Here is a 72,089-nt window from a genome sequence, read left to right on the forward strand (position 1 = left end):
ATAATAATGTTCTTTGAGGCAGGGACTTCATTCTCTGTATGTTTGTGCAGTGCCTAGCTGTACAGCGGGTTTTCCTCTGGGGACAAAATGTTATATAGTAATAACAATTTTATTTTTCCCTGGGACAGAGCTAATAATAATGTTCATTCCCAGATGGCAATGTAGCTTTTCAAACCGTCCTAAACCATTAGTCCAAGAGCTGAATATTTGCAGCTCTGTGTGAATGGGTCACAAAAATATTTTTAAAACTTGTCCTCTTGGCAACAGATAATAGTCTGCCTAGAGAAGTCACTTTGAGAGTGGTACAAAAACTAAGCTCAAACTGCAGGTGATGGAATCTCTCTCCTGGTTAATAGGACAAGAAGTCAAACATCCACCCCATGCCCATGGCATATATTTGGAAGCTGTTCCAGACTGATTTGTAGAAGCTCTATCAGTGTACTGTCTCACTCATGAACATGAAATCAAAGGAGAACAATTGACCGTCATTTCAATACTACATTGCACTCAGGGCTGTTAATTTAATAGCATAGTGCTTCAGTCTTCTGCACAAGGGAACCAGGCACGGAACTGCTCCAGCACCCCAGAAAGTTTAGTCCACATTCTATTAAGTTGCTCCTGAAAAGCAGCCCTTCATTAAGTAACCTAGACACAACAGTAGAGGAGCAAAGGACATGTTCAAAAATGCCCTTAAATAATTCTTGTGTGCAATTATGGAACCCCCACCTAAAACTGGCATAGGCACTGATTATACTGGATCAGCCGAGCACACTCAGAGAGAGCACAGATGTTAATAGGGCTGTTAAACAATTATGTTCCTGAAATGTACAAGATACATGACCTCTTTTTAAAAAGCCAGAACACTCAAGCTCTGTGCTTTTGTTGACTATATGCTATTTATCAAGGCAGTTATGTATACATGGCTTGCTGCCCTGGAAAAGCACATTTGAATTAGTGGCTGCAGGTAGGAAAAGCAGAATGCATAGGAAACAAGGTATTTGTAATGTCTTAAAGCCAAGAATACTGCTGGGCTCTATAAAGTGGAGGAAACGCTGTTAAATATGTGCCTCCGTGTGATATTGCTGCACCTGCCAGCTTCACTATTTCCTAAGTTTGCTCCACAGGATGGTTTTCCAGGAGTCCTTTCCAGGTCGTAATGATTGATCCATCTGTTGCTACCAGATCTCAGAGATGAATGATACTGTCTGAGAATGTTATATGTTTCTTGTTTATGCCTACTAGCACTCTGCTGAGAGGCATTTCGTTAGCTCCTGCTGTTTGTAACTTGCTGTAGTGATCTGAAGAACTAATTATGACAAACAGGCATATGATCTAGCTTGTATGTGAGGCCTTACCTTCATGCTATACATACAGGACAGCAGGGTATTTTACAGGCAGAAAGCTATATGGAGAGGGCCTGGTATAGACCAGCAGTTGATTGTTTCTTTCTAAAGGAGGTGAAGAGCTGGAGGTGGGAATTGTTGCACTCAGAAATCACTACATTAATTTAAGCAGATGATTCATATTGGGGTTGAGGAAGAAAATCCACCAGTCACACACTCACAGCAAGAGAAATAATTATATCTGAATGCTACTGACTGCAATTTTTAGCATTTTTGTTGCTGAATAATTATTTACAACTCATGTTTTCCACTTTTTGACCTGTAGCTTGTTGTACAGTATTACATAAAATTATTCACACCTCTTCCCTCATCATTGATTGAATAATTTATCTGTGAATATTTGTCCACTTCTCAGCCAGTTCTAGGAACACTGCTGTTCTGCACACAGCCATACAGAGACACACAGAGATTATTTCAGTCTCCTTTGTAAACCAAGTAATTATATTTAGGGACGTTATTACTAGAGACTGGCCCTACATGGGAAAATGTGGTTCTAAACACTGAACACATCTATTGTTTAAGAATGTTCAGATCCAAGATTCTGGTTTGGCCCAGCTTCAGGCTGCAGTCATATATCTGAACTCTGCCCAGGCACGAGGGTCTGAGCTAACAGCTCCTCATACAGGAACAGATCCGGACATACTTGGAGATAGGTATGGGGGGAAAGAAGTCCAGATCCAGGAAAATTAAAGAACTTAAACCAGTACAGATGAAGATAGGATATAGACATCCATTGCTCCAGGTGCTACTGCAAATAGAGGGGTCCTTACTTGAGAGTAAGGAGGGGATTTCGTCAGTTGTGGGGGCATGCCATCTGTGTGCCTTCATCCTCTGTTGCCCCAATGACTTTCTACTTAGAAACGTAAGTAGTTAATACCACTTGAATGCCATTAATTCCTACAGGTTCCTCTCCGTGGCTGCTACCACTTGCTTTGCAGCAACAGAAGGGACAGCAGAGCTGTGTGGGATGGTCAGTTCTTCACATAGATTCCTCTGTCTTGGTGGATCTGCCACCAGGCCTCTCTTCACCAAAAATCCCAATGATTCATAGGTCTTGGAGTCTGTGTCCCTTGCCACAAAACCCTTCCACAGGAAGAAACTATTGCTGAGAAACTTCATTTCCTGGCCCTTTACCATCCCTGCCATGGGTTTCTCCAGAGAAGGGGCCAATTTGTCCCATGGGCACAGATGTAAGTGAAAGGACCAATATAAATAGAGTGAATGTCCCCAACGGGGTTGAAGTGGGGGACCAAATTGATTGTTATGGGGGAAAAAAAAACAAATTGCAACACTGCACTTACCACAAGATATTACTCTGGAAATTAAGCTCACTCAGTGGTCTAGTACCTAAACCTTCCTCTGTGTGCTCACCTGAGAGCTTTCATTGAGAAATTAGACTCAGAATGAAGGGTTTAATCCTTCAGGGAGAAACAAGAGAAAATGGGGGAAATGTAGGATTTTTGTGGGAGATTAGCAAGCAAAGAAAGAAATATTAACCACACTACCAAATTAGGAACAATGAAAAAATACGTTATGACCTTCCCAGTAACCGTGGAAGTCAAGCCAGGAGAGCAGGCACAGAGCTTTGCAGACCAAACAACCAAAGCTCGTGGTCAGTCGAGTAGCTATCTTTTTAATGAATCCCCTCATTTTAGAACTATATTTGAACATATTTAGTAGAGATCAGACTTTGGCCAGCCTCTGCACTGGTGAGTATTCAGAAGGAGAGTGCAAGGAGATTCTCCCTCCATAACCCAGCTGCTCAAGGACTAGCTGCAGGAGAAAGGATTGGCAGGTTTAGCAGCACTGGTTAAAAGGGGTGAGAAAAAGGCAACACAGCCGAATACATCCTTCTGAACTGGCCAGAAGAGTGCGCAACCAGAAGGGAACACATATGGCACATCCTTAAAAGAAGTCACATGATGGTGTACAAGTGTGACGAGGGTCCCCATGCAGGTCTCTGCCTATGAAACACATTATTATTATTAATTATTTGTATCGTGATAGTGCTTAGAGAGCCCACACTACAAACAATAAAAAGATGGCCCTTGTCTCAATGTGCTTACAGTCTAAGACCTCAATCCCTCAAAGACGTACACATTTGAGGACTGAGTCTGCAAGGCGCCAAGTGTCATCAACTCCAGTGAAACCCAGGGTGCTCAGCACCTTGCAGGATCAGACCATTGCTTTCACTTTAAGCATTAGGAATTTGTTAGACATTAGGTCTTCAGTGGGAATAATCACAGCATAACAAGTTAAGCATGTACATGAGTAGAAATTCCAATGACACAGACGTTTGAATGGACTTCTCCTTTGTATGCTATTTAGAGTCTGATTTTAAAAACAGTCTTCAGTCTGACACCCACATTTGTGTCCACAAATCAAAAATATTCCAGTGCAAAACTGGATTAAAGAATCAGTCTCTTGAAATGTAAGACCAAAAAGGCATATGCTTCATTTTGTTACTGTGTCCACAGAATACCATTTTGTCTATTCAACAGACTGGTAGAATGTTGCAACCTCCAAAGTCTGTTTGGTTACCATGGTTACTGGCTCTTCAAAATATTGCTACCAGACTGAGAATAGCATCTGACGCTTGATCATTTTTCCATGATTTTGTCTAATTTCACAAATTTAAAGAAAAATGCTTTAGATTTAGGGGCTCAGGAGTTAAAGGATGATGTAAATCAAGAGTGAAATGCTTGAAGGAAATTTGCTCTATGTCTGGCAACTCCAGATAGTGCAATTATTCCTTCTCTTTAATAAGCGTTGAGTAATACACAAAAATATTGACTATATCGGGGTGGCCAAACTTACTGACCGTCCGAGGTGCAATCTTATAACAATCTTCAGAAGTTTGAGAGTGAGGGCAAGCCTGCTGAGACTTGGGGCTTCTGCCCCGTGGGAGGCACCTGCAGAGGCTCGGGCTAAAAGACCCCCCCCCCTGCTGGGCAAAAGCCCCTACTCCACCACCTGCTGCAAGGCAGTGGTCCAGAGCTCCCCCCCAAGTCTGGTAGGTGGAGAATGGGGGAGTGGCGTGGAGGGCTTTGAGAGCTGCACTTTAACTGTAAAAGAGCTGCATGAGGCTCACGAACCACAGTTTGGCCACCCCTGGAATATATAGTTCAGTGTTACAAGCTACTAAAAATTAAAACTCACAAGGGATTTTTTTTTGGTATGTGTTATTGCTGGTGTTGTAGCGAAGGCTAGGACTGAGATCCTCAGTTGGCATAAAATCAGTGAGGTATTAACTTCAATGGCGCCCCTGTGATGTACATCCACTAAGGATCTGGCCCTAGATCTAGATGGACAATTAAAATAATTATTTTTAAATTACATTCATTATTTGATATTATTACACCAGCTTTACTCAGTAATATGGTAGCAACTACAGACATTGGGTCTCACTGTGCTAAGCACCGTGTATACAGCTAATGAGGCAGTCTGAGCTCTTAACATTCTTCACGAGACCTTGATCAAGGCCAATGCCAAGAGCCACCCAGCAGGCAATCGTAATACCTAACAAAGGCTGAGGGCCAGATCCTCATCTGGGCCATATCAATGTAGCGCCTTTGAAATCATTGAAGCTCTGCCAGTTTACACCAACTGAGGTTTGAGCTATAAGACTGTTACCCTAGTATGCTAAGATAGAGTATTGAGATGGCCCTTGTGTGGTACTGCATTGTGCCGATAGCCTAGTTATCAGTGCCGTAACTTAACATGCTGTTGTACACAGATTAAAAAATGCACTCCTTATGTGATTTTAGATAAATGATCTTTCACATGCATTGGTCTAATGCAATGGGGACATCCAGTGAATAGCTAGGCTATGAACAAAGTTATATTCAGGTGGGCGAATTCAGAAATTCATATGTATCATTAAAACTGATCTGACACAAGTGATTTAGCATAAGTTCTATTCCTTTCTTCAGACAGCAATTAAAACTCAAATCCAGTACTAACTACCAGATGATTGTATTATGTTTCTGATTAATATAGAGTTTATTTTTGTACCTCAAAAATGGAAGTTTGTGTTTATAAACTACAACACTGAATAAAAGAACCCCAGAAGTGATGGAATCTGTGCCTTTGAACAAAGAATCAAGACAGTTATAGAGATTCAAGTGCCAGAGTGCGCCTTGATGTAAGGTACCAAGAGACCATCTACAAAGGAAAAAAAATGTTTTAATAGTTATATAGCTGAGCTTTCTGTATCTATTCTAATGTAAGTCCCTTGCCCAGTATTTATCTAGTTGAATACCTGCCAAGGTATGCTAGAAATCAGAATTTGGCAATGAAGGTAAAATACATAGCGTTCTGCTCTAGGTAACTGCTCTAAGGAGAGTTCTGATAGGGGTAGATAGCCCCTGACCCTAACACAAATACACAGGAGAGTAGTGCTCCTCCCAATCTACTTCCTTCAAAGAGTGCATTAGGGCTATATGGACCTTGTCTGTACATCCTGTAGGGTCTGGATGCTTCCCTCAGGGATCAAGTGGATGAGAAGGAGGAAGAGAGGGTGAGAGACTGAATGTAGCTATGGTCCCTCCCACCCACCACTATGTGCCAGACAGCACAGCTGACTAGAAGGGGGTCAGAGAGAGGAACGGGAAGTGAGCCCGCAGTACCCTTTCCTGGGCTGCAGCATTACTCCCTGCCTCAGAGCAAGAGGGGAGCACAAGAGGAGGAACTGGGACTGAGGGCCAGATTTTTAAAGATATTTAGGTATCCAGCTCCCATTGAGTTCAATAGGAGTTAGGTGTCTAAATGCCTTTAAAAACCTGGCACTGAGTGACAATGACAACACCTTCCAAGACTCTTCCTGCAATGGTACAGTTCTTACTCAGGGCCAAATGCAAAACACCCACTCCAGTCCATAACAGTTGGAAACAGGCCTGAAGCAAAATTTCTCATTGGGATCCAACTTTGAGGCTAGAACCCACCTCTTTAATGGGCAGGATTATGAACCCTACACCTGGTGACCCTAAAAGTTGGAAATGCTTGAATCTAGACCTGATTTTGAATCTCCAGGCTTAAGGGTGTTCCCTTCTAGGACTCTGGTTTGACCCACTGTACAGATACAAAGCTCCTGTGTGGACCTAAGCTTGTGGTTTAGGCCTATCTCTAAAAGCAATGGCTTACATTAAAGAGGCTGAGCATGATACAGAATCCAATCTCAGATTGGCTTCTGCCCCTTCACACACTCAAAATTCCATTTTAAGACCATATTCAGTTTGCAGTTCCTTATCACCAGTAGGTCGTTACTGCTTTCCCATCATCTCCCTCCCAGTGAATATCACTGTTTTGGATTATTTTTTATTAAGATTTATTTATTAGGGTAGGTCAAAAACCTTTAATTAAAAAGTTTTGACGATAGGAACATTTTCACATTGTTTTAAATCTTCAAGTGTAATGGATTCAAAATCAACGTTTTTCTTTCTGATTCACATTGAATGGAACCTAAATGAAAACTTTTAGGATTTGAGGTTCTCCTCCCTTATTTCTCTCCTTTTTTCCTTTTAAAGGAATGTGCTTTCTACCCTTTATTTTCAGATAACCAATGAAGCTGTTAAGCAAGATTGAACAATATTAATTCCTGTTGTCCAGTGGGTGCCATACCACTACTATAAAACCTTCCATTTAGCAGTGCCCTCTGTCCTCTCCTCAATCCAGGAGAACAAATTACTGTTTATGTTCAGACTTACTTGAATTACTTTATATTAAGCCTTCTCAAGAAATACGGTGCAGATACTTTACTGAAGTCTTGATGTTCAGCCAAATTGTGACATCCAGCGAGTCCCACTGAAGCAAAATGGAACTATTACAGAAGTAAAATACTATGTGAATCAGGGTGTCATGAAGCAGCCCAATAGCTTAAATAATCAGTTACACGCCGGGGACATTGAATAAGACCCAGAAGATCATCTTATAGTAGGCACCGTTTGCTGCTTGCAGCTGCTGACACAACCATTAGTCACTCGATCAGGCACAGGCATCCCTGGTGCCTTAACCCCAAACAGGTCCACCTCACCCTGTGACACATTCATGCACTAATTTTGTAAGGGAAAAAATAGTAATTCAGTTTGACTAGCAAGGTTTTTCCTTTATAAACCTATGCTGCTTATTACTCAGAATTGTTCTTTTTTTTTTTTAAAGTAGGAGTTAGATTAGATTTGAGGACGTGTAAGTATTAGGGTGGATTTTTCTTCATTAATTAGAAGCCCAGTACTACATCACCTTTTTCCCATTTCTCCCATGCCTGCCCAGTTTACTTCCAGTGTCTGCTCTGGTCTCAAAGACTCTTCAAAACCTATTGGCAATGGTTTGGTGAATTCATTAGCTAATTCTGTTAAAGCCCTGGCATGCACATCCTCCAGACCTGCTGTTGTCTACGTGTCTGTATATTTTTGTGCTACTCTGCCAGAATCTGCTTTCAGCCTGTTTTTGAAACGTTAATCAACCTGGCCCAGCTAGCTAGAAAGCCAGTTCCAGGGGCTAGAGATATACCAGGAGCAGAGAACAGAATCCAGAGCCTCTAGCATCTTTATATTTCATGCCAAAGACAGTGGTGGTTCTTGCACAACCACAATATCAGACTAAACAGCATGTAGGAGTCTGAATGATCAATTTCCATGCATGATCTTTTAATAATAATTAGTACTCCTTCATTCTTTAACAAGTTTTCCCCCAAAGCAGAGTACATCAATTTCAGTACGTCACTTATTTTCATTTAGGGCCATTGAGAATCATTTGGGCCACATTCATCCCTGGCATAAATCCATTGGAATTAATGGAATTACACCGGGAATGGATTGCACTATTTAAATTTAATCCACTTCTAGAAAACTATAACTTTGAAATAAATTATCTTCTATTAGAGCACCTACATTGGTGCTTCCCAGAACTTTCAAGAAACTGTCCACTCAGACTAAGTTGTTGGTTGTACACACCGGAATTTAAGTGTTAGGTAATTCTTCCTCTGAGAGGTGAAAATTTAGACTGCAAAAATGTTTCATTTATTAATTATATTATTCATAATGAATTTAGACAGTGTTTTAACTTTGTATTGTGCTGTTCAGAGATCAAAATAAGGTATGGGTACCGCCTCAAAGACCTTATCTAAATGAGACATATACAGAACAATAGACAGAAGGATAAACAGAGGAAAGGGATAAAACAAATTTAAATTAATTGATTTATAGATTCAAAGGCCAGAAGTGACCTCTGTGATCATCTCATCTGACCTCCTGTATAACACGGGCCCTGGAACTTCCCCAAAATAATTCCTAGAGCATAACTTTTAGACAGGGGCAGTTCCAGGCACCAGCACACCAAGCACATGCCTGGGGCAGCAAGCCATGGTGGGAGGTCTGCTGGTTGCCAGGAGGGGGGGGAGTCAGGCGGCCTTCGGCAGCGTTTCTGCGGGAGGTCCGCCGGTCCCACGGCTTCAGCAGCAATTCATCGGAGGGTGCCGAAGGTGCGGGACCGTCAGATCACCTGCAGAAATGCCGTCAAATCCGTGTCACCAGCGGACCACCCGCAGGCATGCCGCCGAAGACCGCCTGACTGCCATGCTTGGGGCGGCAAAAAACATAGAGCTGCCCCAGCTTTTAGAAAAACATCCAATCTTGATTTAAAAATTATCAGTGATGGAGAATCCACCCACAACTCTTGTTCCAGTGGTTAATTACCCTCACAGTTAAAAATGTATGCCCTATTTCCTGTCTGAATTTGTCTAGCTTCAGCTTACAGCCATTAAATCATGTTATTCCTTTTTCTACTAACCTTCTCTTTGTTTAGATAAATAGATTGAGATCCTTGAGTCTATCACTATAAGGCATGTTTTCAAATCGTTTAGTCATTCTCGTTGCCCTTCACTAAACCCTCTCCAATTTATCAACATCCTTCTTAAATTGTGGACAGCAGACCTGGACACAGTATTCCAGCAGCAGTTGCACCAGTGCCAAATACAGAGGTAAAATAACCTCTCTGCTCCCACTCGATATTCCCCTGTTTATGCATCCATAATGATGGGCTTGATGCTGTGAGAGGCTGAACAAGCCCCAAGAGTGAATAGGAGCTGAACACACTCTGGATGGGATTGGATTAGGAGACTGATATGAGGAGAGTGGTGAGAGAAGAAGATTATTTAACGCCTGAATGTTGTGTAGATTAGAGAGGGAGGAAAAAGGAGAAAGCCAAGAAAGCCAGGGAGGAGGTCATAATAACCCAGGTTTTGGATGTGGGGATAAGAGGAAAGGGATGGATTTCAGAAAAATTCTGGAAGGGAGAAGTGACAGATCAGGCAAGAACCTGGATGTGGAGCAAGAAGGACGAGCTGTCAAATAAGGAAAGTGAAGTAGAGGCAACCAGGCAACAAAACCAGAGAGGAAGACGGAGGCAGGCCTGAAGGGATGATAGAGTCCAGCACCAGGTTGAAGGAAAAAGGATAGAAAGAGTCAGATTCTGTGCAGAGTTCCCTTCAAGTACAGGGCTATATGATGGCAGGTATTTGATGGTAAATTATGCATCACAGGCAAACTGCAAGGGAAGCACATAATAGATAACGACTGCCCCTGAGAAGGCTGTGCTGGATCAGAAGAGACTATGGAACACCTTTAACTATTATGCTCCTTACTATTCTGCTCCATATTTGGGGGTCTGCTGGAATAGAAACTGAGCATTCCACTGTTGTGTAGCCAGATTTATGGACAATTGTTCAAATACCAGAGGATTCCCTCTCTACCTCGAGAAAGAAGGACTTTGGCCAAATGTTTTCTTTGAGACAGTTGCTAATGCAGTAATTTTATATTACCTATGGCAGAGCCATTATTCAGCCTGTTGTCAGGCACATGACAGCTTACCTGAAACTTTAATTCAAACTATTTGTACAGTCATTTATCTTTGCTAGCAATTCCTGAGAAAAAACAGAGTAGTTTGGCAAAATGTCAGTTGGCATGGGGGAAGGGCTATGAAATAAAATTAATTTCTCAGTTCTTAGGACAATCTGGGGGTGTGGAAGGTTTAGGAGGGGTCTTGTTGTATCTCTGACTGTAATTTCTTGTTATCGTTTTGAAGTCTACATTTAATAAACATGAACAGAGAAAGCAAGAAAAGGAGCTGGAAAAGGGAACTGGAAAGAAAGAGTCAACCCACTGCCACTGCCTTCAGGGTACAGATACAGGGACAAGGGACGAGCTCTGAAGGAGAGGACTGCATCAGAAGAACACTGATATGGACAAGCATGCGTGAGGGAGCTATTTGAAAAAGCAACCGTAACCAGCAAGATCCTCTGCAGCCACTAATCTTCCTTCCTTCCCTTAATTTAATAATATACTCAAGAGCTAGCCTTAGTATTGCATGAAACTGGGAATTGGAACCCACTCAAGCTCCACTGCAGGCTAAATCTGGCACACCTGATTGACAGGTGGAAAGTGGTGGTGCATCCAAGTTCATCATCCTGGACCATATTCTGCCACTCTTACTCACATTGAGAAGTACCTTACTCAACAAATGGACTGTTGGCAGAAGAAGAAGGGGAGGTTGGAAATTGGGTGCTGAGACGGAGAGGAGGGTCTTAGTGTACCAATCACTAGAGGTTAAAATATCACCAGAGACTGCACCAGAGACTGCAAATGCACCAGAGTCTGCAAATCACTGATTTACAGAAACCTTTTTCCAAATGAGTACAACACATCCGTAACATTCCTGTGCTGCAGAGATAATTTCATGTAATAAAGGAGCCAACATGTCAGTGCCTAAAACAGGAAGATTTAATCTTAACCTTTCAGAATTGATAGGACTCTATTCAAAGCAGAGTTTTCATGCATTCTGAGGCAGCTTTATGTTTTCTCAAGGTGTGGACTAGCACTGGTCTCTGATATGTACCCTGTATTTTGAAAAAGGTGTTGTGACAGTCTCTGAACTGATGGCAATCACACATGATTTGGATCCTGTTCTCTTCATTGATAAGTCTGACCCAACTGCACTAAAAAAATACTTTGTTTTCATTGCACAAATATGTTGGTTAACAGAAAGGCAGGACATATGCTTGCTTTCGGTTCTGATGGAGGTGAGGGTGAAAGGTCACTGAGGGTGCTGCAAGGGTTTCTAAGTACAAGAAAATAAAAGTCACACTGGCCTCTTGTGTTGTACTTATGAACAGGTGGCGACCAGTACCACAGGCATTTTCTGTCCTCCTGCACCCTTGGAATTCAGGGAAAAAAAACAACCAGTAAATTCCACAGCAAAATAGTTTTAGAATTCTGAATGCAAAACTTACCTGACATTGCTGTTCTGGATCCAAATTATAGCACTTTTGGTACAAGCTGACCCTTATTGTGTTATATATGCATTTACGCTAGTTTTTAATGATTAAGATGCTAATTTCACAGCATTAGCTGGATATGTATTGTGCTTTACATCTCTACATCTAGAAGCAGAGGCATATGAAAACATAAAGTTACACATCTAATTTTATCAAAAAAGTGTAGTTATGGAGACAAGGAAGAATAATTGTCTTTAAAACTGATCTTTCTAACTGAAACAAACTTTTTATTGAAACACTGAATAAAACAGGCCTCCAGCAAGTCTGCATATCAACTAACCCTCACACTTGGGCAGAGTCCATTCTTCACAGTCACTACAGTCAGACTGAGATGCTGTTAAGGGTCTGCTATTTATCAGAGGAATTGTTTCTCCACTGCCTAGCCATGGATTCCTGTCTCTGCAGGAGCTGTGCGTAGCAATTCAAAGAGCTCTCATTTCTCCTAATCCCAGTGTTGAATGCTGAGAAATCCAGCAATAATTTCCTTCTTTCTATTCCCTCTTCTCATTTATTGTGGTTCTCTTATTCTCTTCAGTACTTTGTACAACAGCTGGAGCCCTAGTCACAGACCAAGATCCCATTGTGCCTGGTGCTCTCCAAACATAGAAGTAGCCCTCCCTATCTCCCCGAAGCAAAGCCTGAAATTCTGGCTCCATTGAAATCAATGGGAGTTTTACCATTGACTTCTGTAGGGCCAGATCTTCACTCAAAACGTCTCTTCATCTGCTATTGGAGCTGTACAGACAGCATCAATACAGTAAGGAGACTCCCTTCGAACCCCTTCAGTCAGTATCACTGTATTGTCTTGACGACTATAATGTTCCTAATGGCCACTGCGTCTCTGAGGGGAGTCTCAGAATGGAGATGGCTGTTAATAAAACCACAAAGATGACGTGGTTCCTAGGACAAGCAAAAAAAACCCCATTGTAGTAGAAATAGATTGTATCACACATTCCAAGACATCCTACTGTCATGCTGCCCTCTCCTCAGAAACAACTAAGGAGAGCTGGTAGTGTCTGGACACAGCACAATGTAGTCAAACTGTAGAGCAATAAGACCAAGCAGTTTAGAATACTCAATACCTTGTTCTTATTCTACTACTCAGGATAGAGCAAGACACCATCCCTACCAGAACTGAGAATTGTGTTGATTCATACATAGCTAAAGCTCTATGAGCTTGCTCGGGTGAGGTTACATGCAAGCTTTTCCTGATCATCTGTCAATGTTTGGTCTGAGACATCTGCAGCACTGCCACCTAGTCCAGCATGTAGTACATGTATTCATCAGGCATTATAGATAAACTGCCACTAGGTGATGCAGCCTTTGGCTGAAAGTACACACTGCGTGCCCTTAACTTGCCTATTTTTTCTTACATTTCTCTGCTCTAATTGTTATATTCTCATCTTTTCTTACTATCTTATTTTTCAAATACAGCTGTAATAGACATAAGTGTAATAGTCAGATGGAATTCTGAATTGAAGGGGAGAGATGTTCTGTCTCACCTGTCAATTTCTCCATCCTGTCATCTCCCTCCCCTCCTCACTCCAGAGGATATGGACAATTAGATACTTAAAATCTGAGAACAAAATTGTCAGTTATGGTGTTACTAGGTTACTACTCATTTTAGCTTTGGAAAAAGTCCTATTGGCCAGGAAGTGGAGGTGGACCCTATGACCCGGTCTGACCTCTGACAGACAGCTCAAACCATCTCCGGCAATTATAAGAGCACGTTATTATCACACATAAGGGTCGGTAGTTGTGGTCTCAAAGCATAATGATTCTAGTAGTGCTTGTCCTCTTCAGATCTCAGTGTGCTTTACACAGGTGAGAACACATTGTTCCCATTTTGCAAATGAGGAGGCACAAACAGGTTAAGTGACTTGCCCAAGGTTACGTAGTGAGTCAGAAATAGAGCCAACAATAGAACTCAGATCTCCTAGCACCTCATCTAGTGGTCTGTCCTTCAACAGCAAGCCAGTATTTCCAGTTCTCTTCACAGCTGTGGTACTGTTGTGTGTACCACCCTATAGGGATCAGGAACAGAATGTGACTAGTGTAGCAAAATATTGTGATGACATTATTTGATACTTCTGTTAATATTGCTCTTGCAGCAAGAATTAGTACTGGCCAATGAGTTTGGGGAAACGTTTTAACTTAACAAATGGAGGAAACAAAATTACAAAGTGCAAGCGATAATTCTTTGCGAGGTCTGAATTGACTAATGGAAGTTAAATAACGGGCAGGGATTATAAATCTTTCCCTGCTTCAGCTAAACTAATCATCTGTACACATTAAGGAAGCGTTTAAAAAATGGTTTCATTGTACCATGAGAAAAATAAAAATACACTCACCAATGAATGCTATGCCAGCAGTGGAGTGAAGCCAAGATTACAGTGGACTTTAACACAGTTAACAAAAAAAACAATAACTTGGTGAAGTGAATGTTTGAAGAATGCTTTCCATTTATTCCACAGAACTGAATCTGTAAAAAGCTTGCAAATAATTAGACACAGAATCCTTCCAAGCAAATGACTCAGATATCTTTATTGTCGCAGGGTATGCTTAATGCACTGTCTTCCAGTGGTCACACAGCATATAGCAAAGAGAAAAAATGTGAGTACTGAATAATTGACTGCCGCTCATAAGAATTAATAAAAAGCACCAAACATAAACAGTGGTTAAAGCTTTGAACAAACTGTGCTCTCACTGACTTTGTGCTTTTAGATGAAATATCTTAGCAGGGTTTCAGTTATTAAACACAGTGCAGGCAGCCTCAACAGGAAGAAATGAGGGGAGGAAAGTTGTGACAATAATTAATTTAATGCAATTTTATTCCATTTGCTGTTCCTATGGAAGATCTAATAGCATTACCCCACTGAATAAATCCTTAAAGAGCACAAATCAACAAGACTTGAACTTCCCATTTTTAACCCATCTCCATTTGTGTCTTAGCTACTCCCTTTCCCGTCACTCTTTCTTTGGCCTTTTCCACATCTGTGTACAAAGTGACACTCATTCGTATTGATAGGATGAAATGCCACTTTAGTTTTCCAATGAAAGAGCCCTGCCACCATCCGCCTTTGATGTGGTTAACTGTGATGGTAGCACCTTCTTCCCCAAATAGATGCTCCAGACCAGTGATACTCAGATCGAGGCTTGTGAGCTGCAAGTGGCTCTTTAATGTGTCTCCTGTGGCTCTTTCCAGTACATGATATCAAAACACTGTGATTTAATTATTAACCAATCTAAGTTATTAACCAATCACAATGCTTCTACTATGTTATTAACCAATTGTAGTTGATCAAATAATAATACTTGATCAGTCATTTTGCTGTGCAAATTATATATATATTAAATTAAACAATGAATTCACACGGCTATGGCTCTTTTGGGTAATGTCGATCGTTGATTTGGCTCCTGAACCACTGAGGTCTGAGTATCACTGATCTATACCAATCCTACAAGAGCTGTTTCCACTCTGGATGCATCTCAGAGGTCACTAAAACAATAAAGCTTCCTGTTTGATCTCATTCATATTATTGGGATCCTAAAAACTAGAAGACCGGGGTAATTCATGTCCTCATTGTTTCCCACCTCACCGCAGCCCAAATCTAAACCCAAATACACATGTAGCAAGGTTGTATGAAAGGCAATACAATCAGAATTGGCTTTTGAGACCCATGAAACCCACAGTGGAGAGGGATCCCTAAGTCATGGTGCAAAGGAGTAGAATGGGGTGCAATTTTCAGGACAAAATATAAGACCTTTTTACATCTTTTTTGGGGTCTGAATGGAAAGGGAAGGGGGAAATTAATTCAAGGCAAGAGATGGAAAGAAGCGACAACTGAGAAAAATGGAACAACCTTAGTGTAGCCCTCCAACCCAATTCTATTATAATAAAACTTTTGTTTGTTTTTCATAGAAAATGTATCACAAAATGCTTTCTAGAATGTCATAAAATTGTGGTAGCAGAGCAGAGGGATAGGTGAGACAAAGTTTAGTCAGAGACAAAAAACAGATACTTTGGGGTTAGATTTGGAAAGGAATAGAGTTTTACTGATAGCTTAAGCAGGCCACACGCAGCCCGTCAGGGTAATCCACTGGCCGGCTGCCAGACAGTTTGTTTACATTCACACAGCCACCTGCAGCTCCCATTGGCCGGGAACGGCGAACCGCGGCCACTGGGAGCTGCGAGTGTAAACAAACTGTCTGGCAGCCCACCAGCGGATTGCTTTGATGGGCCATATGTAGCCTGTGGGCCGCAGGTTGCCCACCACGGGCTTAAGACATTGTGTCCAAAAGAAACTCCATTCACTGGCACTGCTGTGTAGCGCACTAATTAGAGATGAACAGATAAAGCAAGAAAGTAGTCACAAGTTTGGCAAAAAAGGGGCCTGATTCTCCATTAACTTGAATCTTGTATAGACATTTATACCTGTGCAAAAGCAAACGCAGAGTGAATGTAACATATTGCTGTTCTTGATCTAGTAGCATTTCACACTCACTTTGCAATTTGCGCATGTGTAAATGACTATACAAAGTGAAAGGCAATTGTGAATCAGGGCTCAAGCTCTAAATGGGACGCACATCTGAGTGCATTTGGGTACATGAGTTTAACTTGGAAGAATGTTTCCAGAAACAAAGCTAGTGTAAGTAAATGTTCTGAAGAATACTTATATGGAAATGCTTTCATGGCCATTTTGAGAAGCTCCTCTTCTTATCAGGGGCGGCTCCAGGCACCAGCACGCCAAGCGCGTGCCTGGGGTGGCAAGCCACAGGGGGCGCTCTGCCGGTCGCTGCTAGGGTGGCAGGCAGGTTGCCTTCTGTGGCATGCCTGTGGAGGGTCTGCTGGTCCCACAGCTTCGGCAGACTTCCCGCAGGCTGCCACCAAAGGCAGCCTGCCTGCCGTGCTTGGGGCAGCAAAATACCTAGAGCCGCCCCTGCTTCTTATTCATACCATGGATTCCTAGAACAATTGTGAATATTTGGGAATAAATTGTGAACAGGAAAAAAAGGACATCACTTGTTTATAAAGCTGAGGGCATCTGAACAGACAACAGAAACAATACCATCTAAATTAAGAGACCAATCAAACAGTAGTTAATAAACAATAATATTCATAGCAACTGTTTAATAACATAACATAGGCTAGATCTTGGTTCCAATAACTATTCGACAAGTTATGAAAAAAATAAGAGACTTGTCAAAATCCTAGTTTGATTGCAGATACTTTTGGAAAGAAAAGAAGACTATATTCATCAGATAAATTAGCACTGAATAATTGATCTACCTATATTTGTGAGATGGTTTCTAGGAAATGTATAGTACTCACGTTATTATAGTGCCCTGTTACTAGCAAACAACTCTAATTATATTTTGGCTGTTCCGGGATTCACTAATTCTATAGAGAGGAATTAATTCTGCTTTCTATGTGATTTACATTTGCTTTGAACTTCTGGAAATCCATAGTTAGGGGGTCTTTTACATGTCAAAGATCAAGATATTTAATCCTTTCTAAAACAGAAAAGCACTGAAATGTCACAAGTCAGCTGGAACACAATGTAAATAAAAAGCAATTTGTGTAAAGCAAAACAATCCCTAGTCATATAAACCCTGACCAATTAGGCCTTCTCTGGGGAACCTAATTCAAGATAATAGTGACCAGAGTGCTGGCTCAAGCTCCATCTCTCAGCACTCTGTCACACGTGTCAACATTTGATAAGAGATTAATGAGAACTAGGAATGTTGTGTTGTCATTGAAATGACAGAAACCATCCTCAAATAAATCCAGGTCACTATTTAGTAACTAGCTGACAGAAAAAGGCAACCATAGTCGAGAATGGGTTAAGTAAGACAGGGAGGACCAGGAGTAAGACAGGGAGGACCTGCTACAACCTGCCAGGGGGGCAAGAGGATGTTTGATGTTGGTTGCTCCAAGTTCATGATCTCGCCCCACACTATTTTTGTAAGACAGCAGACCCTAGCCCCGCTTCTTAATCATTTGCCAGTCTACTTTTTTCAGCACATCCCTTAGCCTAAGCAGTAGCACTGGTGGTGACTAACTAAGTGACCAGAAAGGTCTCTTTGGAAGAGGCCTCCTTGATCCTTTGTTCTCTCTGCACTCTGAAAGTGTGTTTTATTATTATTATTTTCCAGGCATCAAGCTCTTTAACCTTTCTTCTTCACTACCTTAAATCTCTCCTCTTCTTCAACAGCCTTGCTGTCAAAGTGCAATTATAATCAGAAAAGTGACTGCAAATGTGACACTGAGGGGTTCCACATTTAGTCTCTTTCAGAGTCTTCCAGATCAAGTTTGCTCAACTTACAAGGCAAAAGATAGGGTTTCAATCCACCAGCCCTGCAAACTGAGAGATGAAAAATTGATCTGTGCTCTTTCTGCTTCGCATATCAGCACCGGTAATGAAAATTCTGCAATCAGAACTCAGATGATGGTTTTGTTAATTATGAATAAGACAGGCTAGAATCCAGCTCATCCTTAGACACTGGCAGTGGCTCTGAAGTGCTAACACTACTAAATACTTTGTTAGACAAAGAGAGCCAGATTCTTCCACTTTTATGTTGCATAGTGCCTGAAATCAGAAGCAACCTCATTGATTTACATACCACGTAAGTTACTATTGAGCAGGAGAAAACGAAGCAAAACCTGATCCCCCAAACTCTGCAGCTATAACTCTGAGGTACACAAGGAGCACACGCAGTGGGCTGGTGTAAAGTGGCATAGTGATCTTAATGAAGCAATGCTGGTTTATGCCAGAAGAGTATCTGGCTAAGTATGTTGAGTTAGATGACACTATTCGGAGCAGGGACAATCTACTACACTGTGTTTGTACAGTACTTAGCACAATGGGCCCCCATTCTTATTAGCCCTTAGGCACTGTATAATTAATATAATTATTAATAACTAGTGTTACACATTTACTTTTCTACTACTTATACACTTCCAGATTGCAATAACTATGTTCCAGGCTGGGAAGCACACTTTGTTATTTATTCATTTCTCTTCTTTGTGAGCCAGACACCACAGCCTTTGATGAACTGAGGCCTAACCCTGTCAGGTTTTTTAAAAGAGATCCTAGAGGCAGGGGCGCCTCTAGGTTTTTTCCACCCCAAGCACGGCAGGCAGGCTGCCTTCAGCGGCTTGCCTGCGGGAGGTCCCCGGTCCCGTGGATTCGGGGGCAGCCTGCAGGAGGTCCGCCAAAGCCACGGGACCAGCGGACCCTCCGCAGGCATGCCGCAGAAGGCAACCTGCCTGCTGCCCTCACGGCAACTGGCAGAGCGCCCCCTGTGGCTTGCCGCCCCAGGCACGCGCTTGGCGTGCTAGTGCCTGGAGCCGCCCCTGCCTAGAGGCTATGAAAGTCTGGCACACAAATGCAGGGCAGACAGGTGGACTCTAGAGAGTTGGTTCCAAAACACATGACAAATTGGGAAGCATATGGTATAAAACCAGAGAAAATAAGGAGATCTAAAATTAAGGAGCATGACATGTAAGGAGGCTTGTCTCTGGTATGAACTGTTCAGATAGGCATTCCTCCCAATGGATCTATAAATTTAAATCCAAAATAATTTGTCAGCAAAAATGACTGCTGTTATCACACCATTATATGATATTTTATACAGCAGGGGCTGGCAACCTCTGGCATGTGGCTCACCAGGGTAAGCACCCTGGCAGGCCGGGCCACTTTGTTTACCTGCAGTATAGTCAGGTTCGGCCAATCATGGCTCCCACTGGCTGCGGTTTGCCATCCCAGGCCAATGGGGGCAGCGGTAAGCCGTGGCCAGCACATCCCTTGGCCCACAGCACTTCCCGCCACCCCCATTGGCCCGGGATGGCGAACCACAGCCAGTGGGAGACGCGGTCCGCTGAACCTGCCAACACGGCAGGTAAACAAACTGGCCCGGCTCGCCAGGGTGCTTAGCCTGGCAAGCTGCATGCCAGAGGATGCCAACCCCTGTTATACAGTCTCTGCCCCTCACATTTTTAACAAAAAAATACTTTATTATCCTGCTTGATAGTCCAAGGAATTTCCTCTATGCTGCCATGAGAGATACCTGCAATAGAGACTTTCAAACCCAACCTCTACATTTTTGACTTAGAAGAGCTCTGTGTAAGCTTGAAAACTTGTCTCTTTCACCAAGAGATGTTGGTCCAAACAAAGATATTATCTCACCCACCTTGTCTCTGGGAATGGGAGTGTAACAGGGGTAATATTCTAGCGCAGAGGTGAAGCAGGGAGACCAGAGGTGCCCCACAGCACTGAACAGCTACCCCTCTGGTTGATTAGCAGGAATATTGATGAAAGTGTTATGTAGACCTCTAAGACTGGAAATTATGACTATATAATAGAAAGCTCATGAAAAGAGAGGAAAAAATTGGGGAGGTCTCTCTCAGGACTCCATCTGTAGTGCAAAGTAATACATTGGAAGGGTGTGATGGGGTGTGCAGCCCCCCACCACCCCTGAAGGGGTTAAAATGGCTCAGAAGGGGCTGATTTACCTAGTAAACTGCACTGAGGGTGGGGGCAGAAGGGGAGACTTTGGCTTGTCTGACAAGCACTAATTGAAGATGGAGCCCATCTGAGCAGGAGTAGGTGGGGGCTTGTATAGAGTCAGGAAGTGAGAGCTGAAAGTCCAAAAAGATGTAAAGTTATACCTAAATGACCAGCAGATAAATATAGTGAAAAATTACTAATTCTTAGCCATGATATTTGATAAAACCCCACTTGGAGGGACCATATTGAAAATATTAAAGACATGTGCAAAGGTAGAACTAACTTACATAAAAGTAACTCTGGAACATCCGGGGAGCAAATAAGAAATTTTTGTAATGCTATACAGAGCACTAATTAGACCAATTATTGAGTATGGATGTCAGGCCTTTGGATCAGCAGTGAACACAAATCTGAGAAAACCAGACTATATCCAAGCACAGGTATTGCATATCACATGTGGTGCCTTTATTACTACACCTCTGTGTATACTACAGATAGCAGCTGGTGAAATGCCTCTCTTAGGCCTGGTCTACACTAGGCGTTTAAATCGGTTTTAGGAGCGTAAAACCGATTTAACGCCACAACCGTCCACACTAGGAGGCACCTTATATCGATTTTAATGGCTCTTTAAACCGGTTTCTGTACTCCTCCCTAACGAGAGGAGTAACGCTAGTATCGGTATTAACATATCGGATTAGGGTTAGTGTGGACGCTGATCGACGGCATTGGCCTCCGGGAGCTATCCCACAGTGCACCAGTGACCGCTCTGGACATCATTCTGAACTCGGATGCACTGGCCAGGTAGACAGGAAAAGCCCCGCGAACTTTTGAAATTCATTTCCTGCTTCCCCAGCGTGGAGATCTCATCTCATCAGCACAGGTGACCACGCACAGCTCATCAGCGTTAACAATGCAGTCTGCTGAGAATCGTAAAAGAGCCCCAGCATGGACTACATGGGAGGTACTGGATCTGATCGCTATCTGGGGAGAGGATTCAGTACTAACAGAACTGCGTTCCAAAAGACGAAATGAAAAAGTATTTGAAAGAATTTCTAAGGCTATGACGGATAAAGGCCACAGCCGGGACTCAGTGCAGTGCAGAGTGAAAGTTAAGGAGCTCAGACAAGGCTACCAGAAAACCAAAGAAGCAAACGGAAGGTCAGGGGCAGGTCGAAAAACATGCTGCTTCTATGCTGAGCTGCATGCAATTTTAGGGGGCTGCGCCACAAGTACCCCACCCCTGTTCGTGGATTCCGAGGTGGGGGTTGTAATCTCTGCCATGGCTGAGGATTATGCAGACGGGGAAGAGGAAGATGAAGAAGAGGAGGAAGACCTAGCAGAGAGCACACAGCACTCCGTGAGCCCCAGCAGCCAGGAGCTTTTTATCACCCTGACGGAATTACCGTCCTCCCAGCCCTCACAAGCCACTATCCCAGACAATGACGCCATGGAAGGGACCTCTGGTGAGTGTACCTTTGCAAATATCAAACATTTTTTTTTAAAAAAGCCTTTTTTAATGATTGATTTGCCCTGAGGTCTTGGGATGCATTCGCAGACGGTATAGTTACTTAGAAAAGTTTGTTAACATGTCCAGGGATTGAGAGGAAATCCTCCAGGGACATCTCGATGAAGCGCTCCTGTAGGTACTCCAGAAGCCTTTGCAGAAGGTTTCTGGGCAAGGCAGCCTTGTTCCGCCCACCATGGTAGGACACTTTACCACGCCATGCATGTAGCAAGTAATCAGGTATCATTGCGTGGCAAAGCATAGCAGCGTATGGTCCCGGTGACTGCTGGCATTCAAGAAGCATCCGTTCTTTATCTTGTTCTGTTATCCTCAGCAAAGTGATATCGTTCAGGATAACCTGGTTAAAAATCAGGAATTTAAGTAAGGGGGGGTGGCCATTTTTCTACTGGGTTCGTGGACTGCATCAGCTTAAAAAAAAACTTTCCTGCACGTAGCGAAGCGGGGGGAGGGGAGGAGTGAAATGCCGATGATCTTTTCTGTGTTTGGTCACCGGCGATCTTCCCCAAGGCACCAGACACGCAGTGGGTGGGGGGGGGGAAGGTTGTTGATTAGCAGGGAGCTAGCGTGGTATTAGCCATGCGTTGTTGGGGGGGAAGGGTTAAATCACTACAGAAGCCGAAAGACAGTGGCTTACCATGGCCGCATGCAAGCTGAATTATGATGCCTGGACCTGCGTCTGTGAGATCTGTAACTCCAGAGCTGCAGGCACTCACTATTAAGATGAAAAAATGCGACCTTGTAGGGAAATCACATGTGCTAGGTGGTGAATACTGCTGTTCACTGTGAAATAGTATAACCATTGTTCTGTAAAATGTATCTTTCTAAATATTTATCTCCCTCATGCAGCTGCAAATTTATCAACCATCCCTCCTCCATCCCAAAGGCTAGCACAGATAAGGCGGAGGAAAAAGAAGACGCGAGATGAGATGTTCTCGGATATTATGGAAGTTACACGCAATGAAAGAGCTCATCTGAATGAGTGGAAGGACGTGGTTTCAAATTACAGGAAAGAGGCCAGTGAACGTGAGGACAGGAGGGACAACCGAGATGAGAGGTGGCGGCAGGAAGATCAGCGGTGGCGGGATGCAACTCTGGGGCTGCTGCGTGATCAAACTGACATGCTCCGGCGTCTTGTGGAGCTTCAGGAACGGCAGCAGGATCACAGAGTGCCGCTGCAGCCCCTGTATAACCACCCTCAACCCTCACCATGTTCCATATCCTCCTCACCCAGACGTGTAAGAACGCGTGGGGGGAGGCTCCGTGCACCCGCCCACTCCACCCCCGTGGACAGCCCAACCAGAAGGATGTCGTTACTGTGAATTTTTTTTAATGGCCTTCTCCATCCCTCCTATCCTCCTCCCAAACCACACCCTTACTTCTCTCCCTCTTTTTATAATGAATCAATAAAGAATTCATGCTTTTTAAATGAGAGTGACTTTATTTGCATAAGTAAGCTGTACTCGAAGGGGGAGGGTGAGTTGCTAACAGGGAATGAGTCAGTCAAGGCGGGGTGGGTGTTCATCAACAAACACAGCAGTCACACTGTACCCTGGCCATTGATGAAGCTCGTTTTCAAAGCTTCTCTGATGCGCACCGCTTCCTGGTGTGCTCTTCTAATCTCCCTGGTGTCTGGCTGCGCGTAATCAGCGGCCAGGTGATTTGCCTCAGCCTCCCACCCCGCCATAAAGGTCTCCCCCTTACTCTCACAGAGGTTGTGGAGAATACAGCAAGCAGTAATAACATAGGGGACATTGGTTTGGCTGAGGTCTGAGCGAGTCAGTAATGTCCGCCAGCGCGCCTTTAAACGGCCAAATGCACATTCCACCACCATTCTGCACTTGCTCAGCCTGTAATTGAACAGATCCTGACCCCTGTCCAGGCTGCCTGTGTATGGCTTCATGAGCCATGGCATCAAGGGGTAGGCTGGGTCCCCCAGGATAACGACAGGCATTTCAACATCCCCAACTGTTATTTTCTGGTCTGGGAAGTAATCCCCTTGCTGCAGCCGTTTAAACAGAGTAGTGCTTCTGAAGACGCGAGCGTCATGAACCCTCCCTGGCCATCCCACGTGGATGTTTGTGAAACGTCCCTTGTGATCTACCAGTGCTTGCAGCACCATTGAAAAGTACCCCTTGCGGTTTACGTACTGGGTGCCCTGGCGCTGCGGTGCCAAGATAGGGATATGGGTTCCATCTATCGCCCCCCCACAGTTAGGGAATCCCAGTGCAGCAAAGCCATCCACTATGGCCTGCACATTTCCCAGAGTCACAATCTTTCGTAGCAGCAGCTTAGTGATTGCTTTGGCTACTTGCATCACAGCAGCCCCCACAGTAGATTTTCCAACTCCAAATTGATTCCCGACTGACCGGTAGCTGTCTGGCGTTGCAAGCTTCCACAGGGCTATCGCCACTCGCTTCTCTACTGTGAGGGCTGCTCTCATCTTGGTATTATGGCGTTTCAGGCCAGGGGCAAGCAAGTCACAAAGTTCCATGAAAGTGCCCTTACGCATGCGAAAGTTTCGCAGCCACTGGGAATCGTCCCACACCTGCAACACAATGCGATCCCACCAGTCAGTGCTTGTTTCCCGGGCCCAAAATCGGCGTTCAATGGATAGAATCTGCCCCATTACCATCAGGATCTCCAAAGCGCAGGGGCCCGCGGTTTGAGAGAATTCTGTGTCCATGTCCTCATCACTGTCATTGCCGCGCTGCCGTATCCGCCTCCTCCTTGCCTCGGATTGAAGGTCCTGGTTCAGCATATACTGCAGGAGAGTGCCCGAGGTGTTTAAAACATCCACGATTGCGGTATGGAGCTGAGCAGGGTCCATGCTTGCTGTGTTATGGCGTCTGCACAGTTCACCAAGCAAAAAAAGGCGCGAAACGGTTGTCTGCTGCTCAGGGAGGGAGGGGTGAGGCTGTACCCAGAACCACACGCGACAATGATTTTTGCCCCATCAGGCACTGGGATCTCAACCCGGAAATGCCAAGGGGCGGGGGAGGCTGCGGGAACTATGGGATAGCTACGGGATAGCTACCCACAGTGCAACGCTCCAGAAATCGACGCTAGCCTCGGACCATGGACGCACACTACCGATTTAATGTGCTTAGTGTGGCCGCGCGCACTCGATTTTATAAAATCTGTTTTACAAAACCGGTTTATGCAAATTCGGAATAGTCCCGTAGTGTAGACGTACCCTTAGAGTGAAGCTCCTAGACTTAACCTTTGGGGGCAAAGTACTAGGTTACAGCAAGGGTGACAACACACAGCTAATGTATAATGGTTGTTGGGTATTAAGCTGAGGCCAGGGAGGACAAAAAAAAAATCAAAATTCCCCATGGAAGTAGGGTACAGAAGTAGATAAAAGATCTCAATAAAAAGAAAAGATTGAAAGAGATCAAAATCTATAGCTATGGGAAAATACTGGAAACCACAGGAAACCCCACCACCACCACCACCACCACCACCACCACCACCTGTCCCCACATCCAAAGATAGGCATGGAATTACCGGTATATAATGAAATAAATCAAAAGGGAAGACTGATAAATATATAATACATTTGTGATAAATGGGGACATTACTGCCAAATATATACAGATGGCTCCAAAGAGGAAGAAGCAGGAAAACTGGCAAACTAACTTTGTATTCATACTGTATTTATGGGTCAGCTAACAGGAATTATGCTAGCACTAAACTGGGCTTTAGCTGTGCAGCCAGTTGTCATGGCCATCCTGTCTGACTCCTTATCTGGACACAGGCACTTTTCAGTGGTAAGTCTGACAGCAGAAATTATCTTAATGAAATATTACAGCTAAGAACCAAATTGGCACAACTGTATATAACCACAGTAATAGCATGGATCCAGCCCATGTAGGATAGCAGGCAACGAATTAGTGGACAAACACGCAGAATGCGCTATTAATCATGAACATGTTGACCTAGGAATCCCTTTAAGGAAAGTGGAATTTAAACACCTAATAAAAAATGAGCTAAGGAAGGAATGGTAAGAATTGTGGGCAAATGAAACGAAGAGGAAAAATTCTGAGAAGTATGTCCAGCACTTGACAATGTTGATATAATCCAGGGCCCTGAGAGGAAGAGCAAAATGGCTCTATTTAGAATTCTAACAGGGCACTGTAGAATTAAGTGGTAATTTATTTCTAATTAACATGCACAAAAATGGATTATGCATAACAGGTAAGGACCAGGAAATGATAGATCATATCCTTTGGGGCTGTAAAGACTGTATCTGTGAAAGGATGTGTTTATATAGAAAACTCAGAGGCCTTAAAGTAACAAAATTTTCCTTGTAACATCTATCAAGAATACAAGGAAAAAAGCTCTTCTGCAATTCTTTAAGAACATTGGGAAAGGTGTGAGACCCTAAGTCATGAAAGAGATGCAAAGTACAGAGCCTGGTAGTCAGACTCAGGAAGTGAGTCTCCTATGTCACAAAACCAAAGAAAAAGAAGAAGGGTGTTGCAATGTGGAGGTCTGCAAGTCACTCTCTGGGCCTAGTGAGGAGAGAAGGAAGAAACCCAAGTGGAAGGCAGAATCCCTTGGATACTGACCTTGAAGGAAGGGGTCTACCCCAAGGGGTGGTGGAGAATGAAGCCTGCAGAGGGCGAAGTAGAAAGAAGCCCAGGGAAGCAGCAGCGAGCGCTGAGATGGTACAGACCTTGGCTGCTAGTTGTAGAGTCCCTTGACTGGAGCCTGGAGTAGCAGAACACAGATTCCCCTACCAGCCACTGGGAGAGTGACACACCCTTCAATCAGAAGACTGCCTAGAACGGCACCCAGACAGCAGGTCTGGGGAGACTTTGTTACCACAGATGGGGAAAACTGTATAGTGACCTGGCCGGAGGGCCCAGCCATGAAGAGGAAACACTGCCATTCTTAGAGAGCAAGAGGGGCTGTGGTGTTTGCTGAGAGAAGCAAGGGGATGTCAGAGCGGGCAAAGCTAATTCTCACACCCAGCCACAAGGAGGTGCCACAGCAGTGAGCATAAGCCGTTACGAGGGGCTACACCTTATTACCTTGGCACCAGTTATAAACAAGACTAAAAATCACACTACATCTGTCAAATTGAGACATGAATGAATCACCCTCTCCTTGTTTTAGTCGTTGTTTGGACAAGCAATGGCTAGGAGGTGGCAAACTGAGACTGCTGCTTAGTATTACAATGGCTTATTTGTTTTACCTCTGAATCTATACCAGGGCCTTGTATGAGAGAAAAGGGTGGTATGACAGCAATACTCTGCCAGGGAAAATAGCGCAATTACCACTTTCCGTTCAGATTGTTACCTCAGGGGCAGAGACCCTGTACTGGATTTGCTTCAGGTAGTAGCAGAGCTCTTCACATCAGGAGGCGCTCAGCACTATGGTAGTGCTAGAGCTATTTCTTTTGCCCATTTTTATACTGTCGTGGCTTGTCATAGAAGCATTGACCTCTTGGGCAGGTCAGTTAAGGCCTCAATGAGTTAATAGCCCTTTTACTTGAGGGCCTCAAAGCTTTCAGCCAGCTATTAACATTCCCCACCAATTATACCTAAAATAACCCATGGATGACCAGAAGAGTTCATGTAGCTTCATATCTAAATATCTAATTTTTTATTTCTCATGCCACCCAGGTTTATTCATCTCCATTATTTAGACGAGTGGTGGGCAACCTGTGGCCCGCCGGCCACACGCAGCCCGTCAAGGTAATCCACTGGTGGGCTGCCAGACCGTTTATTTACACTCACACGGCCACCTGCAGCTCCCAGTGGCTGTGGTTCACCGTTCCCGGCCAATGGGAGCTGTGGGAAGCAGTGCAGGCTTTCCCTGCTGCCAGAGCCTTTGCCCACTTCCTCCCCTTGCCAGAGCCTTTCTCCACTGCTGGAGTCTTTTCCTGCGATGGGGAGAGGCTCAAGCACCACACTGTGGACACACACAGCTAAAAATTGCAGTGTACACATGAAGACGTGGCTTAGGCAAGTAGAGCCATGCAGGGTACATACCCCAATACATATCCATACCATTCACGGTGTCTGTACTTTACTTACCTAAGTCATGTTAGCCTGGGATGGGGGGCTAATGGGGTACACGCTGCCAAAAGAAGTATACAGTGTAGGCATAGCTTCATGTACAAAGACATTTTTGGTTTGGAGTCTTTAATGGATATTACTCCATATAACAAATGTAACACATCATTTAGCACCATTAAAATCTTCTTTTAATGTGCATTTTTACAAGTGCAGCTTTCAAATGGAATAACTCCATTAAACTGAATTTGTAATTGATTGGCAGTGGTAAGTACAGGACACGGCAGTACAACACGCATTAAGAAAATCCCCATCTTGCCCAGTACCCTCCAGTGTAAAAAATATGAACCACTTCTCTTTTCTTTGTCACACAGAGGCCATTTCAAGCCTTTGTTACCTGCAATCACAAAGGTATAGACTACAAATACCCATGGTAATTTGTGCCTCATTTGAGTTTCCATGGAAACTGTGTTTATGGCATTGCTGAGTTATTGGAAGAAAAAATGAGTTATAAATAATAAAGAGGCTAATGTTGTTTCCCTTGGTCTTGCTGAACTGCTTCAGGCATCAAGACAGATGAATTGGATAGAAATGGGAGGTAGCAGCTGTAACAGCAATGCTTATTATAGTCTGTGCTTTATTACTGGAAAGCCCGCATTAGTGTTAAAGCTTCATAATGCGACGGTACCAAATTACCTTTTATTAACCATTATAACTACTGAAGATCTGACCTTTTTTAGAAATAATTGGCTGTGCTATTTTCACTCTAGTAATTTGCAGATTCCAACACGTCTTTAGAAAAAGAACTCCATTTCAGTTTTGGTGTGCATGTTGCTTGTCTTTTCTCTGTTATCCTTCAGGCAGAGGGGATTGGTTGTTTATTTATACTCCTATTCTGGAGTCCTCCGGGTATTATAGAATATGCCTATCACACCTACTTTAATTTTGTTGATATATGGAGCCTTTTTTATATATATTTTTCCCCAAAGAAGAGCAATTCGCTCTCCTACCACAACCAAGTTATTTTGTACAGACAATGCTTCCTTTCCTCTCCTGTTGCAAAATCAAATGGCTCCAGCTTATTGCATGCTTTACTGTGGACACATATTTGGCCTGACTTTCAGAAGGGTTGAGCCCCCATAGCTCCAGCTAAAGCCAATGGGATCTGCAAGTGCTCAGCACCTTGGAAGTTGGTGCAACAGGGACCAAACCTGTGAGGTGCTCAGCGCCTCAAACCCTTGTTGAAATCAGTAGGAGCCAAGGGTATCCTGCTTTTTGCAGGAAGTGCTCAGTGCCTTACAGGATCAGGCCCATTAGTTGTGTCTAGAGCCTGAATTTAAAACCCAGATCCAAACACCCACATATTTTGAATCTGGATTCCAATCTGAACTTTGCAATTCAGCACATCACTAGTTGATTCCAATAACACACAGTATCAGGCAAATGGCCCATTTCAGTATCCTGCCTTTGAACAGGTCCGTCAGAGAAAAGTATAAGAAACCATATAATGGACATTTATAGAATAACCATATCCACAAGAGAAGTTTCTTCCTTAGCCCAAGCTATTAGGTATTGTCTTGTATTCTAGAACACCAAGGGTATTTTTTATCCTTTACAAATCCTATTCTCTGTTGTATCTGGAAAGGGAATGGCTACTATTCTGATTCATAGAAAGGTCCTATATTTAGATGTTTCTAAGCTCTTGACCTCACCAATATCTTGTCAAAGAGGCAGAATGGTCTAGTGGTTAGAACACTGGATTGCCACATTGGTAATTACATGCGAAGTTACCTTATTTGCACCTGCAAATGTTTGCTTGTGCGTGCAACTTTGCTGAAGGTGTGGCATTGTAATTTGCAGGTGCTGCATTGGAGACTGTGACCCTAAGAGCTCCCCAGTACCAGCTGGTACACTGTTGCCATGATATATACCCAAAAGTTGGCATGAAATATATCATTGGAAAACTAACAACTCACTGATCACTAATTTTCTTGTATGATGTACATATGGTAAGCCTACAAAAGACTTAGTAGATATATGCTGGAAATATGAGACTAAAATGTGTTTAAACCAGATATCTCAGAGGAATTGATAAATAGGTTTTCTCCAGACAAACAGCTCAAACCAGGTGTGACCAAATTCAGTAGGTTATTCATTTGTATCAGAGGTTGCAGGAAAAGGTAGATCATTAAAAGGGGAGACAACTGCCTGAAGGCTACACCAGATAGTGTGGCCTCCCCACCCAGCAGGGGAAAGGAACTTCATCTGGGGATACATTTCAGACAAATATATTTCAAAGGTTTACTGGACAATAAAGAGAGGGGGAAGCAAAACCCTAAGTTATCCTTCTCTTGAGGAGTCAAAGAAACCCAGTGCTTTGAGCTCCATCGATGGGTCCTCGCCAGAAGGTCTGGTCAGCCATGCTGGAAAATAGACTTGGTGAGAAATAATTCTTTGAACAAGACTGTAATTTGCTAAAGCAGGTTTTAGTCTTAGAAGCATATATTTACTTTTGTTTGCTTGTAACCCTTTCTATCTCTATTCCTTATACCCTTTCTATCTCTATTCCTTATACCCTTTCTATCTCTATTCTTTATATACTCTATCACTTAATCCTATGACTTTGTTTAATCCACTTGTTTTACTTTTACTACAAACCAATTCAATATGCTAACTAAAGGGAAGGATGTATTAATTCCAGTTAAGCTAACAACAGCAGTGTATTGTCTCTTTAAAAGGCAGTGAACTTCATGACTTCTATGAGTGTTCAGTAAGGGGGCTGGACACCACAAGGCAGACAGTTTTGGGGAAATTCGGGACTACGAAAGGTGTGACCCTAGGCATCCCTGTATTCACAACTTACACACTACTGCAATAATATCTGTAAAAAATGTGTCTTCTGGGGTATCATGAAAGTTAGTAACACTCTGGTTATTGTAAAATGCATATGTTAATGTTATATGCGCTGTTACTGGTAAGGCCCTACATGAATTGTGAGATGATTGCCAAAAAATTGCAGCTGAGTTGCAGACAAGCCATGGAAAATCATGGAAAAGTAATAATGGACTTTATTACCACAAATAATACGGTCCATTATTACTTTTCCATGATTTTCTGCTGTCGGCCGCCTAGGGCTGAGAGCAGCAGCCCAGGGCTGACAGCAGGCGCTCATGCTCTCAGGCCTGGGGTGGATAGAGCTCCCACTGTCAGCCTTGTGCATGGTGTGGCTCCTGCTGTCAAAACCGTGGTGGAAGTCTACTATTGCATATTCCACAGGAGCTCAAGTTAAGTAAGGTCTTCGTTATTAGAACACGTTTAAGACCAGACAGCCTAGCCTAGATAAAGGTGATAAACAGGTTTGTCCTAGACAAAGGAATGTGTGTTTATCTCAATTTACTTATCAGCAGTAAACAAAGCCATCAAGCTAAACCAGCTGGGTTATCCTAATCTTGAATTTCAGAGACAGAGAGTTAACATGGCTACTGTACCCCAAAGAAACACAGGAGACTGAAGCTCCAGGTGGCCTTCCTGACTTTAGGAGAAAGACATCCCTTTGGGGATATAAGGAACAGAGAGAGACTCCGTCTTTACCCTTCACCTTGTTGGCCTGGGTGAACCCCAAAATGCCACACAGGGTGTTTGGGTCAATCTGCAAAAATAACTGGGTGGCGAAATCCAGGGTGTGTCTTGTGTGCTTGTAAGACTGGCTGTTAGTGTCACAGCTTTGAGCTACAGCAGCTTAGCACTCAAAGCACCCAGACCTGCAGGGCAGGCAGTGACACAACTCCTTACTGGTCTGGGTTGAATCCCAAAGCATCACAGAGGTCTAGTTTTAAAATATTGAGGTAATGAAGGTGAGAAACAAATTTATAAACTATCCATTGTTAGACTAAAATGACAACTTTCATATCCTTGAAATACACACGTTTCCTAATAGCTTATTAAAATCAATGAATTAAATATTGCTTCCCCTCACCCATTCCCTGTAGAGATATGCTTGTTGTAATGTAACTTAAGGCTTTTGCCCTTGCAAACTGGTAATTCATTTTATTGCTCTCAGCAAATTAAAAATACTTTTATGGATGTCATTTAAAAGAGAAAGTTGTTAATGATTCAAACTTTGGGCTTTTTCAGTAAATTGATGGTATCATTTTGGAGCACTATTCCATAGGTTGGGGTACTAGCATTCTTTAAAAAAAGAATATGTAAAGCTTTATGATCACAATTTCCAAAAATGGATTGCCAGAGTTCGGTTTTTCAGTCCACATTTAGGCCCTTACATCAGTAGCCTTGTTTTTATTTCCATTGAAATAAACAGGAGCTGCTGGAAGCTCTGTATCTTTGAAAATCAGGGCAATGTTTTGGATACCTAAATAAGGGTTTAGGAGTAGAAAGAGGCAGGCCCATCTAAGGCCATGTCTACACTACAGACCTTACAGCGACACAGCTGTACGGCTCCAGTTGCGCCACTGTAAGGTCTCCCATGTAGCCACTCTATGCTAGAGGGAGAGAGCTCTCCTGCCGACATAGTTAAACCCCAATGAGTGTCGGTAGCTATGCCAGCAGGAGAACGTCTCCCATCGACATGGCACTGTGCACACGTGCTTTGGTCGGTGAAACTAATGTTGCTGAGTTAGTGTTTTTTCACACCCCTGACCAATAAAAGTTTTACCAACAAAAGTGGTAGTGTAGACACAGCCTTAGTGATAACTTCTTAATATTTCTAGACGTGTAGCAGAGGCCTGGTGTTTTAAGCTTTTGTGTTCTATTTCTGGCATTCAGAGAGTGATCCTGGGGAAGTTACTTAACTACGTGACTCCATTGGTCATGCCTCATGCCCACACACAGAAGAGGGAAGAAACAGTTGTGGGGGTACTGAGTATATGGCCTGGAGAGAGTTTTCCATTCCACATGCAGATCCAGTCCCTGTGATCTCTCCACTACCCTAGTATATGTAGGGTCTGTGATGGCTTCATGATTTAGGGCCTGACTCATAGCCCATTTAAATCAATGGGAGGCAAATGTGCATTCCACACAGTTTAGAATGACTGTAGAAACACTTCTATAGTCAATAGTATCTATTTTACATTTACTACTGATTATTAGAGTTTAAAGGGTGTAGTTACAAATGTTTAATTGCAAGCATCTTGTCTTTAAAGGAATGTATTAGTTACAGAAAAATCTTACAGCCAGACAGCCTTCTATAGGAATTGTCATTTTTTTCTTCAGGCCAGATAAATTTTCTTTCAGCAATGTCTGAACACACACAGAGGCAGCTTAGGTTAGTCACAAATGTGATTACCTCAAGGGTTTCCTACAGCATGTAACATTTGAGACCCTGTATCTTATTTAATGAGTGGGGGCTTAGAATTAAATGTATCTGTCCATTAGTAGGGCTAGCACACTCCTGTTTAAGCAATTAGTGGAATCCTGAAGCAGTCTAGCTCACATGTTGTTAGTGTTATATTGTGATCTATTGCAGCATTGCTAATTGTGTTTTGAAACATTGATTTTAGGAAAGAGATGGAGTACACTATATTAGAAAGCAGTTGGACCTTGGCAGAAATGTACTGCATATATTGGGAGGGAAGTCAAGATTGGCATGTACTCGTATTCCATGGGGAAAGTGTAAACACTTGTTAATTATAGAGGAAACTTAACTACAGAAGTAGCTTGAGAGACAAATCCAAATTTCTAAACAAAAACAAACAAACAAAAAAATCCAGCATGCTTTAAGACAAACTCAACAGATATTTTGAGATGGGTCCTGCAGACATCTTTCCCTTTTCAATGAACTTTGGTACCACCTCCCCCAGAAGGCAAATAGGCTGGACACTGGCCAGTACTCCCTCCTCAGTACATTACTGTTGCTCTGAGTTGCAATTGGGAGGCATGGCTTGAATGCAAAGTAAGACATGTCTTACCATCTCTTCCTGGCCAAAGTCTGCACAAACCTTAGCAAGTTTGCATGGGAATGCAAACTAATATCACCATACTGAAGCACTCTTCTTTCACCAGCATACGCACAATGTTGCTGAAGATGGATTGTTAGTACCCTATAAATGGATGAGAAGTAGTGAATGATTGCTTAATAAAAACAGACATGAGATGGGCAAAAGAAACTTTTAAATATTCCTCGATGTATTTTTATAGTCAGACTGTGATAACAGCCCTCACTGATGTGTACATAGTATATGTAGCCATGAGAATAGCTACAGCCGTGAAGCTTGCTGCTTCTCTCAAACTGCCTGCACTCCCAACCAGACTCCCTAGCCAGTGAAAGACAATAGAGGTTAATGTTTGAATCAGGCCCTATTTCAGACAGCCAGTTTCCTCATTCTCCGGAGGTACAGAGGACACCTCTACCTCCTTTCCTCACTCACTACTTGAGAGCTGCTGCAACTTTCTGAAGTCACCAAAAGGGGGACACACATATCCTGCTGCAGAATTTGTTTTAAATTATTTAAAAAAAAAAAAAAAGTCTGTTCCAATTGGAATTTGTACCCAAGAAACCCTTTCTTTTGCTGTTTTCTGGGGCCACAGTGCTGACTAGTATATTTGTCCTTCCATGGGCTCTTATAGCATGGAGCGTGCATGGGAGTATAGGATGGGTGACCTGGTGGCAGCAGCAGGGCTGCTGTCACAGGTGGCATGTTAGGCAATAATGTGAAGGTAGCAGTGAGAACAGATGCCATTGTACCACTTTGATTTTAATCACTTCTCTTTGGATTTCCAGAAGTGTAAGTGCTGTATGCATTTAGCTTTCCAAAGCCTACCGCTATCCTGAGCTCTTCAGTGATGTCCACTGTGCAGAATGTATTTGATCCAAGCTAACAGGGGTCTAAATTCAGACTATGCTTAAGAGCAATTTCATTATAATATATAAATATATTTAAACATCTATTTGGGGCTGTTGTATACATCTCAGCTACTCTTTCCTTAAAGTGTGGCTCTTCTCTTGCAAGTATATGTGAGATCTGCTCCTTGAGAGTATTCAGGGTCAGATCTGCTGACATCAGTGACAAAATTAAGTTTCCATTGCTTTGAACAGACGTTAGACCTATCGGTATGACAGAGATCACATTCACTGGGATTCTATTTCTTCTTGTCAGTCAGCCACACAATATTTTTACTAAGATCTAATCAGTTACAATGCAAAGCCATTATAGCCACCAAGATCTTCAGGAAAAATATGGCCCAAATCCCACAGACCACTGCCACCTTCCTGCTCCTTCAGTGCCCCATCACCAGCTCTTTCTTGTGCCATACTGTTAACTAAACCATTGCCCCATCGCACAGAGCCACGTAGTGGGTCTAAGTGCTGAATTCATCCATTAACTTATGCAACAATTTGTCAAATTCTGGTAGGCGTCCTGGGGAAAATGACATGTACAGCAGATGGACTGCTCTCTGCCTCTGCTCCTCTCCACTACACAATGGCCGCAACTGTCCTTAATTCTAAATGTGCTTTGGCCAGGGCATATGACATCTAGCAACTTTTCTCTCTCTGCAGCTCTCACAAGCCCTTTTAAGCATGATTCAAAAGCTTCTGTTCCCTCCCAAACCACAATTAGCTCAATGCAAAGATCACCAAAGGGATAACATAGTCCTATTAGCATTAAAAATGTTAAATAGTTGAAACAAAAATAAAAATGTGTCATTGTCAGTGTGAGGTTTCTATTGGCATTACATTGTGTTTTCTATACAATAGTTCCCATATATCCAATAGGATTTCCAAATGAACTTGACAATTTCATAGTACAACAATATACATACAAGAACTGGGAAATGTTTTAGGAAAGAAGAACCTGAGCATCGACTTTAGCTACTTTTTTATGCTTTAATCTTCCAGCCATTTTAAAATGTAATAAAAGGTTTATGATGCAAAACATAGACTTAAGTCTTTGAACTTTTCAAATCAGGACTTTTTAACCAGAACTGGTCAAAATGTCAGTTTGCACAAAATAGTTTAGCAGCTTCATGCAATTTGAGAAGTAGAGGGCAGCAAGAGAAATGCCAACTGACCTTGAACACACAGAAATTTGGCATTATAATATCCAACTTAATTTTGTCTATGACCTTTAAACTGCCCATTTGGATAACTCATTCTTTGGGATAGTAGATGGGGAAATTCATTTAGGATTATTGCACCAAATGCATTTGGAAATAAATGTTCTTGATTCTAAAGGTGCATATAAAGATTCAGAAACTGCAGCTTGGGGTGGTCTGATCACCTCTATATAAAATTAATATGCAATACAAGATATTCCTATGAGGAATAGGAGAGCTGCCCAGAATAAAGAATCTACTCATAACCAAGCACCGGAGATTCAGGGAATTTGATCTGAGTACAGAATTTGCTGCTTTAACTGGAGCATTTAACTGTAACATTATTTGTACGTGACTACATCTTCATTGTATAACTAATGATAAAGCTATATGTATGATAAAGTCAGAACACCACATGAAAACTGAAGAAACTAAATCTAAATGACTTCAGATTTCCCTAGGAAGAACTTCAGGATTTTGTGAGCTCCTGAACAAAATCAAAACAATTAACATTCAAGCATTTTGTTTATTTACAAAGAAGTGTCTCGTAGACACTGCAGAATCTCACAGAAGAACCTTTTCAGTAGTCACTGCTCTGTGTCTATATTTACATACCTATGCTAATATATACACAAGCTCACTTCAGTATAACTTTCTGTCCACATGCACACACAGACCCCAGTCCTGCACCAAGCTCCATACAGGCAATCCCCAGCACCTGCATGGGAACCAATGACTTCAGTGGAGGTTTTACTGCACATAGCTCCTTTCAGGACAGGGGTCAGTTTGTGAGCCCTTAAGGGATTTTAACTTTTACTTGCTTTCTGAGGTGCTATGCAGACTGATGGAGATAAATAACTATAATAATAAATTGTCATGGAACCTTGTAATTCCACCTGTCCTGAAGAAAGAGAGCAGACTTTTGTTTAATGGAATTCAGCAATTTGCCCTTTTAGGACAGCGAATCCCTTGCAGGACTGTAAAAAGCCTACAACTAATGTTTTTTCGCTACCTCTAGGACGTATGAGAAGGAAGAGATTTAAAGCACAAATTTCAATATTATTAATAACAACCTAGATTTTTCTAAATCCACCATTTAGTCTTCAAATTCACACTAATGTTGTTTATAATAATGATATAAAATTTTTAAGGGGAAAATAGGAATTGGAAAAAATCTTCAACAGCAACAATTATTTGTATCATTTTTTGTGATAGAAAAGCTGTTGGATTTACTAATCCTTAAAAACAGACTGATCAGCTGTACAGCTACTTTCATTCCCAGTAGGGACCTGCTCCAAAACCCACAAGTCAATAGGATTCTTTCTATCAACTTTAGTGGGTGCTGGATTAGACCCTAGATGAGCTGCTCTGTTCTCTGAAACATCCATAGGGGATTTCTCCCCTCCCCCTAGATACAGGTTCTGACTTTCTAAAAAGTACAAGCAATTTTTAAATTTCTCTTCGAGCTAGATTGTGTCACACTGAGTAGTACCTTACTCCACAAGCAGTCCTATTGACTTCATTGGGACTACTCACAATGTATGGTACTGCTGAATGTGAGCAAAGGTATCACAGTGTGGTTCCTGAGGATTCTTTCTTCTAACAGCTATCTTAAAAACCTTTGCTAAAAGGGGCTTTCCCCCCTGCTGTTTAAATTAAAGCTGTCACTGCTTTTTCGAATGCAGTGTCGTAGCGTGTCCATCCCAGGATATTAGAAAGACATGGTGGGCGAGGTAATATCTTTTAATTTTTGACTCATTAGATTGAAGGAGTAAGGAGGCAGATCTGGGATTTTTTTTAAATGAAGTTCACGTCTCCAGAGCTACTCAAACCACTAGAAGAAACCCCGACACATTAATCCTGTGTTGAATTTGCCTCACTGGGTTCTTCTAAACGTCGTCTATTATTCCACAAAAATATTCAGTTAATTAACAGTGAAAAAACAAAATGAGAAATTAGGCAAGAATTATAATGAGATCAATATGTTACTGGTAAATTAGGCAAAGGATTAGGAAGCAATAAGAGTCTGAATTAGGAAAGGGTTTCGGTGGGGGGGGGTTAATTGTTCCCTATCTCCTATCCTTCTTTGTAAGTTGTGCTATTAAACTGAATTCCTTTGGGGCAGGAACCTCCCTCTTCTCTGACTGTAAAAATGTCTTACCACATTTCTGGAAGCATTACAAATATATGATGATGATTGATGTAATGATGACTGTTACAACTTCAGGGTAAGGAGAGTTCAGTATGCCTCTCAGAAAATGCCAGTCTCCAACTTGGTTGTGATCCAGAATTTTCTTTCTAAATAGGGGTAAAGAATTAGTGTATTTCCCACCATCACCTAATCTTTGATTTCTTCCAGCCTGTAGGATACTACCTACAGTATGGGGTGTTACAAATAAGGGGAAAAGTCTTGCCTTTAACTGGCCCTCTTCAGCTCCTGTTGACATCATGAGTGGAGCAAGAATGCATCCAAGGCTAGATTATAATACCATTTATTCAACCTGGTGATGCTCCACTGGAACATAAGAATGGCCATACTGGGTCAGACCAAAAGTCCATCTATCCCACTATCCTGTCTTCTGACAGTGGCCAATGCCAGGTGCCCCAGAGAGAATGAACAGAACAGGTAATCATCAAGTGATCCATTCCCCATTCCCAGCTTCTGGCAAACAGAGGCTAGGGACACCATCTTTGCCCATCCTGACTAATAGCCATTGATGGACCTATCCACTAGGCAATCAACTTAGAATTAATTTGAGTTTCCACATGGAAGAGAGGATGAACCTTTTCTTCTCAAGCAGAAATATGATTAAGTTTTTCTTTTTCACCTTGTCCTACAAAGAGAAGATATCCAGGAATTATAGCAGCATCAATGCCTTTTCACATTCCAGCCTTTTGAAGAATATCCTTCATTTCCTCATTCCCCCACCCTTTCTTTCTAATGGTTCCTTCACCTACTGGGACCAGTTCACTTGGTTTAGTTGATTCCTTACTTATTCAATACATCTCACTTGTGTTTAGTGAAAGGTCTTGTCAATAGGGATTGAGTGCATCTTAATAAAGTTTCAGGAAGGCTTCCATTCCTTCTTTTTTAATGAAGTCATTTTCTAATACTCAGTCTTTTTATAACCTCATGCTTCTTTTTCAGTGCAAAGACTTGTTGAGCTGACAAGACTATGTTTCTTTTCAAGGTTTCAGAGCTTTTCCCAAGGTAGCTACAACTAAATGAAAAGCAGCAGCACACAAAATAGCCTTGCAAAATGCTTTTGCAATTTTAAAGGGTTATGGTTCTGGGCCAGTTCCTAGGTATGTAATTAAAAAGATTACTCAGAATCTGTAGTTAAAATGTGCCAAATTTATTTCAGGTGGTACTTCATGGAGGTCAGACTTTCACTAATGATTAATTTGCTCCAATATGCTTTATACAAAGTATTGAAATTGAAACATAAATCCAAAAATAACTATTTTTGTTCACCTCTTCAAAAGGCTCCAGAAGGAAAGCACCTGCTTTAATAAGCAGGAGCCATTTGTTAGTTACAGTGTAGTCATCTAGAATTCCTAGGAGATGAGGAAAGATTAAATGAAACTATCTGTGTTATGTATGTTTGATATTGTCATGGCAGGAGTCATCAGGGTGGAACTGTTACACATAGTTTTCCCATTTTTTCCCCAAGGTGTATGAGCAAGATTTTGGTCTTGGAAGACATGGTATGTGTTAGTTTTGGGTTATTCATGGGCTTTGTAGAAGAAGCAGTATGAGAAGCAGGAAAATTTATTTTCTGAGCTGGTCTCTGATTAGAGTCAATTCTTGAGGTAGAGTTTCTCCCTAGGACTGCACATCGGTGTTAAGCTAAGATTTTTTAAAAGGGTTGCCCTGAAAGTTGTTTGACCATTTCTGTTCCAGGACTGGTTTGTATGTGTAACTAGAACAAGTTACACTTAGAACGTGCCTAGACTCTGCATCACCGATTTCTTCTCTACTCGGAAAAAGACCTGCAGGGCCCAAATATTTGCTACCTTTGGCAGAACCCTGAGAGTGGTATCAGAGACACTGGGGACAGAAGGGGGAACATTATAACCTAATATTTTCATGACTCTGCTTACTTTAAGAATAATCAATTCTGTTGCTACAGTAGTCTTTTCTTCAAGCCATTTCAGGACAAATTTTCAAAGGCTCAAAACTTGTCTGTAGTTTTATTCACCTAAGCCCAGATCCTGTGGTCCCACTGAGCTGTGTTCATTCCAGGACTGGAGAGGTGAGTTCCATGCTGCTCCCTGATCCTGGGGCCAGCTGTGGGAGCAGCCCCAGAGTCGGTCTAAGGGCATGTCTACACTTACCTCCAAAGTGATCAATCCAGCAGGGGTCGATTTATCATGTCTAGTGAAGACGCGATAAAATCGACCACCGAGCGCTCTCCCATCGACTCCAGTACTCCACTGGAGCGAGAAGTATAGGTGGAGTCGGCGGGGGAGCATGAAGACACCGCGGTAAGTAGATCTAAGTACATAGACTTCAGCTACGTTATTCACATAGCTGAAGTTGCATAACTTGATTGATCCCTCCCCCCACCCCAGTGCAGACCAGGCCTAAGTGTCTGTGGCCCCCAAGGAGCATTTTTGTCAGCTGAAGATCAGAACACAACACCACTTTTATGACCAGGCCATCTTTCACCCAGCCATACCCCCTATACTTGAGTTTGGCATAGACCTGTTACACAAGCTCAGTGCCAACTGGAAAGTCCATAGAGATTTTATAGCCTCCGCAGGTCACCAGAAGAGCATAAAGTCAAAAAAGAACCAAGGGTCTGTCCCCCGCAAAAAAACCTTTTTCATGCACATGATCTTGGGTTTATTTGTAAATACTGCATCTTCCCAGACAACTAGATAGTTAATCCTCTGACTATATGGTTTATATGTGCTAATAAAATTTAGCTCACAAACCTGGGATTTGGGGTACAGAAAAACTGGGTTGTGAAAAATTGCAGATGCAAAGTTAGAGTTTTTGAAAGCTTGGTCTTAAGTATCAGAGAGTAATTAAATAATCAGATACACTAAATGACAACCCACATTTTTGTTTTTTCCTTTTTCTGACATCCTTCACCTGATCTCTACTGCAGTGCGAACATATAACTTATAGCTGATCTAACAGATGGTACAGCTTGAGCTCAGCGTAGGCAGTAGTTAAACTGGCTGTGAATATCTGAATAGTCAGACACTATGCAAATGGTCTTTTGCATTCTCTCTCACACACAGGCTGTTTCATCACTGATAAACTCACATACTAATATGTTCATGGCCATCCAACATCTTGACAGATGAAAAGAGATGAATTAGCTGATTAGATTTTCTCTCTAATCAAATTTGGGAATAATTTGAAAATTGTTTTCTGCTCAAACTCTCCTTGGTTTTTTAGGTTATTTTGTTTGTATAAATAAATCCCCTTTTTCATTCATTCTTTGCAATAACTCTCCAAAACAGAATGGATTATTTCTGAGAGATGTTCATTAACGACCTTATAGCTCACAGAATACTAAGCACAATAGATAATTTTGTAAATGTGGCCTAATCTACCACTTTGGAAAACAGGAACAATCTGGTATACTATGTGTACCCTATGTCCTCATAAAGGGTCAAATTCTATCCGGAAACGAGCACGTGCAATTGTAATTGAAGCCAAAGGGAGTCTCATGCATGTATCAGAAGGTAGAATGTTGTCTTACTTTAGAGATGGGAAAAACTAGATGGGGACAGGGTAGCTATTTTCAGCGGTGCAAAACTGTGTTGGGAAGGTTCCCCAGTCCCGGCCACAAGAATTCATTTCCCTAAGGTCTGACAGTTTTGACTAAGTTGTTCCAGATTTGTTCTGTTTCTAATATCCATTTACAAGTGGGTAGCATTTAGATTTGCCTGGAGATACCCCTAGATGGATGTACCTGGTACAGACATCTTTGTGTGCTGTCTGTCCACAAGGAAGTCAGGTATGTTTATCACCTAACCTATGCCCAGAGAGAGAGATGGCATCATGTTCTGATGCTATTGGAATCCATGTGCTTTTATATACACAAAAGGAGGAGAAAAGAGGAAACAAATGAGCACACAGTTAGCACAAAATCAAGGTGTTCACAACAAAATTAATCAAGACAGCAAGGGATGTGAAGAGAAGAAATTATTTAATTTCTTATACGCCACTGCTAGAAGCCTGGGTAATAAACAAGAGGAACTGGAATTGCTCATTTATGAGCATAATTTCAAGCTAGTTAGCATTACAGAAACCTTGTGGGAAGATTTCCATGATTGGAATGTTAAAATCAACAATTATAGCCTATTTCGGAAGGATCAAATGAGCAAAAGAGGAGGGTGAGTGGCCCTCTGTCTTAAAAATGGCTGAACCAAGTGATTTTGAATGCTTGTGGATCAATGCCCTAACACAGAAGTGGGCAAACTACGGCCTGGGGGCTCCGCACGCTGCCCTTCAGACGTTTTAATCTGGCCCTCGAGCTCCTGACGGGGAGCGGGTCCAGGGCTTGCACTGCTCCACACATGCTATGGCTCCACATGGCTCCCGGAAGCAGCGGCGCATCTCCCCTCTGACTCCTACGCATAGGGGCAGCAAGGGGGCTCCGCACGCTGCCTCTGCCTGAAGCGCCACCCCCAAAGCTCCCATTGGCCAGGAACCATGAGCATTCATGGCCTGCCATACAATTTCCATACCCAGATGTGGCCCTCGGGCCAAAAAGTTGACCCACCCCTGCCCTAACAGATAAAGGTCAATTTCCCAACTGAAAATGTTGCATCCAACACAGGAGACTTCTGTACTGGACCTCATGTTGATAGATAAAGAGGAACTGATCACAGAACTAATAATTCAACCTAAATTAGGGTAAGTGATCATGATTTAATTAAATCTGTTATGTGCAAACAGAATAAAGCCCAAACCAGTATTGTGTACACTTGGTGCTTTCAAAGCTTAAAACAATTAAGAGCTAAGTCAATTGAGAGAGAACTTAAATGGAAAAATCTGAACTATAATTGGGAAGTTTCTAAGAACATTTTACTAGATCCTCAAAAAGCCACAATCAAGAAGAAAAGGCCTAAGTGGTTAAAAAACTAACCTGGATTTAGAGGTGAAGTGAAAGCAACTAGATATAAAACTCATAACAAATAGAAGAAAGGGGAAGTTGATAGTAATGAATATAAACTGGAAGCTAGGAATTGTAGAAAATTGATAAGGGATGCAAAAGGTGATAGCTATGGCTAGGTTAAGGACAAAAAGAAGGAGCTTAAGTATATTAGAAAAAAAGAAATCTTAATTACTAGATGATCTATTACTAGATGGAAATGATAGAATGGTCAATAATGCAGAAAATTATTCAATAAATATTTCTGTTATATATTTGGGAAAGGCCAGATGATGTATTCGTATCATATGATGTTGATGATGAAATACTTCCCATTCCAATACTAGCTAAGAAGGATGTTAAGCAGCCACTGCTAAAGCTCAAAATTTTTAAATCAGCAGGTCCAAATAAATTGCATCCAAGAGTTTTAGGAGAGCTGGCTAAGGAGCCATCTTGACTGTTAATTATGGTTTTCAGTAAGTTTTCAAACAATGGGGACATTCTAGAGGAAATCTAATGTTATGCCAATATTTGAAAAGGGTAAATGAGACAACTTGGGTAACTATAAGATGGTCAGGCTGACATCAGTCCTGGGCCAAATAATGCAATGGCTGACAGCACTTGATTAATAAAGAAATAAAAGAAAGTAATATAATTAATGCCATTCAACATGGGTTTATGGAACAGATTTTGTTAACCTAACTTGATATCTTTTTTGAGTGAGATTTGGTTGATAAAAGTAATAGTTTTGAAGTAACATACTTTGACTTTGTACCGCTCAACTTTCAGATTAAAAAAGCAGAATCATTCAAAATTAATATTGCAAACATTATATGGATTAAATACTTACTTGCTAATAGGTCTCACAATGAAACTGTAAACAGGGAATCACCACTGAGTGGATGTGTTTCTAGTGGGGTCCTGCACAGATCAGTTCTTGGCTCTACCCTATATAACATTTTTGTCAGGAAGGTTTCTTGGTCTAGGAAACGCACATACAGATACACTCTACATCTGGGTTAGAGTACTGGCCTGGGATGTTGGAGACCCAGGTGCAAGTTTCTCTTCTGCCTGACTTGGAAAAAAAATGTCATCCTCTGGTCAGCTCTAGAACATATGAGCTCCCGGTATGACACTGTGGCTAAAAAGGCTAATGTAATCATTGGATGTAAAACAGGGGGGATATCAAGTAGGAGGTTATATTACTGCTGTACTTGACACTGATGCAACCAGTACTGGGGTACTGTGTCCAGTTCTGGTATCCCCAGTGAAGGATGTTGGTAAATTGGAGAGGGTTCAGAGGAGAGCCATGAGAATGATTAAAGGATCAGAAAACCTGCCTTGCAATGAGAGACTCGAGGAACTCAAAGTCTTCAGCCTAACGAAGAGAAGGTAAAGGGATGACTTCATCATAGTATGCTCTTCAGTCTAGCCAAGCTGAAGTTAGACAAATTCGGACTAGAAATAAGGCACATATTTTTAACAGTGAGGTTAATAAACCTTTGTAACAGCTTATCAAGGGTTGTGGTGGGTTTTCGATCACTGGCAACTTTAAATTAAGATTGGCTGGTTTTCTAAAAGATATGCTCTTCTAGGTCAAATAGGAATGATTTGGGGGGAGTCCTGTGGCCTGTGTTACACAGAAGATCGGGTTAGAGGGTCCCTTTTGTCCTTAAACCCTACAAATTGATGATTATTACTTTTTTTAATCTACAGAAAGGAAGAGCACCAATGGGGTGGAGGAAAGGATTTGCTGGAATCATTTGTGTTTCTGTGGAGGACATAACTACTTGCCCAAAGGGGAAACTTACCGAGTATGCTCTGCAGCTTCCTAAAGCCGGTGTAGAAAGTCATCATTAAGGTTAGTTTTACATGTCTCAGCATGTCTTCAGCTGACTCAACCTAATCAAGAGCCCCAGGTTTGGGGGCTGTATTAAAGAAGTGCCATTTGCAAATCCATAGTTAAAGGTTGAGCATAAGCTACATTTGAAGAATGTTTAGAATAAGTCATTTTTTCCATTCTCCATAATGGAAAGTTTCTTCCTTACCAGAGGTTGACAAATAATATTCTCCTTCAAAAACATTCAGGCATTTTTGCCCACTTTCAATATGGCTACCAGTTTTTATTGTTTCCAGTGGGAGTGAAGCCAACCAGCCCTTAAGAACAATAGGAGATGTAAGATATTTTGAAAGAGGGAAATTATTTATGGAATTCTATGAAGAATATTAGCCTTTAATGTCTGCCAAAGGAAAAACAACAGTTATTAAGAGTAAAAAATGACCAATAGTCATAAAAATTTATTTTAAAAGAAACAATGCCAGTTGCCCCAGATCTACTCAACAATGGGAGCAAGGGGGAACATGATGACGAGGATGGTGGTAGAAATTGAGTGGGGGGGGAGTTTGTGTGGAGGTCAGGAGCTAGGGGAAACTGGCCAATACACTCTGGCTGCTTTCCTTTAAGCCATCTGGAGCACCGCAACCAAAGCACACTGGTGAATCTGGCTCTAAGAGTTCAATCTATGATTCTATGAATTAAAGAAAATAGATGTAAAGATATATTGCAGTTAAAACACACAAACAACCTCAACTCCACCTCTTCATGACACCATGAGGAAAAGAAAAAAAATGAAAAAGTAAGACTAATCTATCTTTAAAAACAGTTTAATCTAATATGGGACTAGAAACACTATTATACATTCATCATAATTGGTGCATAATGTATAGCATCACTACAGGGAACAGTTCATGTTGTTTAACTGAACATTTCCATATATTAACATGTTTGAATTTCTTTTAAATTTAATCTGAGCGCTCAATTTCCTGGTTTACAGTGCTTACGTTAGATATAATTACAACATCACTGTGCACATGAGTTACTGATAGGAACTGTCAGTCTGAACTCCAGTTGAAGAGTTCCCATTTGACTTTGCTCCAAAACACAAGGAACAGGTTGGAGAAAAAATGGTTGCTTTCAAGGCTCAGTCTCCACCTTTAACTTTTTGCCTACAGGCCAGATTCTCAGCAACCATACAAACTAAGCAGAGGAAGTCACTCAGATCTGTGCAAATGGATAAGGCTAAAAGGATTCATAGCTTCTGCTCACTGGTAAGGCAGAACTGTTTGGTTCTGAACCGAGGGGCACTACGGTTCCATTTCCACTTCTGAAGAGTCATGTGATATACATTATCCATTAGGCCACACTACAAACAAGGAAATGGTCTCTGGAGAAGATGAGACTGTAACTATCCATCTGAAACTCTACAATGGTGTTGCAGTTATTATAAATTATGAATATGCATCATCTAGGCAGCAGTCTTTCTAGTAAAGATTATACCAATAGTCTCCCTATCTAATAGAATACTTTTTAAATCACTTCATAAACAAAACCAAGTGCAGTCTGAAATGCATTATTTGTAAATATGTGTATACTAAATAGTTTGGTGGTATTTCTCTTTCACAAGAACTGCATTAGTTAAAACGTCAATTTGATGCTTTAATGCAATACCTTGGGTTTGATATTGTCTAATGCTTTCTGAAAAGAGAACTTTAGTATGTACTATAACAAAGAGTTAAGCACAAGAGTGGGGACGTGAAAGAGTAACTGTCCAGAATTTGCTCAGATCCTGATTACAGTATGTCCAGAGATTATCCATTAAAATAGAACTAAGACTACTGAGCTGGGTATAAGGATCAGCTAGTGTGGAAATGTCACCCCTTAAAGCACTGCTCTTATGGCTTACGTTCTGAGAATAATGTCATGAAAATGGCAGTTTAGCTACTAATGCACTTATACATAAACCAGGAATTCTGGAGACACAACTGGCTAATCTTGATGTCATTAGAATTGCACTGAGGGGGGATCTATTTTATTATACTGAAGACAACACCAACTAGGCATTAAGCTGTCTCATCCCTTACTAACACGTGATCTGCTAACTGTCAGCACATAGCTTTTGGTGCATTGTGCCAAATGAAATTCCAAATTTCTTCTAAGGAAATATCCACAACGTCATATCTTAAAGGAAAGAAAAATAACCAAACATATTAGCATGTAACAAAGTACAAACAATTCTGTGGACCAGTTTAAGTAAGTGCCCTTTCCCAACCAGCTCTAAAACAAAGTTCACACACTGTGAAGAGTCAAAAACTTACCCCCTTCTTGCCATTTGGCTTTATTAATAAGGATATTAACCTGATTTTCCCCAAGGTTGGCTGCTTCTATGGTTCTTCCCTCTGAGCATGCTCACATCCCTTATATCTGTGGGGGTAATGAGGCATCTTGATGAACAGAAGGCAAAGCACTCTTTCCCAGCAGAACGCTCACTTATGAATGCGTGGGATGTTTCAGGCAAACTGTATCAGTCTATTACAAGCAGCTACTGATAACCACTATGTGTAGAGAGGAATAAATACGTATCCAATCCAAATGACAACAATAAAAAAAAATACACCCACTAGAAAGGATACATTTAATGTTAATATCCCTGGCACTGAACACAATGGTGGCTATAGTGTCAATTGACAGGTGTCTGTGTTTGCTCATCTACCTGCAGTATTTTCACTGACTTTGGTGCTTACAGCTGGGTGGAAGTAATGCCATAGTTTTCCTTGTTTAAAGTGGTTGCTAAGATTGTGCAGTGGCTAGTCAGATATCTCATAAAAATATTTTAAGAATAGACATTTTGCTATTACACCAAGAGTTTAATTGTTAACAATTACCATGACTATTAATAACCTCCTATGGCCTTATATACACCAACAGAGGAATACAGGGTTAGGGTGCTTTTATAATATACATAGCTAGATAATGTGATAATTTACTTCAGAAGAATGAGGCAATTACTTTGAACTATGGACCTCGCAGTGAAGAGAAAGTAGCAGTCCACTGTGACAGATTTGATATCTTTGGGCCAGATCCTCAGCCTCTAAACTGTGTAGCTCTGCTGATTTTAATGGAGCTACACTGACTTGCACTACCTAAGGATTTGGCCTTCTGTCTTTCTGCTGGTGATAAATGGTTTCTTGAAACAATTCCAGATGGAATCTGAGCTAGAAGCAGATGTCATTGAGATGTCATACTCCTCCAATTTAAAAGACATAGGCCCAGATTCACAAAGGTACTTAGGTGCCTACCCCTCACACTTAAGCACCTAAGTCCCATTTTTAGGTGCCACTGCAATCTGCAAAACTCCTGCTTCGCTGCTGAACCTAGAGGTACCTAAAATCACTCAGCAAGTACATTTTTGCAGTAAAAGCTCCCTAGGTGCCTATGTTTCTGCCTCTGGGCATGCACCTTGCTGCCTCACTCCGCATGTCTATCACACCTCTCTCTCATTTAAGCCACCTGACCCCATACAAAAACACCAGAGGAGCAGGCCTAGAGCACCTCCCTTATAAACTTTAGCTCAGTAGTTGGACAACTCACCCAAGATTTGGGAGACCACTGGTTCAAGTCCCCTCCTCCCCCTGATCATTTACCTTCTACTAAAGTCCATTGGCCAAAAATTTCCTTGCTCATCAGCTTCTTTTAGCAACTGAGTAATGCAGCTGCTGAATTTACTCATTTCCCTTCAGTCCTGTACTGAATGATTTTTGCATCATTATGGTTATTAAATGTTAGTTATTTAAAGGCTTTTTTTTTGCTTTTCTAAGATCTCATCAGATGCTTGAGTCATTATCTAAAAACAAATGCAGGTTTTTAAGCTAGTGACTTAGGGAAATATATTGTAACACACATATATTATTTCCTCCTCTTGAGAATGTGCACCTCTAATTCAGGACAGAAAAAAGTGTTTCACTTCAAGCATGTGCTTAAATCCATGTGGGACCTCAATGGGAGTTAACCACATGACTGAGCACCCTTCCTGGACAGAGATACTTCTCTGAATCACTGCCCTTTTTATTTAGTCACAGCATACAGCTAACTGGGCCATGGATGGTCAGACCTAGTGGCTGAAACAAGAATTCAGCCTATCATTTAGAGCTAGATCCAGAGTAGGCAGAGTCCAGGAATGAGCCAAGGGTCTGTACCAAAGGAACAGAAGCCAAATACCAGAGTCAGGATCAACTAGAGTCATAAGCCAGAAGGGAACAGGGACTGGGGTACATGTTGAATAGCCACTAAAGCTGTGGAGGCCAAGCTTATAAACAGAGCTGCTAAACCAACAGCCAGTCACGGGATGTGGCTGTTCATCAGTTCCAAGGCAGTGCAGCTGGGGTCACTGGTTGCCTCCTGGTGAAATTAGCCAGGGGGCAAGCCAGCAGCTGGCCTGGTTCCTGGCACAGTGCCACCTGCAGCATTAGCGTGAACAGTGTGGAGTGCAACTCGCAATCAGTGCTGTTTTCCCTCTCAAAGATAAATGCAGCTCTTTACTCGTTTCACAAAAAACGAGAAAGCTTTCCCTAGGATAGGGGGACATGCTAGCTTAGTACTAGAACACTAATAATTACAGATCGGCTTTTTCTTAGTAGTGTCAACTTACTATACCATTCATGTGTTTTATTGAACCACTTAATAGGTTAGGTTTGCTAACAGTTTTTTTGCTGCTATTTTCATCTCATTTTGATGGGGTTGCATTTCCCCTCTTCCCCCATGCTCTCACAAAATGTCAGATTCCAGCTTTCCTGGAAGGTATTTAGTGCACACATGGAAGGAGATAGAGGGCTTCATCTGCAGTATTTTGTTTATGAAAAACATTCTTCTGTTACCACATGTCTGCACTGAGAGATTGGTTTCATTTCAGACATTGAAGTGTGGGTCAAGCAAATGTTGTTGCCAACACACTATTCATTGCTCTGAAATATCAGCCTTATTTTGGAGACTATAGTCTATTTGTTTTGAAATTTCATTTGTTCAAACAAAAGCTGAAGATACCTGACAAACGATACCATCTGGCTTTAAGATGCACCATAAGCACTAAGTTCCCAGGGGGCTGCTGGAAAAGTAACCTAACCTAATCAGATTTCAACAAATGCAAATAAGCACATCTGCCCAGTCTTTCTTGTGCCTGCCATTGCCATCGTGCACAGATTTCTGCTCTATTAGAAGTTGGGCAAGGGTATAATAAGGGGGTTTGAATAGATTAAAGCAGTAAGGAACTATGCAGCCTCTTGTAAAGCTTGAAAGTTCCCGGATATTTATCCATTGGTTTAGCCACCATTTTGCTTTGCTCCTTGAGGCTTGAGTTTATCAAACCAGTTCAGGCAGGTGTGACAAGGAGACACTGATTACTTGACTGAGGTCTCTGGTCTAGGTCTGAGCTCAAGCAGATAATTAAAAGAGGTGCAACGGATTGGCAGTCAAGTTAGAAGAAGCTCTTAGAGAAGTTGGATATTTTTTAAAAATCCTTATGTAAGAAAAGGTCTAGGAAAGGAACATTTTAATCTGTTAGGGGGGATAAAAGGAAAAAAGAGGTATAGAATTTTTAATTACTTTTTAATGCTGGATCAGATGGGGATTTTGCAGCTGGATGCAGAGGGCAAAATACATTATTTTTATTTAAACAAATCAGTACATCCTGGGATGAGTGAGTGGCATGATGGAAGAAAAAACAACTTGTATAAAGGTGAAGTTGTGCATATTGCCAAAATATTATAAACTTCTTATACACCGATTGCTCAGAATGTGCTTGATCATCTAAGTAAGGAGGCTTGAGTCTTTGTGGATAGCTCATTTCAAGTAACTGCCCAGATGTCAGAATGTGATCGTAGGATGTATCAGGGGAGGCATTTCCAGTAGAGAAAGAGAACTATTAATACCATTGTACAAGGCACTGGTAAGAACTCATTTGAAATGCTGTGTATAATTCTGGTCACCCATGTTCAAGAAAGATGAATTCAAACTGGAACAGATACAGAGAAGAGATACTAGGATGATCAGGGGAAGAGAGGGCCTATTTTATGAGAGGAAACTGGAAGAGCTTGGCTTTTTTAGTCTAGCAAAAAGAAGCCTGAAGGGGGATCCGACTGCTCTCTATAAATACATTAAGGAGTAAATACCAGGAAAGAGCTGTTAAAGCTAAAGGACAGTGTTGGCATAAGAACAAATGGATATAAAATAGCCATGAGTAAATCCAGGCTGGTAATTAGAAGAAGGTGTCTAACCATCAGAGAGGTGAGGTCTACTCGGAGTTGTTAGTGTAAACTTCATTAGTTTTAAGAGAGAGATGGACAAATGTACAAGTACAATTGTATGATGGGGTTGCAGGAAGAGAGGGTTTTACAGCCAGATCTTCAAACATTACCTCTAATAGCTTGGGTGATGGGACTTCAACGGAGCATGATCTTTCTAAATCTGTTGAAGTGCAGCAAACATTTATTAATGCTCAAAACCATCTACCAGAAAAAGCTACATTTTAAATGGAAAAGATTTGTTAGCTAGGCAACTGATAGGAATGTTGACCCAATCTCAGTCCCCATACAACTTGTTGTGGAATACTTGTTGGATTTAAAAACAAGCAGTTTGTCTCTCTGATCTCTTAAAATCCATTTAGCAGCAACAACTGCATTCCATGCTCGCATTAATGGAAAATCCATTTCCTGGTACAAGTTGGTGAAAAATTTTTAAAGGTTTATTGAATTTGTATCCCTCAGTAAGGGATTCAGCCCCTCCATGGAATTTTAAACTTAGTTTTAACACAACTTATGTCTCCCCCTTTAGATCCTCTAACATAACTGGTCATCTTCCCATAAAGACAGCTTATAATAGCAATCATTTTCACTAGAAGAGTTAGTGAATTACATGCATTGCTGACAGATCCCCCTTATACTATTTTTCATAAAGATAAAGTAGTTTTTAGACTACACCCTAAATTGCTTTCCAAGGTGGTTTGAGTTTCGTGTTACTCAATTTACTTGGATATCATCCTAAACCTCCTTCAAGTAAAGGGAAATCTAGACTACACTTCTTAGATTCAAAGAGAACACACTTATACTACTTGGACAGAACTAGGGACTTTAGATTGTCTCATAACTTATTTATCTCATATGCTTCTAAAGTCAGGCCATTTCAGAATGGTCACTGTCCAGAGCGGTCAGTCTACATATTTACAAGTATTAGAGTGCAACTTCATTCTTTCCTCCTGTTCCTCTTAGAGCCCATTCTAACTAGATCAGTCACTACACCTGGAGCATTCACTAAACATATTCCCTTAACCAAGATGTGCAGGGCTGCTACCTGGAGTTCAAGTCTCACTTTTAAAACACATTATGCTTTGGATGTGGCAACCAGGTCTGATGCACAGTTTGACAGAGTGGTACTGCCAAACTATCTCAAGAGTGTGAATATGCACAGGTCACTTAAAGAAGAAATGAACCAGCGTTCTTCAAGATGGACTCTGCATAGTCACAATCCCTTCCTGCCTTCCCAGCTTCTGCCAAATCCTACTTTTAGGGTACGTCCAGACTACCCGCCCTATCGGCGGGTAGCGATCGATTTATCGGGGATCAATATATCGCGTCTCATCTAGACACAATATATCGATCCCTGAACGTGCTCCCCATCGACTCCGGAACTCCACCAGAGCGAGCAGCGGTAGCGGAGTTGACGGGGGAGCCGCGGACATCGATCCCGCGCCATGAGGACCCGAGGTAAATCGATCTAAGATACTTCGACTTCAGCTACGCTATTCACGTAGCTGAAGTTGCCTATCTTAGATCGACACCCTCCCTTAGTGTAGACCAGCCCTTAGGGTTAATTGGTATTCCGCTTTAGCTTTCAGAAGGAACTGAGGCAGCAACGGACACCACACCCTTTTTTATAGCCACACCCTTAGAACGCACTCAAATGCTGCGGGGAAGAGCGAGGCACCATAACCAGCACTGTTACTAGAAGGTTCCACCATCCTGGCTGCATCTGATTGGCACATGACTAGTTTGTGACAATGCAGAGTCCATCTCAAAGAACTTTGATTACAAGTAAGCAACCTTCATGTTCTACTCATTCTAATTTTGTACAGTACTCATGAATATCACTTTATAAAGTAATATGTTGTTGCTATAGTCTTGTTCCCCAGTTTGCCACCTTCTAAGACCCAGTTACTTAGATAAGAACATTTTGTTTATAATCATTCAAGTTCATCCTCTTAAAAACAGCCTTAACATGAATGCAGAATGTCTAATTATTTAAACCATCACCGTTTCCCTAATGACCCAATCAGTTTTAAGTGTAAACACTAGAGAGGAAAGCAGGTCATGATTGGCATCATTGATTTTCAATGACATGACCCATCTTCTAATCTGTTTTGCCTTATCTGTTCAGATCAACATGAAAACAATATTAATTTCAGCAAACAGGGAATTGTGTTCATTAAAATATAATACTGCTCTCCAACCTTGATCATCTTCTAGAATAAATTATTTTCAAAAAGTAGGTTAGTTGACGGGTCTTCTTTTTAATTCAAATAAATGAAGCTGATCTTGCCACTTAATGTATTGGATAATTAGAGAAACAGTGATATTTTAATGGTGAGATATTTTCTATTCAAACTAATGTAGTTTCTAAAGAAAACTAGCTTGAATTCAGTGCTTCCCAGATAAATTTCTCCTACATATTTCAAGGAGGGAAAATATTGCAGAATTTGAAACCCAATCCTTCATTGCCACCAGCATGGCAGAAGAACCTCATATGGACTTCAGGCCAAATTCTCCAATGGCACAAGTAAATGGCATTGTGCCTGCTTATGCTACCAGTAATAATGCCTAGCTTGTATATAGCGCTTTTCATCCATAGACCTCAAAGCACTTTACAAAAAGGGTCAATATCATCACTGCCTTTTACAGATGAAGGTCAGAGAGGTAATGTGACTTGGCCAAGATCATCCAGCAGCCCAGAGTCAGAACTGGGAATAGAACCCAGCCCACTCCAATCCCAATCCAGTGTTCTCGCTACTAGGCTGCTAGGGCTTGATCCTGCTGTCACTGAAGTAAATGGTAAAATGTCCATTGACTTCAATAGCACTAGATTAGGCTGCCTGCCCTCTGTAATGATTTCTCCATGGAATAAATGGTCCTCCATCTGTAGAACTCCCACGCATGTGAATGCCTGGCAGACTCCAGCTGCAGCTCATTTACAACTTACTGGAAGCCTTTCCTATTTTTTCAGTCTGTAAATGACCAATTTTGCCTCTCCCCACCTCCCAAGCTCATTATTTTGGGATATTGATTTTTGACCAGATAGCTCAGAAAATACCTAATTTTTCAGACACTGGGCCCAGATTTTGATTATTACTGTGTCACATTGTACAGACATCCCTGATGCTCCTCTTTGGATTCAATACTTTATATATACAAATAAAATAAACCATTTTTAAATAGCTATGATTGATCCTATATTCACAGAATGGTCTGAGGTAAAACTACAAAGATACTATGCTTTTTGTCAAAGATTTTTCAATTATACTGTGTAACATTCTTCTGCAAAAAGGAATATTAGACTAAGCACTGGTCATACGATCACCAAACCAGAGCTTGCATATGTTAAATGCAAACAACTTTTTAAATACAACATTAAATTCCTTTTTGAGTGTCTTCCCCACATTCTCACTCAGATGGCATCTGCAGCCTTAGTGCAGCAGGACCCACTCTACTGTCCTTGTGGCTGAAAGTACAAAGTGTCAAGAAATGCATAGGTGAAGATTCCAATGACTACACTCCCCAGGCTCTCTATTTTCTATTATACATTTTACAGTATACAAATAAATAAGTATGGGTGAAATCCTGTCCTCACTGCAGTCAATGGGAGTGTTGCCACTGACAATCTGCTGGAGTGAAAACCTGGTTTCCTTTAAGTCATTGCAAAATTCCAATTGACTTCAGTAAGGGCAGGATTTCATCCTATAAGATTACAATATCTCATGAACCCTCCCTGTTATGGCACCAGGCCTTCCACACCCCTGTACCTTGTTTGTTTCTATCCTTTGCAGTTTAATCTATAAAAAACACCTCTAACTTCTCCATAAAGGGATCTGTCTTCGTATTTGTCTGGAAAGTGGCATTCACACACAGCACTATACATGCACTCCAATTAGCAGTAAAGGGTCAGATATTTCCCTTGTGTGTTAAAACCTATGGGAGGCTGCAATGGAGGAAATATTTATGAGGTCCCCCTCCCCCTGTGGAGTTTCTATCTAGTCATTCCATCAGGGGACTGGGTTTCCCCCACTACAGGTTAAACCATGCACATCTCCAGGGTGCTATTAGGGAATCTGTTTTGCAATTTAAACTACAGCAGAAACTATCAGGCCTCCACTCTAATAAGTGAACTAAATTCAGCCACAATTCATGTTGCCTTCTGCTAGTGTAAGCAGTGGTGAGCTGGAGCCGGTTCCCACAGGTTCCCAAGAACCGGTTGCTAAAATTAGACCTCCATGGAGAACCGGTTGTTAAAGGGCCAGGGAGTGGGCAAAGAACTCCGGTCCGTGGGCCGGACCATCCTGTTGCTCCCAGGATTCCCAGTTGGGGAGGCTGAGGCTTCCCCGGCCCTTCCCCCACTTCCCCCCAGCTGCAGCGTGGCCAGCCGCCGGCATCAGCTGGGCAGCTCAGCTGAGCTCCGGAGTCGTCCTGCTGCCACTTTTTGAGAGGCCCAGCAAGGTGTGTGTGGGGATCCTGCTGCAAGCTCCAGGGCTGGCCAGAGGGGAGGGGGCAAGTGGGGCAATTGGCCTGGGCCTCTGGCCCCACGAGGATGTCTCCCCCCAGCCTTCCCCCCTTCCCCCCACAGAGCTGCAGCATGGCCAGCAGCTGGACAGCTCAGCTGAGCTCCTGAGTCATCCTGCTGCTTTGAGCTGCCGGCAAGGTAAGGGGGGAGGGGGCTGCAAGCTCTAGGGCTGCCAGGGGGGCAAGTGAGGCAATTTGCCCCAGGCCCTGCAGGGGCCCCCAGCCCCACTGATATGTCTCCCCCTGCCCCGGCCCCTCCCCCCCTTTAAATCAGAACTTTTTATAGGGAACCGGTTCTTAAGATTTTGGCAGCTCATCACTGAGTGTAAGTGCATGTTGAGGGAGAAGTTGCAGTTATGCAAAGCTGCCACAAGCTCCACCCCAGCAGGGACTATAGGACCAGCACAGCCCAAATGATAGCTGGGGAGGGGACATGACTTGCTAATGTAATGGAAAACCCAGTTGGAGGGCAGCACCCCTAGAACCTCTGCCCTCTCTCAGGGTGACTCCCCCTCAGGGGCACATGGGATCAGCCTGCTGCAGGAAGATGTAATCTCAGCTTTAGTGAGTCTTGCCCAGCATTTTTACACTAACAAGAGCTGGGTAGAAATTCATCTACTGGAATTAAGTATCCTAAGTGGATCCATGTGTAATGGGTTTCTCTCTACATTTTAGAAGACATTATAAATAGAGCAGAAAACTGGACTTTTAAGGACTCTGAACATGGAGGAAAAGAGATTAGAGGAAGAACTGCATAGTGAGACAAGAAAAATTGCTGTCGAAAATATATACTGAATTTCCAAAGATGATAATGTAATGCAGGTGCAGCTCTTTGTATTGAACAGACGTTTTATTTCATCCAAATTAAATGATGTTAAAGAAGGGGGAAGATAAGTCATACAAAAATGTAAGTAATAAAGCAGCAGTCTGTCACGTACTATGTGCTGTACAATAGCACAAGATTTCTGGACAAAAGAGAAAGCACAGTTAATTCCATGCTGAACCTCAACGTTACCTCTAGTTTTAAAGCACGTCAGCAGAGCATTGCAAAGGCATCATACTAACCTGACAGCATGTTGATAGTGTCTTTAAGTATGTGAGCCAAAAAAAGGGTACTAATAAATCTAGTTTGAACTTTGGAACTCAACTGGAAAGTTTACATCAGTCTCCTAAAAGATCACATAAACATGAAAGCTATTACCATTTATATGCAGAACTGAAGCTAAATTGTTCTCCATTATAGTCTCTCAAATCACAAGACTACAATGAATTCAACCCTGATGTAAAGTTCATCCAATTTGTTTCAGTTGATTTATTATTAATTTATGGTAACTCCCACAAGACAAGAAGACATGGCTCCTGCAACAAGGAGCTTACAATCAGGGTTCACATGAGAGATTAAAGGGACAAGTGGCTCTTTTGCTGACATCAGTGGATAACTACAGTAACCTTTTTTGTTTGTACTGCTGTCCTAAATGAATAAAAAAATTTAATTGAAATATCAGTTTATCAATGAAATGTAAACTATCGGAGTCAGATTACATTTAAAAAATGAATGCAGACATTTATTTTTGAAAGTTGATTATAATTATGGATTATGTTATGCTAATATGAAACTATTTGATTTTATAGAAGAAAGGCAGCGAGTGAAATGAAATTGTAGAAGAGCTGACTCACCACAAGTGTGGCCCTGAGAGCTGGGCATGGCATAGCAGCTCTTTCCTCTCTAGCACCCCTGCCTACGCTCACTCCAGTCCCTCAGAGGTCCCCTTCTTCTCACAACCCAACCCTCCCACCATGTCATGTTTTAGTTCCACCCCTTCTGGTGCAAAAGAACACTCTTATAACAAGATATCCAACAAATAGCCTCAATCCTTGTATCTCATCTTCAGGTTTCATCACTGGTCCCCATGATCTTCACAGCTTTCTCTCAGGGTTTTAAATTGTTTTTATCCTCTTATGTTAGTGGGCTTCTTGCCATCTTCCCACTGGGCTCACCCTCTACACTGAGATGCAGTCCAGGGACTGTAGGGCAAAGTTTGCTACAGCAGAAACCTTGCTACTACTTCCCTGGACACTTTCTTACCATTAGCCTTTCCTCATCTCTCTATAACGAACAGCACCTCCCAGGTTTTCTCGCCAGAGGTCCAATTTCTACCCTTGGTTCAGGGTCAACCACAAGAACTTGCTCCAGTCCTGTGTTTTCCAGGTATCCTGCCCTCATGGGCTTCTTCCTCACCCCACAAAATCCCCCTTACTTCCTTTAGGTCTCTCCACTCCTTTCTACCAAAAGAGTGACTGCAGAGTTCTTCCCTCTCTCCCTTTGGTCCCTCAAACTTCAGTCCAAATGCCCCATAGATTTACCATGACTGTTCCCATCCTCCTCCTGGCTCAGGACAATCTGCCTCTGGCCTCCGGCTTCATTGACTGTGGTCTCCCAGGCATTCATCTGGCTCAGGACCCTCTAGTTCTAGTCTCCCATACTTCTCTCTGCCTTTAGCCCAAGAAAAGAAACAACCAGCTCTCTCTCTTCTGTATCTCCTCCCTGGCCTTTTTCCTACTGCCCTTTGCTCCTTCCTTTTTGAAGGCCCAGCTCCTTTCCAACTGGGTTTGATCACCAGTTATGCCTACTACCCCTCCAGTTGCCACCCAGAAGCCTAATTGGCCTTGGTCTCCTATTAACCCATAGTTAATCAGTGTGGGGTTTATGCACCTCATCACAAAAACATACAGTATTAGGTAAAGAGAGATAATAGTGTCTCAAATAAAAAGCAAAGAAGAAGTAGTAATTCTGGAAAGTAAAATAAAGATGGTTAAACGACTGACTTTAGCAGTAATACAATAAATCACCGTAACCCAGTTGTCATCACACCACAAATAACAGGCCGTGAATGCACGATGCTGAAACAAGTTCATAAAGTGTTAAGCAAACAAATTCTTAAATAGCTGCCTGCTGAAAAAGAAAGAAAAGAGGCTACATTTGTTTAGTAAATTATTCACTATGAAGAGCTTGACCAAGTATAATTGTGAGGTCTACATTTATTGTGTCTCAGGGCAGGTCTACACTAAGGGTGGGGGTCGAACTAGGGTACGCAAGTTCAGCTACGTGAATAGCGTAGCTGAACTCGAAGTACCCTAGTTCGAACTACTTACCCGTCCAGACGCCGCGGGATCGAAGTCCGCGGCTCCAAGGTCAACTCCGCCACCGCCTTTTGCAGTGGTGGAGTACCGGAGTCGACCGCGGCGCTTCCGGAGTTCGAACTATCGCGTCTAGATCAGACGCGATAGTTCGAACTCCGAGAAGTCGAACTCACCGCGTCGACCCGGACAGTAAGTGTAGACTAGCCCTCAGTGACTTAATGAACAAAACTGCTCAGCTTGAAGTTTGCTTTTTCTAATTGCCTGAGCTGCGAGCTCAACGTGGGATCTAAAAGTCAATCTGAATTCCTTCCATCTTGTGCACCAACACCTGTCAGAGAGATTCTGCTGAAAAATATCGCCCACCCTTAAACCTAGACAATCACGTTGTCCACAGATTCCAGTATACGTTGAAATCATACCTATTATAGCTGAACATACACTTTGGAGACTATTGGGTTGCACAGAAAATCCTGAAACTGACACTTTGTTAACTATTCTGTTGACGGAGCATGAGTCAAAAAATAATCAGGGCTCTTCAGGGCCAACTGTAGGAAGAAATGAGGATAAGGGGGGAATTCCTTACTGAAGTAAATTGACACGTCTGAAATGCACCCTAGTGCTGAAGGCAGTTTCACTCCCCCTTTGTACTGGGGTGAATTTCACACAGGAAGTAGAACTGCGGCCCAATCTAACTCCCATTAAAGAAGATGGGAGTCTTTCTACTGACTTTAATGGGGATCGCATCAGTCCCCTGTTGAATATGGTGATACTATTAAATAATGACTTTACACAATTGAATTACACTTTAAACCAAAGCCAAACTAGAGTATAGTTCACTTTTAATGGCGAGCCCAAGCTTTGTGTGTTAGTCCCCTCATTATTGGTTGGCTTCCTGCAAATAGACTCATCGTTTTTATTCAGCCATGATTCTATTAATATTTTATCCTTGTGCTTTTCCTACTCCCCCAAATAAGTCACTGATGTTCAAATTGGGAAAATAAGTGCTGCCATATCTCCCGCCCCCAGGCCACAATTAGTCAGGAGACTTTTGCTGATCATTGAGATCCCAAAGAGCACAATCAGCCTGAAAATTCTCCTTCCTCTACACCCCAGTGTTCCCAACTGTCATAATTTTATTGCAAATCTTGTAACATGTGGTATTTTTGTTAAAGCCCCAGCTGCTGGAATGAAGCGTTTGCATAAGCATCTCAGCTATCATTTTTTTAAAATTGGAAATTTCTAGCCCCCATAGTTGCAGAGAAAAGCTCAAACATGTGATACAAGTGTGTGTACTCCTAAGGCTCAGAAAGCAAATGAAAAGAACCTTCGATATTTTTTTATTTTTTTAAATGTCATTATTAAGGCAATCTCAATATTTTAGGCATCTGACTCATGATTTTTGAATATACATGGGATTGGCAATACTGAAATCCCCTTGCATATTGCACATGGGGCTGTGGTTTTTATCATTGTTCCCATGGTTGCTATAACAAGGGTGAGAGTAAGAGAAACTGAATAACTTATAGAGAGGCAGTTGGTATGGGTGTGCACCTGTATTCCACATTGGAAAATCTACCCATGTGGCCCTAATGGCACGTGTCAGTTCAGTTGGAACAGTGGTGGTTGGCCTTCTCTGAAGCAACCACAGCCGTTCCATCAGAAACCAAGCTCTTCATCCAGACTCAGGGTTCTCTGACTCTCATTGAAACAAGCTAATCACTTTGCTGGTACAGGTGTCAGCAGAGGAGAGGTGACTTGTACCTCCCTGTCCTTAGCCTGCCAGGTGCCAGTTCAGCCCTCACAGATGCTCCAAATTACACCCCAGCTGCAGTGGCCCTTTCAGCGATACATAATTGCCATGGCACAGGTTGCTCCTGCAGAGGGAGTGCATAGTTGGTGGAGCTGGCTCTCCACTTACTATACAGGGATCTTATGTTAGGGTTGTATATTGCCTCTCATCACCATAGTATCTGAGCAGCTACATTTTTGCCAGCCTAGTTGGTGAAAAAAGGCTCCAGGGAAATGATGAACTAGGCCCGTGGGTATCTCATTGCTTTAGCAGCATGCTCTTTTCCAAGCCCTAAAGGTAATCTTTTCAGACTAACCAGACCTTTTGTCTCAGGCAGGAAGGATTCTGCCTCTCCTCACTTGACAGTGTGGGCATTTCAGCTGGTTGGAAAGTTGTGTGCCCAGCTGAGGGACTGGAGGCTCCTTGTCCCCTACTGGCATTTCCTGTGTTCCACATGGAGCAGCAATAGGGAGGAGGCAGTTTTACACACACACCCTAGGTCAGTGGCTGCTTATGTGCTGTAGGAGCCCTGATTGGCTGGCTGCCTCCACTTCTGCCCGGGGTATTCTCCACCTGGGCAGGCCCAGTTACCTTTCCAGCTCCCATTTTTGCCCCATCCCTACCTTTGTGTTGGTTTGAGGCTATGTGGCTTGTTAGTATGACATCTTTTGGACGGCTGTATGCACTGCTTGTTGTCAGAGAAGTCTTTTCCCACAAAGTAGAATTGACCTGAGCCATGTGGGTCTTTTAGCTCTGCAACAGAATAGTTTGCCTGGGGGCTGGAGATGCCTGAGCTAAGCCAGCCCTGATTATAAAATGAGCCTCACCTGAGGGGAATTAGATGATCTAATATAAAAGGCAACAGGCAGCTGCTGGGAAGGAGGTGTGTGGACTGATCTATTTGTCTACAGCCACAGAGGGTTGGGAGCTCCAGGTAGAGCAGACTGACCTAGTCAGAGCTCTGGGTGTGGCTGAAGAATCTGAAGCCTGGTCTACACTAGGCGTTTAAACCGGTTTTAGGAGCGTAAAACCAATTTAACGCCACAACCGTCCACACTAGGAGGCACCATATATCGATTTTAATGGCTCTTTAAACCGGTTTCTGTACTCCTCCCTAACGAGAGGAGTAACGCTAGTATCGGTATTAACATATCGGATTAGGGTTAGTGTGGACGCTGATCGACGGTATTGGCCTCCGGGAGCTATCCCACAGTGCAGCAGTGACCGCTCTGGACCGCAATCTGAACTCGGATGCAGTGGTCAGGTAGACAGGAAAAGCCCCGCGAACTTTTGAATATTTCCTGTTTGCCCAGCGTGGAGCTCCGATCAGCACGGGTGGCGATGCAGTCTGAAATCAAAATAAAGAAAGAGCTCCAGCACGGACCATGCGGATGTGATCGCTGTAAGGGCAGGCAAATCCGTTCTATCAGCGCTCCGTTACAGAAGATGAAATTCAGAATCCTTTTTTTAAAATGTCCAGACAGACGCCATAGCAGGGACTCAGCGCACTGCAGTGTGACAAGCGTAACGGAAAGCCAAAGAATCAAATGGACGCTCATGGACTGGAGGACTGAAGCTATCCCACAGTTCCTGCAGCCTCCGAAAAGTATTTGCATTCTTGGCTGAGCTCCAAATGCTTCTAGGGTCAAACACAGTGTCCGCGGTGGGTCAGGGCATAGCTTGGCAATCTACTCACCCCCCCCACCCACCCCCAGAAGCGAAAGGGAAAACAATCCTCTGACTCTTTTACATGTCACCCTATCTTTACTGAATGCTGCAGATAGACACGATGCTGCAGCCGTCAACACCAACATCCTCACTCCCCCCTGCCATGGGTGGCTGATGGTACAAAAGGACTGGTAACCGTCCTCGTCATCAGCCTATTGGCACATGGGGCAGTAACCATGCTGACTAGCATCCGTCAGGTTGATCAAGGGCGCCTGGCCCTAATTTTTTCTGGTGGATGGTGCAGTATGGCTGGTAACCATCGTCATCATAGTAACAGGGGGCTGAGCTCCATCAGCCCCCACCCTTCATGTGTAAAGAACAGATTCAGTTGCCCCTGGACTAGCGGAGGGATGCTGGGCTTCTCTCCTACACACTGCTTAATGTCCTGTCTGGACTATCATAGCAGCTGGAGGCTGCCTTCCACTCATTTCTCACTAACAAGTCACCATGTCTTTTTATTCCTGCATTCTTTATTACTTCATCACACAAGTGGGGGGACAATGCTACGGTAGCCCAGAAAGGCTGGGGGAAGAACGGAATCAACAGGTGGGGTTGTTACAGGAGCACCCCCTGTGAATAGCATACAGATCATAGTTTCTGCAGGATCTGACACAGAGCAGCTGTGCTCTCTGGTTCTATGATACAGTGGTTATCTAGTACACTTGCCTATATTCTAGGCAGGACTGATTCTATTTTTAGATACCAAAAAGGAGGGATTGACTCAGGGAGTCATTCCCAAGTTTGGCTTTTGTGCCCCTGGCTAAGAGCAGCCAGGGGCACTTATGACAGCAGCAAATGGTACAAAAGGACTGGTAGCCATGATCATCTTAGTTCCAATTTATGGAAGGGTTTGGATGGTGCAGTATGGCTGGTAACCATCTCTGCTGTCATGCAAAAGCAAAAGCATGCTTCTGTGTAGCGCTGCTGAATCGCCTCTGTGAGCGGCATCTAGTACACATACGGTGAGAGTCACAAAAGGCAAAACAAGCTCCATGATTGCCATGCTATGGCATCTGCCAGGGCAATCCAGGGGAAAAAGGCACGAAATGCTTGTCTGCCGTTGCTTTCCCAGAGGAAGGAGTGACTAACGACATTTACCCAGAACCACCCGCGACAATGATTTTTGCCCCATCAGGCACTGGGATCTCAACCCGGAAGTTCCAAGGGGCGGGGGAGGCTGCGGGAACTATGGGATAGCTAGGGAATAGCTACCCACAGTGCAACACTCCAGAAGCCGATGCTAGCCTCGGACCGCGGACGCACACCACCGAATTAATGGGCTTAGTGTGGCCGCGAGCAATCAATTTTATAAAATCTGTTTTACAAAACCGGTTTATGCAAATTCGGAATAGTCCCGTAGTGTAGACGTACCCTGAGCTAAATTTGAACTGATGAGTTATGATTTTTGTGTGGGGGATTTGAGGATTATTTTGTGATGAGGATTCTGGGGGCTTTATTTGATATTAAATAAAGATGGTGGGCCCCAGCAGAGATTTGTCTAGAGAGTTTTAAGGCCTTTGTAAGAGGGTGGCAAATTGGGGTATGGTGCCTATAAAGTGATCTATGGCTATGAGGGGATGCTCAATAGGTGTCTCCACCACTACAGACTCCCTCAGCATTCAATGTGAATTGTGGTGTTGCAAGGTTTAGTCAGCAAGGTTTTGGTGTAAATGGAGTTGGATGACTTGAAGCCTGGTCTACAGCTGGGTAGCTTGGAGACATTAAGGCATTTCTTATGGCAACAACATCTAAGTAACTTTTTTTTGCATCTGGCTATTTAAAACTAATAAAGTTGCAACCTCTGCTATAAATTACACCTTTGCATCCTGTGTTGTCTTCACCTTATTTATCAGGGTGAATAACTGATATGACAAAATAGTTTTTAAAGATAAAAATCTGCTATGAAGCAAGGGGAAGAAAATGCACTGTTAGGGCATCCCCTCCATTTACTGTACTAGCTTCTTAAACTGAAAATACATCACCAACCAAATCAGCCATGAAAACTTTCTCTGAAGAAATACCATTGATAGCTAATGCAAGGCATATGGATGCAAATATATTGTGTTACTCCAAGTGAGGGGAAAGAGAAATAAATCCATGTAATGTACGTAGAATATGATGCAATGTTGTGGCATTAATACATATTTAATAATCTTAAATAATGTCTCAATTTTTGCTCACATCTCAATCTAAGGTTTTATTCTGGGAAATTAAATCTACCCACTCTGTGAAGGTGGCTTGCATCCTGCCAACCGGTGACTGAACTTGGCAGGCTGTGGTCACTGGGTACCCCAAGGCTGGTGCTGCACACTGATGTGAAAATCCTCTTGCTAAGAAACAAAGGAAGCAATTTTTAAAAATGCCAGAAGACACACTAAGGAATAACTTTTTTACTCCTTCATTGAAGTTAATGGAAACTTCTGTGTACTAGATCTATCAGAGGGCAGAGTTTGACTTTTAGCAAGCTTTGGCTGCTGGATATTTAAAAAAATAAATAAATAAAGCTTCTATAACAAACCAAGGAAATCTGTTTCTTAGAGCAGCATTTCTCATATGCAGCCACTGTAGCTGCCTGTGGCCACCAGGGGCTTTTTGTGCAGGCCCAACAGCCTCATGGGTGGTGATGGCAGGGGGACAAAGCATCGGCCCCTCCCTCACTGTTGCTCCTAGATGAACCATCCTGCACCACCTCTGGAGACAGATGGTGCAGAACGCTGCAGGAGCAAGGTGCGCTCTTAACCCTCCTTGAGGAGGGGGCGCTGGAGTTTTGGCTTCCACCCTGGGGTGGCTGAGTGGCAGGCTCCAATGGTGGGACCTTAGGAGTCTGGTTGTGTGGCTTCAGTCTATGTCCCCTGGCTCTGGCCACCCAGCAACAGGTGCTGATCAACAGGTGCTGATCCCCAGCTGTAGCCATGTGGCCCTGGTTTCTGGCCATGGGGCTTTGGTTCTGTCCTCCAGCCATGCAGTAGCAGGCACTGGACCGTGGCTGTGGTCCTGGGCTTCCACAGCATGGTGGCAGGAGCTGGACCCGGATGCTGATCCCTGACCCAGGCCATGCAGTGCTGGCTCTGATGACTCCCAGCCACGCAGCAGCAGGCACCAATCCCTGGCCTCAGGTTCTGGTTGTGCGGCAGAGAGTCCAGTGGGCACTGATCCCTGACTCTGACCATGCATTCTGATTCCCAGCAGTGGGTGCTGTTCCCTGATTCCAGCTGCACAGCAGAAGTGCTTACTGCCCCCCCAATTGTGCTGGGTCCCTGCTGCCTCTCTCAACCCTCCCCCATCACCTTGGGCCCTGCATCCATCCCACCATCCAGGCCTTAATTTGTCCTGGGGCTTGCTTAGAAAAGTGATCTTAACAAACATGAATATCACTTTTTCACAGCATTATTTTTATTGAGTCCACAAGAAAAAACTACATAAATAAATTACAATGATTTGGATGTGCATATTTGTTTTTCCTAAAGTTAATTAATTATTTTAGGAAAAAGTCAGTGTGGCCACCATCAAGAGTTGGTGGCAGCACTCTGAGGCCACCAAAAAAATGTGTGTGAGAGAACTCCTGTCTTAGACCATTTAAAACTAAAGGAGGTGCTATTTACATAACCAGAATGCTAGTCTTCAGAATTTCATGTCTATTCTCTTATTTGGATGCACAGCAATGAACTCAACATGCAAACAGGCTCATAATTTAGGAGTACATATACCATATTTTGGTGGCTCTTTGGGAATTTAGGTGCTTACATTTTTTTATTTTTTTTTTAGGCATGTAAATGGCTACCTAATTTATGAAGTCAAGTTTGGTTTTGGTGGTTCAATAACTTTTTGGTTTTTAAATAGTACAGGGATAATAAAACAGTTGTGATACAAATACCCGATATTTAAATCAAAGTAAGAATTATGATTACACTATTTCAAAGATGTTTATAGAAATACAGTCCATCTCTACAGAAAACAGATGGTAACATAACCACTGATTGGTTTGGTTTTGTTTTTTTTAAGTCTTATTCTTTTGTCACAAAGATATTCAGAAACTATGAATTTCTTTTGTATAAGGTAAAAAACATTGTTTGTGTTTTGCTGTTTAAGTGACACTGCAAATGGAACTTCTCAGACCATGTTAGCTGGGATATTTATTGTATTTTAAAAAAAAATCAAGTTTCTCAGTGTTCTAGTTTTTATACACTGATCTGCATTTTGAAAGCTCTAGAGATTATTAGAGTTCTGTGATTGCCACAACTCTTACTTGTTCCCCTTATTCAGGGATAGTCATTTAATGATCTGTTATGACACTGCTCTCCACTTTTGTCTCCCTGCTTGCAGTTGCTTTCAGATCTTGCTGATGGGTAGCATCATTAAAGGAATTGTTGGCAAATGCCACCCTCATTAATCAGCGATGGCTATGAAGTGTCTATAGCAGCAAAATATATACAGTGTCTGCAGAGACCACTTTTCAAGCAATTAAGATAAAAGAACTACCTTGTCCTTTGATATACCCATCTATCCCTAATCCAGCTAGGGAAACAGTGAAGCCAAGAACCTCTGTTAGTCATTCCTCTTTAGATGAACAGCTACTTTTGGTTTTGATGTACAGATAACAGGGAAAATATCTATTCAATGGCAGAAGAAAGAGATGAACTTTAACTGTTTCAGCCTGTTCCAGTGTTACGGGTGACAGGCTGGAGGATATTAATACAGGGATTAATTATTAAAACATAATTTTTTCCCCTCACTCTGAATTGTTGGCGATGCAGGGCTGGAGAAATTCTGTTCATTTTCAATTGAATTAGGTACAGCTGCTGTTAGATGGATGTTTATTTTTCCACTTTGCCAGTGGATGTGTGTTTTTTGTTTTTTTTTTCTTTTTTTGTTGTTTTTTCGTGTCTATGAAAATAAGAGGCTGGTAGAACTGGTGACGAAATACGTTATTCAAGCTTTGCCAATGCATTGAAAATTCAACCCTTCACTGTTTATGCTGCCAGGGGTCCTAATCCCACAAAGACTGATACATATTAAAGATTAAACATGCATTTAAATTAGTGGAATGACTGGCAGTCCCTCCCTAGAAAAGATAAAGGGCTTGGGCCTGATTCTAGGGAGGGACTGCAAGTCAATCCAAGAGGTGTAACAATTTGGTGCTGAGGACAAACACCTTCTAGTAAATAGATTTAGACCACCAGACTCCTAAATGTTGACCCATCATAGATTTGAACCCAGGTGTAATAACATGGAAAGCTAGTGCACTAAATCATGACGCAATTTAAGACCACATTGCCTAAACTAAATGAGACAGCTCAAGTTTTGCAGCTGTTAAGGATCACCCACGCTTCTGGAACTTGAGATTAGTACTGTACATAACATCAATAATGCAAACTGCTTAGCTGGGAGCAGAGTCTGGTAAGGCAAACAATGTTTTTAAAAAGTGCCTTTTTTATACTAAACATTTTTGGGCCAAATTATATCTTAAAGGCAGAGCATGATTAGGGGCTATTTAGCAGTGCATGGCCCCACAGGATAACAGTGGGAATAAGGGGAAGTGCAGCCACTATACCACCTTTAAAAACAGAACTAGTGTAGTATCTGCCTCTCGCTCTAAATGGGGCTAAGAATTTCACAGCTGTGAGCTACCATAGCTAGAGGCTTGAGACCACAATGTATTGTGCTTAGATCTAGAAAACTACCCAAAGCTCTACCTCCTAGTCTACCACCACACTTCAGTGGCTCCATAAGGAGTCAGTAAAAAGTCAGTAAGATTCTGTTACTCATGCAAAGTGAGTTATACTGGAGAAATATATTGAAAAATGTGCAGGTTTAAGAACTTAACAGCAGCTGAAGTCTACAAAGTGTCTTACAAACTGTCTGATAAAGCAAACTGGTCACTGAGAACTTTTTTTGTTTAGTTCTCTTGCATGAATTGAAACTCAGCTGTCTGGTTAAGCCTGCCAGGGCAAGTGTCACACTTCAACCTATGTTGACAGGCTGTAGCCTCAGCAAGGAAAGAGAAGCAGGGCCTTATTCTGCAGGCAGAACATGCTGATACCCAGCACAGACCAAAAAAGTGGTGACAAAAGCCCTACTATGTCAATCCTCTTATTGATGGTCAATAAACCTTATGAAATAGAGAGATGATTTTGCTTTTACCCAGAGTCTAAAGAATGACCAGCTTGCTCTTTCAAGGGCCTAAAAAAGGTATTTCACAGAACTATTTGTTTTCTTTTCTAATTAGGAGTTGAAAGGTTAGCCTTTAACTTGTCCAGAGGACACGTCTAACCTAAACACCAAGTTTTCCCTGTGAACCAGGTGGAAAACGTACAGGTTGCCTGCAGTCCAGAACAAGAAGTCCTTGTTTCTACCAACACATCCACGCGCCTTTAGAAAGACCAACCAGTGCAGGTGATAAGACACTAGCTGAGGAGTTGAGAGAAGGGGTTCCTTTCCCTGTTCTGCTACTGATCTGTTCTGTGACTCTCGGAACCAGTCATTTTACCTCTCTACCTGTTCCCCACTCATCCCACTTATCTACTTAGATTCCCAGCCCTTCAGGGAAGGGACTGTTGCTTACTATATGTTGTATGGTACCTCTCCTAATGGTACTTTAATCTCACCTAGAGCCTCTAGACACTACTGTAATGTGTATAATTCCAGTGAATTAGGCCAGAACAAATGGAAGCAGGTAGAAGTCTAATTTAAATGATACAACATGGGGATTTTAAAATACCAACCTGCAAGGCTTTCCATGGGCCATGTGCAGTGAGGTCCTATGCTCAACTTGAGGGCATTTCTGCTTATCTGTAAAGTGATAACTTTTGAACACCACATCCAATCAATTCCAAAATCTCAGGAAATATTCTAGGTATGAAAGGCGAGAATGATGTTGACTGTGGTGGAGAAGAAGGGAGAAATAGCTCTAACCCGCTGCAAGGATTTCAGTGGGTCTCCTATCTGCATCAACTATGTTACAGGGGCTGACCCTTTCTATGGAGTCTGTGACCAGCCTATTTGTAATGGCTCCACTAAGGAGAATGAGCCAACCCAAATCCATCTGTGAGTAACTACCAAGGGTTTGGGAGGCAGTTAATTAACTGAGTGAGGAGCAGCTGGGACTAACAAAGGCTTATGGGAGCTCATTCAGCAAGCCACAGAAAGCTTGAAGAGAGGGCCTTCTCTGGAAAGCTGGTTAGAGAGCTCACCAGGAAAAAGGAACTAGCCAATGTGCCCCTGGAGGGACCAGGTTCTGAGAGGGCTATGAGTGGGAAAGGCCTGATCCCAGTGAAAAAACCTTAACAGACAACAGCAAGAGACCCAGGTCATTGGGGAATTACATACCACTCAAGAGAAGAGCTGCAGGGGCCCAGAGTCTGGAGAAGGAACCCTTCCCCTGGTGATGGTAGGAGGCCTGACTCCAGAAGGGGATTCTGGGTTGAGGGAGCATTACAGGTGAAGAGACTGAGGCATTAACTCATCCTCCCTCTGCCCCACCCCCCAACTAGGGATGAAGACTTGCTTGCATGTCTGTTCAGCCTTTGGTTAAATAAACTAGACCCCTGAAGGAGTACTGTTAATTACATATAAGTCCTATTGAAAGCCCATAAGGGGAAACTGAGGCAGGGACCTAGTTGTTGCTCTGCACTAGGCTGCCAGGGGGCATGTGACACAATGCTAGCAGTGACACAAGGGATGCTCTTAGGCAAGTGCCCACACTGTAACAAGCCACCTATAGCGGTCTAGGTTAAAACAAACTGATAGATACCATTAATCTTTCAGCTAGAGCTGTCTGGAAATGTTTTAGTTTTTACTACTGCCATGTGAAATTATGTCAAAGGGTGCGGGGGGGAATTAAAGAAATTCCAAGTTTAAAAAATTCAAAAAGGGAACAGTCAGCTGTTCCTGAACAATCTCAAGTTCCCTGTCATGGGACGTTTTGAAAATGGTTTTTGTTCTAACTTAGAATGAAACAGACTTGTTAAAGTTCCATGATACAGAAATTCTGAATTTTAACCATCTCTATTTCAAGCATAACACCACCTCGGCTCTGCCTATTGCCCTAACAGAATTTAGGATATTGACACCCTGAATTAATTTTCTCCCAGACAGAAAATAAGAATGGTAGGCTATGAGGGTCCACAAACCTGGTAGAGTGAGAATGGTGAACCCTAAGAAGGGATTGTAGGGGTACAGATCACACCTGACATGGTGTGGAAGGAAGATGGAGACACCTAGAGCACTTTGCATGTGGTTAAGGGAGGAGTGGGTGGCCCTGGTGTAGGGTGAAGAGGTTGCAGGGAGTCCCTGAAATTGAGGTGGATGGGAGGGTGGCAAACAGGGAGTTGGGAGTGGAAGAGGGAATGGAGGAATGCAAAAAGACCCTGCTGTGTGCAATGCACTGGGCCCTCAACGCAACAAAGAGTGCAACCCTCTACTTAGACACATTGCATTCTGTTCCTTTCTTTTACTTTTTTCCCCTTTCATGTATTTGATTGGTTCTGAGTTGGGTGGGGAGGAGATTAAAAGCTCTCAAACAAAACGTTTACCTTATAGTGCCTTATGATGTGGTGCTATGTGACATAGTAGACACACTGCAGTCACATTCTATACCCTAAAATAACTTAATGGGCTATGTCATGACATGAAATAGTAAGCAAGTAATGCATCACAAATTAATTCCTAAAAAAGGAGCATCTGCTGGGCATGAGATGCTTTAGCCAATGGTGTTCATATTCCTGTTGGAACAGTTTGCCATGTCTCATTAATAGTTGCATAATACTGTTTTACAGTACCTTAGAATACTGCAAATCCTCCACACCTGAAATACAGATTGGTTGCTGTGGAGCTTTATGCATGCATCCAGTTAAGAAATTAAAGTCTTTCCCCAAACCCCCAAGCTTATAATCAGAAACAAACTCCCCACAGAGACACTCCAATTCAAAGCAGCACCAGACCTTGCTAGAATAGATGTAAAACCTGTGAATGTACTTCCACTGCTATGATGATCAATATCTCCCTTCCCCCCCCCCCCCCAAAAACACCTTTCAAGATCCATGGGTCCTACACACTCCTATCACATGTGCTAGTGCACTGGATGAAGTACAAGTGCCCCACTAATTACTATGTGGGTGAAAGGAGACAATTGCTATGCTCTGGAATGACCTCAGATAATTGATGAGACAAACACCATCAGCTGTGGGCAAATATGTTCATAAAACAATCACTCCATATCTGACCTCCCAATCTTCATCCTCAAAGGAAACCTGCTAAATACCTTCAAAAGAGGAGCCTGGGAACTTAAATTCATAACTCCCCTAGTATCAAAGGGGTAGCCATGTTAGTCTGGATCTGTAAAAAGTGACCAAGAGTCCTGTGGCACCTTATAGACTAACAGACACATTGGAGCATAAGCTTTCGTGGGTTAATACCCACTTCGTCAGACTCATGTAGTGGAAATTTCCAGAGGCATGTATAAATATGCAGGCAAGAATCAGTCTAGAGATAATGAGGTTAGTTCAATCAGGGAGGATGATTTAAAGGTGGCCATCCTACAGCAAAAAAAACTTCCGGACCAGACTTTAAAGAGAAACTGTTGAACTTCAGTTCATTTGCAAATTTGACACCATCAGCTCAGGATTAAACTAGGACTGTGAATGTCTTGCCAGCTACAAAAGCAGTTTCTCCTCCCTTGCTGTTCACATCTCAACTGCTAGAAGAGGCCCTCATCCTCCCTGATTGAACTAACCTTGTTATCTCCAGACTGATTCTTGCCTGCATATTTATACCTGCCTCTGGAAATTTCCACTACATGCATCCGACGAAGTGGGTATTCACCCA

General features: G+C 42.5%; 1 long non-coding RNA gene across 1 annotated transcript; it reads left to right on the plus strand.

Annotated features, from left to right (window-relative positions):
- The first annotated feature begins 1,959 nt into the window (after positions 1–1,959).
- LOC123376899 lies at positions 1,960–46,151 on the plus strand. Its single transcript, XR_006581991.1, has 3 exons — positions 1,960–2,265; positions 44,672–44,816; positions 45,968–46,151. It is a non-coding gene; the product is annotated as an uncharacterized LOC123376899 (long non-coding RNA).
- The last annotated feature ends 25,938 nt before the right edge of the window (positions 46,152–72,089 follow it).

Source organism: Mauremys mutica, chromosome 1 (genome assembly GCF_020497125.1).
Source record: "Mauremys mutica isolate MM-2020 ecotype Southern chromosome 1, ASM2049712v1, whole genome shotgun sequence".
Taxonomy (NCBI): Eukaryota; Metazoa; Chordata; order Testudines; family Geoemydidae; genus Mauremys; species Mauremys mutica.